At 34.5% G+C, this 71,058-nt stretch overlaps 6 protein-coding genes across 18 annotated transcripts in view; 1 reads left to right on the top strand and 5 right to left on the bottom strand.

The window, feature by feature from the left end:
• The window catches only part of LOC130965309 (leucine-rich repeat receptor-like protein kinase TDR), a 4,707-nt gene extending 712 nt beyond the window's left edge, over window positions 1–3,995 (bottom strand). The window contains exon 1 of the mRNA XM_057890065.1: window positions 1,098–3,995. Within this exon, the coding sequence (XP_057746048.1) occupies window positions 1,098–3,777 (2,680 nt within the window). The 5' untranslated portion in view covers window positions 3,778–3,995. The remainder of the gene's footprint in view (window positions 1–1,097) is intronic.
• An 11,930-nt stretch (window positions 3,996–15,925) lies between these two features.
• LOC130968390 (uncharacterized) lies at window positions 15,926–39,788 on the bottom strand. Of its 10 annotated transcripts, XR_009081652.1 has the most exons (19): window positions 39,468–39,788; window positions 39,091–39,159; window positions 38,793–38,872; window positions 38,439–38,533; window positions 37,758–37,912; window positions 37,336–37,487; window positions 36,974–37,092; window positions 35,993–36,156; window positions 35,784–35,858; window positions 35,079–35,150; window positions 34,131–34,268; window positions 33,105–33,260; window positions 32,452–32,504; window positions 32,175–32,353; window positions 31,979–32,059; window positions 31,874–31,899; window positions 31,708–31,801; window positions 31,473–31,550; window positions 30,328–30,637 (listed from the first exon to the last, which is right to left on the bottom strand). XR_009081652.1 is itself a non-coding variant. In XM_057893629.1 (17 exons), the coding sequence occupies exons 2-15, from the start codon at window positions 39,143–39,145 to the stop codon at window positions 31,999–32,001; spliced, it is 1,554 nt and encodes a 517-aa protein (XP_057749612.1). In that variant the 5' UTR covers window positions 39,146–39,159; window positions 39,468–39,788; the 3' UTR covers window positions 31,572–31,801; window positions 31,874–31,899; window positions 31,979–31,998. The 10 variants fall into 10 exon arrangements, 3 of the variants coding, with proteins under 3 accessions (XP_057749612.1, XP_057749611.1, XP_057749610.1); XR_009081649.1 differs by lacking the exon at window positions 30,328–30,637 and adding an exon at window positions 15,926–15,949 and having other exon boundaries at window positions 31,708–31,899; XR_009081648.1 differs by having other exon boundaries at window positions 30,330–30,637; window positions 31,708–31,899.
• A 2,722-nt stretch (window positions 39,789–42,510) lies between these two features.
• LOC130969795 (uncharacterized) lies at window positions 42,511–46,673 on the bottom strand. The gene is made up of 14 exons (XM_057895685.1): window positions 46,420–46,673; window positions 46,196–46,329; window positions 45,827–45,976; window positions 45,586–45,697; window positions 45,129–45,432; window positions 44,785–44,998; window positions 44,550–44,639; window positions 44,187–44,442; window positions 43,915–44,027; window positions 43,315–43,413; window positions 43,184–43,231; window positions 42,961–43,071; window positions 42,769–42,859; window positions 42,511–42,680 (listed from the first exon to the last, which is right to left on the bottom strand). The coding sequence occupies exons 1-14, from the start codon at window positions 46,649–46,651 to the stop codon at window positions 42,580–42,582; spliced, it is 2,055 nt and encodes a 684-aa protein (XP_057751668.1). The 5' UTR covers window positions 46,652–46,673; the 3' UTR covers window positions 42,511–42,579.
• Window positions 46,674–47,777: 1,104 nt separating this feature from the next.
• On the top strand, window positions 47,778–49,555 carry LOC130970531 (uncharacterized). 2 transcript variants are annotated; one of them, XM_057896646.1, is made up of 4 exons: window positions 47,778–48,206; window positions 48,475–48,637; window positions 48,902–48,995; window positions 49,095–49,555. In XM_057896646.1, the coding sequence occupies exons 1-4, from the start codon at window positions 47,899–47,901 to the stop codon at window positions 49,376–49,378; spliced, it is 849 nt and encodes a 282-aa protein (XP_057752629.1). In that variant the 5' UTR covers window positions 47,778–47,898; the 3' UTR covers window positions 49,379–49,555. The 2 variants fall into 2 exon arrangements, with proteins under 2 accessions (XP_057752629.1, XP_057752628.1); XM_057896645.1 differs by having other exon boundaries at window positions 49,083–49,555.
• Window positions 49,556–51,162: 1,607 nt separating this feature from the next.
• On the bottom strand, window positions 51,163–54,911 carry LOC130969557 (uncharacterized). 2 transcript variants are annotated; one of them, XM_057895334.1, is made up of 10 exons: window positions 54,812–54,911; window positions 54,673–54,731; window positions 54,485–54,548; window positions 53,124–53,163; window positions 52,717–52,782; window positions 52,364–52,572; window positions 52,211–52,274; window positions 51,989–52,080; window positions 51,649–51,882; window positions 51,163–51,573 (listed from the first exon to the last, which is right to left on the bottom strand). In XM_057895334.1, the coding sequence occupies exons 1-10, from the start codon at window positions 54,842–54,844 to the stop codon at window positions 51,439–51,441; spliced, it is 996 nt and encodes a 331-aa protein (XP_057751317.1). In that variant the 5' UTR covers window positions 54,845–54,911; the 3' UTR covers window positions 51,163–51,438. The 2 variants fall into 2 exon arrangements, with proteins under 2 accessions (XP_057751317.1, XP_057751318.1); XM_057895335.1 differs by having other exon boundaries at window positions 51,164–51,573; window positions 52,723–52,782; window positions 54,812–54,906.
• A 2,968-nt stretch (window positions 54,912–57,879) lies between these two features.
• Window positions 57,880–61,725, bottom strand: LOC130970683 (splicing factor-like protein 1). 2 transcript variants are annotated; one of them, XR_009082094.1, is made up of 3 exons: window positions 59,126–61,725; window positions 58,452–58,488; window positions 57,880–58,229 (listed from the first exon to the last, which is right to left on the bottom strand). XR_009082094.1 is itself a non-coding variant. In XM_057896842.1 (2 exons), exon 1 carries the CDS (start codon window positions 61,579–61,581, stop codon window positions 59,155–59,157), a length of 2,427 nt encoding a protein of 808 aa, XP_057752825.1. In that variant the 5' UTR covers window positions 61,582–61,725; the 3' UTR covers window positions 57,880–58,229; window positions 59,126–59,154. The 2 variants fall into 2 exon arrangements, 1 of the variants encoding a protein (XP_057752825.1); XM_057896842.1 differs by lacking the exon at window positions 58,452–58,488.
• Window positions 61,726–71,058: the final 9,333 nt, after the last annotated feature.

Here is a 71,058-nt window from a genome sequence, read left to right as displayed (position 1 = left end):
AGAGACAAAAAAACAAAAAACAAAAAACAAAAAAGGGTATTAGACTATTAGCCTTCTAATCAAGTACCACTTTGTTATGAATTTAATTTATTTTATGAGAACAGGACAACACATAAGAGCATTAAAAAAACATTTAAGTCCAAATCCAGAGGCTGTTAATTACTTTAATGGGATTGCCTCATCACAAAGACCAAAGTCAACATCCTCATGATTCAAAGAGTTAATGAGAATTGACAATATTCTTAGGTGGTCCCCTTTAATATTTGAAGATCTTTGATAAAAAGCAACGTGTGAAAGTGAAACACCAAATAAATAAAAAAAGAGCTGCCTATCCATGCGCAGTAGTGCTCAGAACCCATGCACCGAAATTGGTCATGAAAAGTCCCAAGCGCCTCTCTTCTTAGATAACACTGCCAACCACATTGCACCACCTTGCCATGCCAATTTTGACCACACCCTCCAAAGTTGCCTTCACCATTCACATTGCACACCAAGCATTCTATTTGTACATTCACTTTGAACACTTGTGGTCACACCATTGTAAGTGAGAGAGAGAGAGAAACAAATAAATTTTATAGAGATTGAGAAAAAAGAGGGAAGAAATAAAAAAAGGCAGTTATTATATAAAATAAAGTAAGATATACTATAATATGACTTACTAGTTCATCTTAGAGTCAACATGCATGTATGATAGCTCTTATAATTATTTTAACAAGCTAATTTCCCAATTAATTACTTGATACTCTTCCAAAGTGTTCAATATAGAAGAGTTCCACCAATAAGAGCATTTTCTTGCACACTCCATCACCATTTAATATCCATGCATACTATTTCTTCGTGGACCATGAGCTCCAGTCACAATATTGAAAATGACAAACTATACTTCAACTAAATTAGTTCGAGCTAGCAAAGTGAATTTAGTATTCAGCAAACTATACTCGCTAGTCGCTATATACGTTTCTTTTATTCACTTAATTTAGGAAGATTAAGCAGTTTATGAATGAATGAATGAATGAAGTCTAAACATAAAAAACGAACAAATTAGCATGCACTTCAGTTATGTAATGATTATAATGAAGACCAGTTAGGAAACTCACCGGGGGCAATGTAGCCGTATGATCCAGCAATGACAGACATGGATTCATCGGTCTGGATCAATTTAGCCACCCCAAAATCTGCCACCCTGGCCTCCAAGTCAGCATCCAACAATATATTACTAGGTTTAAGATCACGATGCACGATAACAGGATCACAATCATGGTGAAGGTAGCAAATCCCCTGCGCCACACCAAGGGCAATCTTGTACCTAGTGAACCAATCAGCAACGAGATTATCACCCTTGTTCTTGCCATGCAACAAGTCATCTAAGTTCCCATTGGGCATGTACTCGTAAAGCAGCATGGTGCACTCTCTGTTGCTGCAGCACCCTAACAACCTCACTATATTCCTGTGCCTCACGTTCCCCAACACCTCCACCTCAGCAAGCACCCCTCTCCTCCGTCGGATATTCTCCTTTTGCTTTCCCCACAGCTTCTTAATCGCTATGATGTCACCACCTGGCATTTCTGCCCTGTAAACCGTTCCAGTGGACCCCATCCCTAAGATCTTATCAGACATCGACAAACACTCTAACACATCCTCCGCCGTGAAATTCAGTCGTTGAAACGCCGTTAACTTCCACGGTCCCATCTCCTGCCCGTCGTTACCGAAACGGCGGCCGTAATTCGCGTGGAAGCACCGTGTCCCCGCTACGAGGACGAAAACTCCGATCCCGAACGCCGCCGCAACGATCCACACGATCGCGCCGGCAGTTTTCCTCGGCTGCTGTCGTCGACCGTCGACCTGGTTGTCCTCCGAACCTAGCGTCTCAGCCGCGCATGGCTTCGCGACCATGCCGCCGCATAGGCCGGGGTTGCCGGAGAATTCCGACTGGTGGAGGTTCGGGAAGATCCCCGACGAAGGTATAGGTCCGGTGAGGGAGTTGAAACTCACGTCGAAGTTCTCTAGCGTGGTGCAGTTGTTGAAGTTCGAAGGAATAGTTCCGGTGAGCGAGTTGTGCGAGAGATCCACGTAGGTGATCGAAGGCAGCGCCGAGATTTCCCATGGAATGATTCCGGTGAGCGAGTTTCTACTAAGATTCAGCTGAATCAGCTTCTCACAGTTTTCAATATCCCACGGAATGCTTCCGTTGAGTGAATTCCCCTGCAACTCGATCCTGTATATGTTCTTGCACCCTACGAAGTCGGGAATCTCACCGGTGATCTTGGAACCCGCAGCGGAGAAGATCTGGAGGCTGGTGGAGTTCCATATGTTGCTCGGCAACGCGCTCTCAAACGCGTTGCCGGAGATGTTCAAGAACTGAAGCCTTACGGCATTGCCGAAATCCTCGGGAATTCGCCCGGTGAATTCGTTGTCGCTGATGTCAAGGAACGTCAGGTTAGGGAGTTGACCAAGACCTAACGGAATTTGACCGTTGAAGCGGTTATTCTGAATGCGAACCCTGGAGAGGGAGATACAGTTAACAAGTGAACTCGGAAGCGAGTCGTTAAAACGGTTATAGAAGAGGATGAGCCTGTTGAGGTTGTTGCCGTTGCAGAGGTTTGGAGGAATGGGACCTTCTAGAAAGTTGGTTGAAACATCCACTTTCTGTAACAAACCGTTGGAGCCGAGCTTCTGAGGAAGAATTCCGGTGAGTGAGTTGTTGAAGAGAAGGAGGAAGTTCAAGTTTGGAAGGTCACCAACTGTTTGTGGAATTGACCCTGTTAGATTGTTCAGTTCCAAGCCCAAGAAGTTGAGTTCCTTCAGCATTGAGATTTCTTCCGGAATTGAACCCGTGAGTTTGTTATCCGACAAATCAAGAGCTTTCAGTAACTTCAAGTTCCCTATGCTTCTTGGGATTTCACCCGTTAACTTATTCTTGAACAGCAACAGTGTCTCCAGCATTGTTAAGTTCCCAACAAGTTCTGGAATCAGAGGACCTGTGATGTTAGTACTTGAGATGTCCAAGTAGCTGAGATTTGTTAACATTGCTAACTCTGTTGGTAATGGTGATTCCAATGGATTGTAACCAATTTCCATGTGTTGTAGCTGTCTGAGGTGGCCTAGTTGCGGTGGAATTGGACCTACCAATGAGTTCCCGGCGAGGTATAAGAAGTTGAGTCTGGCCAAGGAGCCATAACTTGGTGGGATTGTGCCATTGAAGTAGCTTCCTCCAAGGTTGAGGTGTTCAAGGAAGCGAAGCATGGAGAGTTCTTGTGGGAGAGGTCCAATGAAGTTGTTGCTGTAAGCATTTAAGACTCTCAAGAACTTGAGCTTAGATATCCCCGGTGGGAACGTTGAGTTGAAGGAGTTGTGGCTGATATCCAAAGTCCTGAGTTCGCTGAGGTCAAAGATTGCAGCTTGGAAGGTTCCACTGAAGACATTCCGACTTAGGTTCAAGTGGTTGAGGGTAGTTAGATACCTGATTTGGGGTGAGATTGTGCCTGAGAAGTTGTGGTTTGAGAGGTCCAAGGTGGTGATTTGTGATGTTTTTGAGTGGCAAATGATGCCTGTCCATGAACACCATATAGGGTGGTCTTGGTTTTCGGTGTTGGAGGAGAAGGATGAAGAAGGGTCCCAATCATGGAGGATGTTGTTAGGGTCTATGAGGGATGATTTTATTGAGAGTAAAGAGATGAGTTGGAGGGGTAAGGTGGTAGCAGAGAAGACAAGTAGGGTGTGGCAGTAGAAGAAGAAGAAGAAGAAGAGGGAGAAGGAAAAGAAGAAAGGTGTCTTCATGGTTTTGGGGTGGAAAAGGTTGTGGATGAGAATATGGTTATGGTGGTGTTTATGGAGGTAGTAGATTTAAGGGAATGAAGGTTTTGATGAGGAAGACAATCACTTTTTTGGAGTGCAGGGTGCAGAGGGAGTTTCATCATGATAATTTGCTTCAGTGGGTTTTGTTGGTGGACATACATAAAAGAATAGTAGAGAGAGAGTGGCAAAGTTTTCTCTACTTGTTCTACTACTTCATTATTATCATCTTAGCTTCTACAAACAACACTATTAGTTCCTCCTTTATTATTATATGAAGATCCTAAAATCATGTCATCAATTTCTCTCACCTCAGTGTATTCTACCTTTGTCTGATATCAATCCAATCCCCATATACTTTATTTATTTATTTTAAATTTTGTTGGTGAATTCTTTTTCCACCTTTTCTTTTTTGCTCCCACTTTTCATCATTCCCTTGCTCCCCCTTTATCTTTGGATGATAATCAAATTGATAAAATTATGTCATGTGTAACAGTGCCAATGCCTCTTGCAGGATCCAAGAAAGCCATATCAATTTTCCCACCATATTCCACCCAAACCATATTTTAAATAAATACAGAGAAAAACCCATTTTTCTTTATGCATATACATTACAAATATGGAGGCTTTATTTTGTTTTTTCTTTTAATATTTTATTTTTTTCCCTTTTCCTTTGTTGTGGTATTTTGTGGTCCTATTTGGCTCTATCTTTCATTATCATTTGCTTGTCTTCAAGGTCCAGCATGGAGATTCAGGTGAGAGAGCCTTGTCCTAATTAAACAACAGCATCAGCATGGACCACTATAGAGATATTCTAAATAGCTTATACAAATATGTCAGCAATTCAGCATAATCCCAATCAAGGGATGCACTGTCCATATATGCATATAATGCATTTCATTTATTTATTCATTCATTTTCATTCAATCATTCCTATAATTTAATAACTAAGATTTTGGGATCAGATTTGGTTGATCATTACATTAGGCCTTTATTTTGGACGTATTAGACGCAAGAAGGAGCAAACCTCAATAGCTTTTTTTTTTTTCAATTTAAGACCAATCTAGCAATGTTGCCTTGTAATTGGTTTGAACAAACTTTTGAAAAAAAAATGTACAAGCTAAGCATAATTTCCTTAAGTACATCAAATACATGCCAAACAAATTACCAAATTTCATCTACCTTATCTATGTAATCATATTTTATGCTGCAAGCTAAGAATGCAATCTACTTATGACGCAAGCTTGGAGATTAGATGATAAAATTAACAGTTTACCGGAAAGATATATGATAAAATTACCTAATGATGATATTAGCTTCATATTTAAAGAAAGCTTGCTACAAGAGGGTACGAAAATATTTTATTATTATTATAATATTTGATTGCATTGTCTTATAGATATTTACAAATCTCTCCACAAAAAATTTGGAAAGATTACATTAAATCCAAAATAGTCTTATAAGTTGTTTATAATCCAGAAGGACAATTTTTGGGTGAAAAGAAAGATTAATTATAAACCGTAGTAAAAAACAGATTTGCAAGGCTTTTTTGTAGGGTCAAATGTAGCTAGAGGCCAGGGCTTAAATAATTTCAAAGTAGTGGCAGATTATTGAAAGTACATATGTTTAATTATATTGGCATGACTTATATTTAAATGCATACTATTTTAATTTGTCTTATATATTTTTTAGTATAAATAATTTGCTAATTAAGAGACAACATTGCTATAAAAGAAAAATAAACCACTGGAAAAATTAACAGAAGAAAGATGAAAGCATATATATGTTCTCTTATTTAAAATGAATGAATCTTCTTTTTTTTTTTTCAATTATTTGATATAGTATACTTTTTTATTTTATTATTTTTAAATAAATTAAAGAAAAATATGTAAAAAAATATTAAATAATAAAAAATTATACTTTATTAAATAATTAAAGAAAAAAATTGAAATGATCCCCTTTCGTTATACAATGATGGATGGGTTCACACTTGTTGCTTAACTAATAATACTATATTAATTAATTAAATACCGAATATGCTTAAATTTTTATCGCTTTTTCAGCACAGTTTGACTTCGCTAATTAAAGCAATACTATGATGGGAAATTAATTACTACCAAAGTAATAGATGCTAAGATAAGAATAAAGCTTCAAAGTTCAAACACAATCATCCTCACTCCAACCACTGCATGCTGCCATCCAACATCTTTTTCTCCTCTAAAATGCGTCTCATTTATTTATAATTTTATTTCTTCATATTTATTGTCTTATATACTTATATATTAACGTAATTTTTCAAGGATCACTATAAAAAAAAACTTAATATAGTTGAGAATAATTATTAGTACAGAAAAAATTAGTTATTTTATAAGAATATTTTTAATAACCAATAATTATATAAAAAAAATTTAAATATATTTTAATGACCATTAATTATCATAAAAGTTCATAAGATTATTAACGGTCAGTATTGACATGTATTTTTAACGGCCACTTAATTGTCAAAAAAAATCTCTGTTGACATTTGGTTATTATATTGATTATGAAAAATAAGTGTCAATAATAGTTTTTTTTTCTTTTTTGACAATTTCACCATCAAAATATTTTTAAACCATTTTCTAATAATATTAACATTCTTTTGACAACTAATAACTGTAAAAGAATATCCTATCAAAATAACTATATATTTTTAATGGCCGTCAAAATTGCTTATTTTTTTTCTTATAGTGGATGACGGGAAATTAGAATATTGTATATTTGTATTCACTTTCTTTTTTCTTTATAATGCACGTTACAAATTGATCGTTGTATGTGTGTGTTCTTCTTTTACCTTCAATTTAGTTTGTAATAATGGTTATTTCTTACTTTTTTATACATTTTTAGTATAGTGATGAATAAGTAAACTTTATTTATTTGCAATTTAGTGGTCCAGATCTTATAATTGTCACTTTTGCAAGACTACAATTATTTATCACTTGGGCCGAGAAAAGAGGGAAGAAGAGCTTCAACTTGAAACTGAGTGAGCAAAGAAGGGTAATTTGAGGCCATAATAAGCATGAAGATAACAACTGGGGATGCGCATGAATATTTGTGGCAAAAGGGACAAGGAAATGCTGATTACAATGGCATGAAACAATGAAAAGCCAGAAAAGGTTAATACTGCCGCAATAGTGGAGAGATTAATCATATTGCTATCAGCATGGGATTGCAACAACATTAATACTTTTGTTCAGCAAAAGAATTATAAGTACAAAACCAAACATGTTTGAGAGACCACATGCCATTCCTAACTTATTCCGATCTAAATTAAATTGTTAGTATTGAAAACAACTTAATTTGAACAACTTCTTCAAAATTAGGATTTTAAAAAAATAGAATTAGAATATTAAAAATGTGTCATATAAGCTTAAAGCAAAATAGTCTTCACCTCGCATCGTGAACGCTATTTCCTTGCATGAGGAGTGTTAGGAGCCAACAGATTTTGTAATTTATAGTTTTCAATTAGCCATCAATAATATTTTAATGTCTAATAGTTGAGAATTACTTATTTTTCTTTTTCTGACTAAACGTTGGTCAAATTTTAATAAAAATGTTAATCCCTAAACTTTTTTCCGACATCGTGCTCTAGTTATAAGTTTAAAATAAATTCTAATTTTAAAAATTTAAAATTTTAGTTTTGAATAATTTTAAAAAATATTTAGATTAACTAATATTTTAATTGGTTATCTAACGAAATTATTAAATTCTTAATATATCAAGCTTAAAGTTAGGCTCATCTCTTTTTATGTCATACACAATATTAGATATGCCAATTTTATACATGAAATTTTAATTTATCCTTATTATTAATATGCCAAACTTGACATGGGGTATTGAAGAGATAATGATCGTATCATCTTTTATTTATTTATATATTACAAAACTAAATAGTATAAAATAAAATCGGATATATATTTTATGTTAACAGAAATAAAAAATGAGAAGACAATTCCACAATATTTGCATACACACATCGCACATAGTGGTGGAGCTTGAAATAAATTTTGGGGGGTTAGATAGAAAATAATTGTCAAGATGTTTTTGATATGGATCTATTTAAGATAAGTTTGTCTAACCTTATCTCTCTAATTTGGGTGATATTGCCAAATTTGAAGCTGTTTTCTAGGGTCTCATTCCAAAGAATTAAGGTCAAACTCATCAGATGCAACTCTTTGAACTTTTGAAGGCTGTATTTCACTTTTTTCGTAATTCATTAAAGTAGAAGAATTATCTACATGTGTTGATATTGTAAAAGTTATATGTTATCCTTCTTGAATATTAGCCTTCCTTTTAAAAATACATCAATTCTTTGATTTTTCATGATTATTTTGTATAAAAATTGAATATATATCCTATAAAATATGTAAAAAAAATTAGAAGGACAAATATTAAAATTTATAATATTTATTAAATTTTTTTATCAATTTATACAAATACAATAATATCAATACTTATTGAATATTCTAATATTTTTTATCATATAAAAAATTAAATTAAATAAACAGTAAAATATAAAATAATATTAAATTACATAAATAAAAATTATCTAATTTTTTATATTTGAACTCAAAAGTAGAGGGAGTGTTGCTTATTGAATAGAGAACTGCGAAATGTGAATACATTCAGTTCAGTCCAAATCCAACAAGGTTTGAATGTTTAAAACTAAAAATTATTGTGCAATAAAAGCAAGAGATGAAGATTAAATTTTAGTATTTTAAATTATAGTAAAGTATTTGAGCCAACTAAATTATTTTTTATTTTTTAAAGAAATATACTAATTTTTTTAACAAAAGTTTAAGAGAGAAGTCATGGCCCCCTTGTCTTAACTAAGCTCCACCTCCAAATATATATACTAATCATATATGCATATACCTAAACAAGAAACTATTACCTATAAATCTGCAACCCTATATATCCAAATTGGAAGAACAAGCTCAATAATGGCTAGCTAGTTATTATATATGCATGTAGGATCTATTTTTGTGCTGGCAATCTGTTACTAACATTTGAGTCATAAAACAACAGCAAGCATTTTTGGAATAAAATCAATGACATCTTAATAATAGACTTTGTGTATGTATTTTTAATTCAAAAATATTTAAATGACAATAAAAATTAATTTAAAGTTATTTTATATTTATTAATTATTTTTAAAATAAATATATAATATTAAATATAATAAATATTAAATTAAATAAAATAATTTTAAATCATTATCTTCTTAGCCTTCCGGTCTTGGTTTGTATGGATTTAATTAGCACAGGATTCAGCAGAAATCTATATGGAAGTGCTTTCGTCATTTACTATGCTATTAGCTTGAGCAGAAAAGCATGTGTCTTTGAATTTTGTGTCTTTTTCTAACCGAATAATAATAAATTAATAATAATCAATTATGATAAAAGAATAAGAGTAAAATAAAAATTTGAGAGTGCAGAGGCAAATTGGAAGAAAAAACCAGAAAGCAGGTTGATGTCATGCAGGGAAGGAATAGTACGTACGTACGTCTATTTTATTTGTATGGTCAGTGTCTTGAGAGCATTAAAGGAATCTTAGTTATTAGATTTTCATATCTTCCTAAATTTGGTTCACAGGAATCTTAATTAAATCTTAAAGATAAGTTTGTATTTTATCCTAATTTTTATTTGGAAAAGTCTAGGGGGCCAGCAGTTTTATTGAATTTGGGCCAGCATGTAACCAGCAGAGAAAGGTGAGTCATTAGATGAAATCTCATACCAATCTCACACCATCAAATCATGATTGATGGCTAATTGATGGCTAACAATTACAAAAACTGCTGGCCCCCTAGCATTGCTCTTTTTATTTTTTAATTCATTTTGAATTTTTTTTTAAGGATATCACCATTTTAAATAGAGTATTTATGGAGAGGATTGATTCTGAGCTCGAAAAAACTAAAATAAAATTTTAATATATTTTAATTAATGTGAATCTAAAATTTTTCTTTTTTTTGCTAATAGACCCAAATCAATTTAAACAAATTAAATCTGAATCGAATCAATTTAAATAATTGAGTATCCAAAAAATATAAAATTTAGAAAATATTAAAAAATTAAAAAATTATAAAAAATTAAAGAAATAATATGTAATAGTAAAAAAAATAATACGTCATAAAAAATATATTTAAATAATATCATAATTGACATTAAAAAAAGTTGTATATGTTATTATATTTTAAATTTTTAAAATTAATATAAACCTAATCCAATAATCGAATTAGTTTTTTTTTTTTTTTTGGTGACTATAATCGAATTAGTTTAAGTGCCGCAATCCCAACACTAATATAATCGAATTATATGTACCAGTGAACGTATCAGATTTTAAGTTGGGAAATTTTCATACTTGAACATATGAGTTTGAAGGTCTGGGTGAAAATGACAAAAATAGACATTAGGAAGTTGAATTGAAACATGACACATGAAGAATCAATGGACCCAAATGACATTGGCAGAGGCAAAGGCCACGCCACAGCACAACAGTAGAAAATGGGACCCACTTTGAGGCATTTGTTTTGGCGGTGAGTGCTTCTGTGGGCACCACATCATCTTTAATTTGTCCCCCTTATACCCTTCACACTTTTCTCAGTAACATGTTACCAATCAAAATTTCATATTTGTATTTTTGTTAAAAGGGGCTTCCTTATAAGTATCATATTTGATGCGCTTTCACTCTCATCTCAAAATTTAAATCTTCTTGTGTTACATCTCTTATTATTACCGTCTTAATTATCATAAACTATATACTCAAAATAATAGTAAATCTTCTCTCGTCCAAATTTTAATTTTTCTTCACATTTATTCATTTAACATAAAAAAATGATGGAGACAAATTAGCCAGTCAATATCTGGTGTAATTTGATTTTCTTTCACTTTTAAGAAGTAAACCAACTCAGTATGTTAATTATCCTGTTAAATGACATGAATGGTGTACTTATTTGAATGTTATTAAATTGATAAATTAATTAGACACACAAAAAAATTGATAAATTAATTTTTTATTTTTTAACGTATTTATAAATTTTTAATAGTAAAAATAAAAATAATTAAAAATTAAAAAATATTTTTTAAAATACTTATAATTTATATATTTTTTTAAATTATATAATAATAAATAAAAAAAATATTATTTTTATATTATTATACTCAAACATAATTAATAAATAAAAAATTATATAAAATATTTAAATATAAAATTATTTTTATTTTTTTTATAGGTTCACTCAAACAAATCTTATGCTTGAAATGGACTATTTTTTTTTCTTTTTAACAAACGAAATTTGGGTTTGTGGAGATATTTTTAACAAGATTTTTTATTTTTATTTTTATTATATGAATTTTTGAGACTACCAATTAAAAGACCAATGTATTTACCATCTTAATTAATGTATCATCGTTTGAAGTGAATTAAATAAAAAATTACATTCACAACATATATATATATATATATAACTTGCTAAGAATCCAATTATCTGTTTTCTTCTTTTTCTTCTTTTTTTTTTCCTCCTCAGTAACACTTTATAACTGAGGCTTGTTAAAACTTGCCAGAAACAATTGGCAGCAGTACCAGTGGCAAACAGAAATGGAAATCGGTGATTAATTTAAAATATCTTTCATATTCTTTTGTCTAATAATTCCGGGATACATTTTTAAAAAAATTGTACATTGCATAATGCTATAATTGTTAGTGCAAAGCTATCATGAATCATCAATTTGAAATGAGGACTCATGATCAAGAAGAATGATATGAAATACAGATTGGTGTAGTGTAGCAGGCATGGATTAATTAGAATTGGCATGGCATGATGAAGAGGGTAGGGGACAAATGGACACGTGTCTTATAATCACCGAATGGCAATGAACCTAAGAGAGGATCTCTTAGCTATGCACTCAAATAGTGCTAAGAAAGTGAGGCATGCTTTATGCATAGTAGCATAGACCGTTTATAAGCATGCATGAACTATGAATATGAATGAGTTTATTTATTGGGAAATTATATTTGTATTACTCTTTTTTTTTATAAATTTATTATGTATATTTTTTTTATAGTATAAGGAACTAATTTTTTTGATCATCTTTTAATTTTTTATTAATTGTTCTTAAGAATTAATTTTAATGTACTTTGAGTATAAAATAATTTTATATTTACATCTAATTCATCTAAAATATACTGCTAGTGTATTAAAATTATTTTTAATATTAAAAAAATAGTGCATATGACATTATTCTTATTTATAAATTATTATTTATTGGGCCTACAAAATTTGATTCTCTAATGAGCCATGATGGTTTTGGATAACATACCCTTCCCCACCCCCACGCGTGATTCCCTCTTAAATCTCTTCAATTCTTACTCACTCACTGGACTTTCTCTTCAGTTCAACTTCAATTTTTAATTTTGTCTTTACTCTTTGCAATCATATATATATAAAAGATTGAAGTATACGATTGTATCTGCAGTTGTTGGAACAGAAAACTAGCTAAGGTTTGTGGTTGGAGCCACTTATGAGTGGAACTGAAAAGTGTTTACGACCCTATCATTCTTAATTTTGATCAATGGTCACTTTCTGCTTATAGCCATTAGCTAGAAGACACATTATTATATGGATTCCCTATTTATGTGAACATGTGACACTGTGTAATTTATATAATTGATGCGTGCTCAAGTGACAATAATTTAATTTTGTTTGGGAAGAAAATTATACAAATCTGGGTGGAATTTAGGATACTGCAGAAAATGTTTGTCTATATCAAAATCTATTCTCATTATGACTAATCACTTTTGAATGTAGTAGAAATTTAGTAGTTTACTTACCTAACATGTATCTCATGGCACTCGCTAAGATATTTTACTTCTAGTGTTAAATATGAAATTTAGTATTAATTATTAATCAAAGTATACAATCTATACATAACATATACAAGCATGTTGAAACCTCCTCTTAAAATGATACCTGCTATTTCTGAAAAAAGTTAGCTACATAAAACTAGACTTTAATTATTAGCAGACAGTTGTTTATACTATTTAGCCAAGTTTCTTGATGGCTTCCTATCCCACTGCTTTTGAATATCGTTATCGTTGGGGGTTAGAGTTCTCTCTCATAATTCATTCTCATTTAATTAAAGATTTAATTATTCTTATAGTATCTGTAATTGTTTTTGATTTTGTAATTAAGTTATTTTTATGTCAAAAATTTTAAAACTAACGGAATATTTCTCCCAAAATATATACGATCAAAGATTTAAAGGTTATGCTAGGTAACCAATGACTTTTTTGAACAACATGAACAACCACTAATTAAATAAAAATACATTATATTTCTAAATTATCCACTTAAATCTTAATATTAGAATAACCATCCGTACACCTAGTGAAATGAACATCCGATATATCTATTATTCACATTATTTAATATTTTTATTGTCTACCTATACTTTTCCAAGATTTAATTATGTTTTTAATTATGAATACTTTTAATTTATGAATAAATATTTATTTAACTCTAATATTTTTTACACTGGAAAAGATTTAATTATAAAATTAAAAGACCAAATTAAAAAAAATATAAAGATCTAATACAAATTTGATAAAACTATAGGCCTAAGAGGATAATTAAACCTTAATTAAAAGTCTCATTTCACAAAAGAACCAATGAAACACACCCACCCTTTCCTTGGCATAAATACAAACTATAATTGACCAAACAAGTCTATGTTCCTCTCTCACACTTGCTGCCTCACAAAGACCACAATTCAGAAAACGAGATATTAATCAATGTGAAGAGAATCATGCACGTTCCTATGCATAAAAAAAAAACCACAAAAAGAAAGGGAAGATGAAAAAATAAAGGGTACTATGTTGGTTAATATCTAGAATATGACATGAACAGTATGTATCCTCGGAAAAGATAAGGCTCAATAACCCCCGGGAATAAAAGAAACTCATGTAATTAACATTTACGACCTTAATTGAATTTGCAAAAGTGCTGCAACAGAATGAGTATGCTGAATGGAGAGAATGTCAATGTAATATCTAATTGTAGTTTGGTTGCTGTTTTGTTTGTTATCAGTTTTGAATTTCATTCTTGCTCTGTTTTTTAGATGTTGGCCAAGCTCTTGGCTAATGCTATCTTGTTGTAGCAGTCTCTGTTAATGGTAAAAAAATAAATTATGACCTTGATAAAAAAATCATTTTTTATTTTCCTTTTCTTTTTCTTTCTCTTCTTTGATATATCTCTCTCTATTCTCCTCTACAGTATGAGAAGAACCAAAAGGAAAACAAGAAAAGAAGGCCCCAAAGCTGTTAAAAGGACAAGACAGCATGCAGAGAGAGAGAGAGATATACAAAAGGGAGACTGTTATGGGAATAGATACATAAAATGATGAAAACAAAGAGTAAGAGTAGTGAGAGTGAGAGGTCCACAAGGGAATGATGAAAAAGTTTGAAACCTATACTCAAAGAAGAGGTGGGTGGCATAAAGTGAAGAATAGATGGTTTTTGGGTCCAATTACACAGTCCCACTTACATTCTTTTTGCAGTGATCTACAGTGTCCTTGCATTATATATGTTACAGTCCCTAATATTGCTCTTTGACTTATAACACCTCTGTGTTTGAGTCTGAAATTTTAATTAATATAAATAATTATAATTATTTTTGTAAATGAAAGTGGAGAACAGAATAATGAGGATTTGAAGAAGAGTGAAGTGAAGGCATGTGACACCTTTTCCTTCTTATTAAGTCAAGATTGATGATCAGAGTTAATTTAACCCTCCAGAAAAGTGCACCATTAATTGAATCATGCAAAGAATAATTAGTTTAATAATTGTTTGAGAACTTGATTTATCTGAGCACTCATGGGACCATTTTCATAAACAACAATTAGCAACTAGCATCTAATGAATTCTATTTGTGAATGATCCAGCTGTAAAATTTATGGGACCATTTTGCTATACAATTAGCTTAGTATCTGATAAATTTTACTACTTGTGAGTGACCGAGCTGTGAAAATTTTCATCCGTGAGAGTACAGAGATCCTTTAATCTCATACGTTTTTTAAGTCTGTTTAACCAACTCTAAAGTGTTATTGTAACTTATCAGATGTCATTATCTTTTTAAAGGTTTAATTAGTCTATTAGTTGTGTCAAATTTTTAACTAAGTCTTTACAATTTAAAAATCTCTAATTATATAATTAGATCCTTATTTATTGTTATTTTAAAAAAAAATATAATAAAATTTAAAAATATTTTATAATTCATTCTACATCAAATATAAAAATAAATATTATAAAAAATTTAAATTTTTTAACAAAAAATAGTTAAAAAGCATCTAATTGAATGTAGGAGCTCAATTATAGATCTAATAAAAAATTTGGCGAAAAAATAAAGATATTTAAAGTAATTAATCTTTTTTAAATAGAAACAAGATATATATCATTTTTCTTAACCAATCAGTAAATCCAATGGTTTATTTTTCATCAGAAAGTCTGTAATTTTTAAGAGTATGTTTATTTAAGAGTGAAGATTGAGTAAAAATCTCATAGGTGATGAATTTAATGTGTAATAAAATTATATAGATTCTAATTTCTAGGTTCAAACTTCAAATACTTGAAATGAAATCATTCTTGTTTGCTAGGAGACCTTTTTTAACTCTCAGCTTAACGTTTCCTTAGAATTTTGGCTGTATATATATAGAGGGGTTCATGTCAACTATTTTAACAATGAATTTAACTTCTTAAATGTATTAAAAGAAGGTAAAATAATAAACTAACCAAGCATGTCATAGCTAGCAGCACAAATCATTTTGAAAAGCTAAGATAAATATAACTCGGATGTTTTTAAATAATTTTATTTTTAAACTTTTCTTTTGGCATATATATATATATATATATATATATATATATATATATAAGTATCATTAACTGATAAGTGACTTAGAAGTTATACAAATAATGCGTATGGGATTACCAAACACAAATAATGCATATGTGTAATTATTAAAACTTAAAGAGAAATAAAGTTAGATTAGCAATTTAGCATGCAAAATGATTAAAAGACATACGGCCATTTCTATGAACTTCAGTTCGTTAGCTAGCACACCGACCCACCCTGGGAAAAAAATAATTATAATAATAATTAAGAAAAAATTAAACTGCATGAACGGCTATCTGAAAAAATGGAACATAACAACATCCTACTACTACCTAACGGAAAATAGAAAAAATGTAAAAGGAAATTATGGAAACGAAAAAAAAGAAGAGTTTCCTTGGATAATTGGAGAGTTGTTATATGACGGAGCTTGTAAAAAATAACCCAACTTTTTCTTAGAAAATTGCAAAAAGTTAAAGAGGGTAATTAGTAGATAGATAGATGATACATTCATGTAATCAAGTAAAACTAATAGTAAGAGGAATTTGAAAACCTTTGGCAATGGTTGTTGCCTTGCTTGTGGATCTTTTTGGGATCTTAGGTGAATTTAATGAAGTAAGTTGGCTGATTCGGAAAAGTTAAAAAGAAAGTGAAAATTTACACATGATATAAAAATAAATATAAATTTTAATATTATATAATTATAGTTTAATTTTAATGCATTGATAATGTAAATAATTTTACACCATCTTTCGATCACATTTATTCGTTTAGATAATTATTCATGCATTAATTATTAAAAATAATTATTTTTATTGATATGATAATATATAATTAAATATACGTAAATGATCAATACTTCAAAATTAAATTCATATATATATATATTGAAAATTATTGGAAGACAAACGCCTATTTACACCCTACACGTTGGAAGAGAATTTAAGATTAAAGGGTCCCATAATCATGATTACATGTCATGTTTAATCAACACTCATAGAGGGTGTTTGTTGCAAAAAAGATGCTTTAACTCGATATTTGGAATGCACCGCTAGCTAGTTAGTTGTGAGTATGTGAAGAGATATGAAAATAGACAAGCAAATGATTTACTCCTTCTAAAGTAATAGGACAAAGGGGAGAGGAAATCGGAACCAAAGTCGAAGGAGAATTTTGGGAAATTGCCCCTCAATCTCTCAATGAAGTTCCACATAATTTAGCCAAAAAAAAAAAGAAAGAAAAAGAAAAAAAATGATATTTCTTCAACTTTCCTTTTCATGTTGATGTTTTTGGTTAATAATATATAGGGGTTGCAGGCCATAGGTCATATCTTTTTCATGTAACGTAGAAATAAATACTTCCTTGTAATTAGAAAATTTGTTCTCGTATCTTTGTATGCATGACATTTAAGCTTACTCGTACAAGCATTATATTTGAATTTGAGATTGAATAATCTCACTTTTGTTTCATATTTTAATCTTCTTATGAAATATATACACCAATCTAACTAATGCATCCTAGCGCAAATTTACAATAAATATCAAAATGCAAAACTAGTTTGTGGGAGAAGGGAAATTGATAACTTCATTGTGGAAATTAAAAAAAAAAAAGGACACTCCAAATCGTAATTTTTGGATTTTTCAGGTTCTCATATCTTTGAAAATTGTGGAAGGCTTGACTTCATCACCAAAAGGGTGTCACTCTTCTTTCCCCTTTATTGTTTTCCCGTATTCAATAATTACGTAGAAACAAAGAACAAAGATTTTCTTTACCATTTCTCCCTCCTTCCGCTAAAATGTTGTCACTCTTTCTTAATCAAAGACAAAAATACTTATTATCATAAGAAAGTTGAAAAACTTAATGGGCACCAAAAGTTCGATTTTCTTTTTCTCTCTCTGATTTCAATCTTCGTGTTTGTATTTTCCTAAACATGCGTTATAGTTATAGCTATGAAAGGTGGCTGGTCCCATAACCTTTGGACCACTTAATGGTTTCATTAGAAAACATGTTTTTAGAGTGTTTTTAACAATTGCTACATAGTCTTTGAACTAATTTTAATTACAAATTAATTTCATATATTTTATTTAATTATAAAAACTGTTTTTTATTTTATAAATTATTATTTTATCAATTATCTATTATATTTATTAACAATCAAATACAAAAACAACAACCAATTATATCTTCAATTGATCCTAATAAAGCTTTTGGCCATTCCAATCGATTAAAATATTAAATTTGATCTCGTGACGTTCGTCCATGGCTTCTAAATCGTGTTTCCTTGAAATTCAATCGATTGGTTTATCAAAACCATGATTGAATTGTAACTCAATCAATTGAATTACAATGTATCACAAAACAATCGATTGAAAGTTGTAAGGTAGAATGATTTTCGCTTAAACCAATCGATTGTTTATACTTTCCAATCGAATGAATACCTAAAAATAATCGATTGTTTTTGTTACTCAATCGATTGCATTCACGAAAACAACATGGATTTGCCAAATACAATCGATTGGAAAGTGATGACATTGAAGTTTTAGCCAAATTCAATCGATTGGTAATGTAATCCAATCGATTGGAAGGTGATGAAGTTGAATTTTTTGCCAACTTCAATCGATTGGTAATGCTATCCAATCGATTGAAATGTGTCCTGTGCCTATTTCAATCTTGCTATTTTTTAGAAATTATCTTATTATTCATCTATCTTATCTTTAAAATTCTATCTTCAATTTTTGCTGTTTTATTTTGATGTAGATAAACTAATCTTATCCTTTCCTTAATATTAACATTATAAATTGGTGAATAATCCATCACTAATTATTCAATCCCACCATTGAAATTGTGTATCATTTTCTTTGATTATAAAAAATTTAATTGTTTTTCTTTGGAACATCCATCTACTCAATATCCAATTTTTTTTTATTTTTTATCCGTCTATTTAATATTCATTATTTCTTCATCGTTAATCACCATTGCAGTAATCAGCAAAGGTCCAATCAAGTTTTTCATTATAGTGTTCAAAAAATAAACAATCGTTTTGATTACAAAATCGAATCTCTAATTTTGCAATTATTTGTTTCGATACTTTATTTGTGAAATTGATTGTGTAAGAAAAAAATATTTTTTTAATCTTTTATTAATTCACAAAAATTGAGAAATACTAAAAAGTAAATAGATGTTATTATTTTTTATTATTAATTAATTAGCTAGTAATCAGGGACGGACCTAGAGGGGGCGAGTAGTGGCCTAGACACCCAAAATTTTAAGAAACTATACTTATCTATAACAATTTATATTAGGAATACAGAGGTTGGTGTCGATTATTTTTTTCCTATTTTACTCCTATGTTTATAATCTAAAATAACATACTCAAAAATTTTGCATTAACCCATGACAGAATGATGTAACTGCTCGTTAAGATATTTTTATTGGATGTAAATTATTGTTACAAATATTTTTATTAAGATATATTTTGAAGGAATAAAAGTAGAATAGTTCAATAAGGATTAATTTTTAAAAAAAATAAATTTACACTTGTTCATACCCTGGCCCAATGTTAAGGGCCCAGGACCAATCGAAAGGCCTGATCCACTAGGTTAAGCCTATCGAAGCACCCACCTCCATCCAAGAGGTCGGTGTTAACCCCGACTTGGTATGAAGAAGTCGGTTGCGAGATTAGCTGGCAGATAAATACTCATTCAAACGAGTAACCGCCCCTGAAATCTCTCCAACCACTTCATAAAGCCATATCTTAACCTCCCTAAGATAATGGGACGGTTATTATCCTAAAGATACGGCACTACTCCAACGGTGGTTATTGGCTCACCACTATAAGTACACTGACACGCCTCAGGTATTCCTAAGTCCAATACTCTCTAAGACCTGCTCACACCCTTGCTAACTTACGCATCGGAGTGTCTTTGCAGGTACCACCCCCCATTCGCACGCGAGCACAAGTCGGACGGAGCCTCCCGAGTTGCGGACCCACACGGAGTCCTCCTCCATCATACACTTGGGCCGCCGAACGCCATCCATTGGACTAATCTCCGGTTACCCATCGTAACATTGGCGCCGTTGCCGGGGACCCGAGAGATCATCCCTTGATGGCAGAAAGATCCCATGAAGAAGGCCATGTTGAAACAGATTCTGAGCAAGAGAATCTAGGCCTGGGCAACGACAATGAAGACACAGCCCAACATCAAGATAACGACCAACACAGAGAGGGTACCTCTGGAATGAAGAATCCAAAGGTAAACTCCTCAGATGGACGTGAATCAGAAAAGGGTGGACCATCCCACGTAACAGAATTGATGGGACTAGTCCACAGCCGCCTGGAGCAATTGGAACAAGAGCGGGAGAGGCAAAAGGAAACCGAAAGGTACCTTAAGGAAGAGATGGAACGGCGAAGAGAGTTGGAAAGAAAACTCTTGCAGCTAGAATCCTCTCTCAAGAACTCCCGCGACGAAGGAGAAGACCAACCCCCAGGCGGAGAAGATCCTTTCAGCGAGGACATAATGAGGGCAAAAGTTCCAACGAACTTCAAAAGCCCTGATATGGACCTCTATGATGGAACTACGGATCCAAAGCATCATCTTAGCAACTTCAAAAGTCGGATGTATCTAGCTGACGCCTCCGACGCTACGAGATGCAAGGCTTTCCTGACCACTTTGTCGAAAGCAGCGATGAAGTGGTTCGATAGCCTTCCCCCAAGATCCATCACCAGTTTTGAAGACCTCTCAAGAAAATTCTTGATGAGGTTCTCAATCCAAAAAGATAAGGTAAAACATGCACCGAGCCTCCTGGGGATAAAACAGGAGGTCGGAGAATCTCTACGAGCCTATATGGAAAGGTTCAATAAAGCATGTTTAGAAATCCAAGACCTGCCCACGGAGGCAGTAATAATGGGGTTAGTCAATGGACTTAGAGAAGGTCCCTTCTCACAGTCCATATCTAAAAGACACCCCGTCTCTCTAAGTGATGTACAAGAAAGGGCCGAGAAGTACATCAACATGGAAGAGAATGCCAAATTAAGAGACCTAGGTTCACGACCTGGACCCACTTCCTCCCCTAGGGAGAGGGAAAGGGAAGTCAGGAAGAAGGAAGAACCCGGTCTCGAAAGGCCCAAAAAGTATCACTCTTATACTCCTCTAAAGACTTCTATAGTGGATGTATACAGAGAGATATGCAACACTGAAAGGCTGCCACCCCCAAGACCTATTAAAAACAAAAAAGGGGGAAGTCGCAGCGAGTATTGTGAGTACCATAAAATATATGGTCACTCCACCAACGACTGTTACGACCTCAAAAATGTGATAGAAAAGCTGGCTAGAGAAGGCCGGCTTGATAGATATCTCATGGAGAGGTCGGACATCCATGGAAAGAGAAAGCGGGATGACATGGACAGGAGAGATCCGCCACCACAAACCCCAGAGAGACATATCCACATGATCTCAGGAGGATTTACGGGAGGTGGGATCACCAAATCTTCTCGCAAAAGACATCTCAAAAGAGTCTATCAGGTCGGGGATGAGACACCCGACCTCCCCACTATCTCATTCACGAAAGAAGATGGGCAAGGGATAATCCCCGGGCATGATGACCCCGTGGTGATAACTATGATCCTAGCCAACGCCCATCTCCACAGAACCCTAGTAGACCAAGGAAGCTCGGCGGACATCCTTTTCAAGCCCGCCTTCGACAAACTAGGGTTAGATGAAAAAGAACTGAGAGCTTACCCCGACACTCTATATGGGTTAGGGGATACGCCAATAAAGCCACTGGGATTTTTACCCCTTCACACCACCTTTGGAAAAGGGGAAAAATCAAGGACTCTGAGTATAGACTTTATAGTCATCGATGAAGGGTCAGCCTACAATGCCTTAATTGGCAGAACTACCCTTAATCGACTTGGAGCAGTAGTGTCAACTCCTCACCTCTGCATGAAATTCCCGACTCCAGGAGGAATAGCAACGGTGAGGGGAGACCAAAAATTGGCAAGGAAGTGCTACAACGAAAGCCTGAATCTGAGAGGAAAGGGCAAAGAAGTCCACACCATAGAGTTAGGTGGGACAAGGACAAGAGAAGAGCTACGACCCCAGCCGGGAGGAAAAACCGAGGAGATACAAGTCGGTAAAGAGGAAGGAAAAACGACTTACATAGGAGCCAACCTAGGGGAAACCCTGAAACAAAGGTTGGGTGAACTCCTAAAAGCTAATTCCGACCTCTTCGCCTGGAAGGCTTCCGACATGCCCGGGATTGATCCCGAGCTCATGTCTCATAGGCTCTCGGTTTACCCAGGGTCCCGACCTGTACAGCAAAGGAGACGCAAACTCGGCCCAGAAAGGGCCTCCATAGTAGAAGAGCAAGTACAGGCGCTCCTGGAAGCCGGCTTCATCAGAGAGGTCAAATACCCAACATGGCTAGCCAATGTAGTGCTAGTCAAAAAACAAAACGGTAAATGGAGGATGTGCGTCGACTATACCGACCTGAATAAGGCCTGTCCTAAGGACCCTTATCCCTTACCAAGTATTGATACCCTAGTAGACTCCAGCTCAGGGTACCAATACCTATCATTCATGGACGCCTACTCGGGATATAACCAAATCCCGATGCACGAGCCCGACCAAGAGAAAACATCGTTCATCACACCAAAAGCCAACTATTGCTACGTGGTCATGCCATTCGGACTGAAGAATGCAGGAGCCACGTACCAAAGGCTGATGAACAAAGTGTTTTCCCCCCATTTAGGGAGCTTAATGGAGGTATACGTCGACGACATGTTAGTAAAAACCAAGCAAGAAGTCGACCCCTTAACCGACCTCTCACAAGTCTTCAACACTATAAGGTCGCATGGGATGAGACTAAATCCCGCAAAATGCGCCTTCGCAGTAGAAGCAGGGAAATTTCTAGGCTTCATGCTAACACAAAGAGGGATTGAGGCCAATCCTGACAAATGCAGAGCCATCCTAGAAATGAAGAGCCCGACTTGTTTAAGAGAGGTTCAACAGCTCAATGGCCGACTTGCAGCCCTCTCCAGATTTTTGGCAGGATCGGCACTAAAATCCCTTCCATTATTCTCCTTGTTAAGGAAGGGATGCCAGTTTGAATGGACTCCGGAATGTGAGGAGGCGTTCCAAGAGTTCAAAAAATTCTTAAGCCAACCTCCTATCTTAACCCGACCAATACCGGGAAAAGACCTCGTCCTATACCTATCCGTGGCAAACAGGGCTGTCTCCTCAGCCCTGGTCCGAGAAGACGAGGTCGGTCAACACCCGGTCTATTTTACCAGTAAGGTTCTACAAGGCCCTGAGCTAAGGTACCACAAACTAGAGAAGTTTGCCTACTCCTTAGTGATAGCCTCACGAAGACTACGACCTTACTTTCAGGCTCATACAATAAGAGTCCGTACGAACCAACCCATGAAGCAAATCCTCCAAAAGACGGATGTTGCAGGGAGAATGGTTCAATGGGCAATAGAACTCTCCGAGTTCGATTTGAAATATGAAACTCGGACAGCAATCAAAGCCCAGTGCCTTGCCGACTTTATTGCAGAGTATGCAGGAGAACAAGAGGAGAAACCGACTACATGGGAACTCTATGTAGACGGATCCTCCAATAAAACAGGGAGCGGCGCAGGCATAATATTGGTAGACGGAAAAGGAACCCAGATAGAGGTCTCCTTAAAATTTGAATTTCCGGCTTCAAACAATCAGGCAGAATACGAAGCCTTGATTGCCGGATTAAAGTTAGCAGAAGAAGTTGGCGCTACAAAGGTGATGATCTACAGTGACTCACAAGTGGTGACTTCCCAAATAAGTGGAGAATGTCAGGCGAAGGATCCCAACATGAAGAAATACTTGGAAAAAACCTTGGAACACCTAGGGCACTTTGCGGAAAGCGAGGTCAAGCATATAACTCGGGATCTAAATAGCAGAGCCGACGCCCTATCCAAGTTAGCAAGTACCAAACCTGGAGGGAACAACAGAAGCCTGATTCAAGAAACTCTCCAAGAACCCTCGGTAACAAAAACGGAAGATGAACAAGAGGTACTTGAGGTAGTCGGCCTAAACCTCGGATGGATGAATCCCTTAGTCGAATACCTGAAATTCGACATCCTCCCTAAAGAGGAGAAAGAGGCTAAAAAGATCCGAAGGGAAGCACAACATTATACATTGGTGAAAAATGTCCTTTACAGAAGAGGGATATCAACACCATTACTGAAGTGCGTACCGACCTCAAGAACCACCGAGGTGTTAGAGGAAGTACATAGTGGAATCTACGGAAATCATCTCGGAGCAAGATCGTTGGCCAGGAAAGTAATCCGAGCAGGATTCTATTGGCCGACCTTGCAGAAAGATGCTACAGACTTTGTGAAAAAATGCCAGCCATGCCAAATGCATGCGAATTTCCACGTGGCTCCACCAGAAGAGCTCATTAGTATAACTTCCCCCTGGCCTTTCGCAAAATGGGGAATGGACTTGTTAGGTCCTTTTCCCCAAGCACCAGGACAAGTCAAATACTTGATCGTGGGAATAGATTACTTCACAAAGTGGATAGAAGCAGAACCACTAGCCACCATCACAGCTCAAAGAAGTCGCAGGTTCCTCTACAAAAACATCATCACAAGGTATGGGATACCTTATTCCATCACCACAGATAATGGAACCCAATTCATCGACGCCACCTTCAGAAACCTGGTAGCCAGCATGAAAATCAAGCATCAATTCACCTCGGTAGAACACCCACAAGCCAATGGGCAAGCCGAGGCAGCTAACAAGGTCATACTGGCAGGTTTGAAGAAAAGATTACAAGAAGCAAAGGGAGCTTGGGCCGAAGAGCTCCCTCAAGTACTGTGGGCCTATAGGACAACTCCCCAATCCGCCACAGGAGAAACACCTTTTCGACTAGTGTACGGCGTAGAAGCCATGATTCCTATAGAAATCAGTGAGCAAAGCCCAAGGGTAATTCTCCATGATGAGGTCGGAAATGTACAGGGGCACAAAGAGGAGCTCGACTTGCTCCCCGAAGTCCGAGAGAACGCCCAGATAAGAGAAGCAGCATTAAAGCAAAGAATGGCTACCAGATACAACAAAAAAGTCATTCGAAGAACATTTGCTGTAGACGACTTGGTCCTAATCAGAAACGACATTGGAGTCAACAAGTCGGGGGAAGGAAAGCTCGCCGCAAATTGGAAAGGGCCATACAAAATCAAAGAAGTGTTAGGGAAAGGTTACTATAAAGTAACCGACCTGGATGGCACTGAGTTACCCAGGTCGTGGCATGCTTGTAATATGAAAAGGTACTACAGTTAAAAGCGAACTCTACTCCCTGATGTACTCTTTTCCCAGCTTCGTGATTTTTTCCCAAAGAAGGGTTTTTTCTGGAGAGGGGTTTTTAACGAGGCATCATAGTAGAGGCTAAGGGAAAATATACTGTCAAGACCCTTAGTAGCACAAAGGTACCTTCCCGATTAATAAAGATCTTTTTCATTACTATAGTTCTCTTAAATATCCTTCTCTATATTTATAAGTCTTTCTACGAAACGCACCGACTTAAGCTCGACAAAGCGTGAAAATCCCATGAACCGACCTAACATGGTCGTCAGGATGAAACGACGAGGTACAAGTCGGTGTAAAGAGGTTATACGAGTTGATCGCATTAAACTCGGGAATTATCCGACTCTTAAGTCGAAAGGAGCCCGAGTAACGCAAACTCGACAGAACTCTGAGTAAAAGGAAACCGAGTTCCGAGTAGATGAAAAGCGCATCACAAAAATAACCTAAGTCATAAAAACTCACTAAAGCAAAAGTTGAGTATAAAGGATAACAAAAGAGATATGAGAACCTGAGAAAGTTTAAAGTTTGCATACAAGCCTTCGCACGGAAAAGGCTCAAAAAAACAATGCAAGCCAACAAAAGGTTTTTCCGAAAAGATCAAACATACCAAAATAGGAAAAAGCATGCGCACGCGCAAAGTAACTTAAACCCTTATCCAAAAAAGGGGCGCCTACTCCGATTAGAAAACCCTTATCCAAAAAAGGGCATTTATTTTGTTTAAAAACCCTTATCCAAAAAAGGGCAACGAACAGAATATTTTGTTTACGGCCTTAAAAGGCCAGAAGGAAATTGTTCACAAACCACCAGCAAATAAATAGAAGTTTAAAAAAGGGGGACCCACAGGCCGGGCCCCCATATAGCCACAAAATAAAAAGAAGTCATTTCTTGGACGGAGTAGAGGAATCACCAGGAGGAACACCACCAGGACCGGGAGGAGGAGCTAAAGAGGAAGTCGGAGTGAGGATTGAAGAACTCGGAGCATCTTGGGGACGAGGAGGAGACTCAATAATCCTCTGTCCCCGAGTCTTCAGGTCTGATTCGGAAACGACCTCGGGAACAGGAGGATCAACAATGGCGCCATCAATAACTACTTTGTCAGGATGTAGTGGAGAAAGGTCCAAGTCGGGAGCAATAACTCTGACTTGTTCCAAGAAAATTCTCCAAGACTCCTCGGCACCATCGGCGATAGAGTCCTCCAACTCGGCGTAGGCGTTCCGAGAATTCAGCAAATCTTTCCTCACGGCCACAATATCTTGAAATAAGCTGTGGTAGCTGTCTTGCGCCGTCTTCCTCAGATTAGCCTCCAAGGTACATTGGGCCCGTAGCTTACCCTCCTCCTCCTTCAGGTGATCCCTCTCCTTCCTCAACCTATCCCTCTCCTCTTTCAGCTCCTTTTCATGTTTTTCAAAATACGAAGTCTCCCCTCCAACTCCTCAACCCTCGAGGTTGCACCCAAGGAGCTAAGGGGAGCTTTCTCAAAAATGTCCAAAAGCTTGCCACAAACACCCGCCGTCCTAAAACTCTCCTCGGCCATGGTGGTAAGGTGGTTCCGAACAGAAACATCATCCATATGTATAAAAGGATAGATGTTCTTTCGGACGAATGCCATAGCATCCGCCTTAACCCCACCATCGAAGGAAGAAGAGCCAGACTCTGAAGTCTTGCGCTTCTTCTTCTCGGGTTCGGAGAGAATTTGGGCAGAGGGGGGTGGTCGGGGCAAGCTCGAGGAAGAGAGAACAATAGGTTGAGTAGGAGTGCCAGTGTTCTTAGGAGGAGGAGGTGGAGGGGGAGAAGAGATGACTACCCCGGACCTAGCCCGGGACTTCGCCTTAGCCTCCCGGACCCTTTGGTAGGCCTCCTGAGCATTCTTTTTTGCCATATCTACAAAAGAAAACAAATAAACAACCGAGTTACAAGTTGGTAAAATGTAAGTCAACAACTCGTCGGCAAAATGTAAGTCGGCGGAAACAACTCGGAAATAAAGAATGCATGCACTACCTATTTGAGATTGAATGAAGGTCGGTGTACCCTGAAGAATTTTCCTGGTATCCAAGTATGGGGACTTCCCCCACGCTTCTCGGAAAAACCCTACAATGGCCGCCTCCACCTCGTCTAGGTCATCTAGACCAATCTTTTCGCAAGGGGTGGCTGGCAGCCAGTAAAGGGGAAAGCGAGGGGAGGAATGCTCATCCAGAAAAAAGGGGTGGTGACCCTCTACGGCTTGAACCTTCAAGAAGAAATTTTTGAAGTCGTGGAAAGATTCGTCAAAAAGGGTGAAAATCCTCCGACCTTGAATGGCTCGGAAGGATACCCATTGTTGTTTATTGTTTAGCCCACTAAAGGGCTTAGTCATATGGAAAAGATAAAAGAAGATTCTCAAGGAAGTCGGGAAGTCCAGAGCGTGGCTTATAAACTGATAAATCTTCAAAAAACCCCAGGAATTGGGGTGGAGTTGAGTAGGGGCAACCTTACAGTGGTGCAGAACGGATATCTCAAAATCCGAGAAAGGAAGAAAAACACCCAAACGGGTGATCATGCATTCATACATAAAGAAAAAGTGAGGGGTCGCCTCATCAACTCTCCCAAAGCAGACCCGGTCTTCAGGACCCGGGATTATCAATTCATATTTGGGCTCGTCCTCGTCCGAAGTACAGAGCCTATGGTGAGTACGAAGGTGGGTGACGAACTCAGCGTCGACCAACGGTTCCTCCCCAAGGACCGTATCGTCAACCCACTGAGAAAGAATGTCTACAGAAGCCATTTTTTATGTAAAGAAAAGTGGCAGAAAACCTACAAAAGGGAAAAAGGAAAAAAGAAAATCAAAAAACAAGGCCACTAAAGAAGAAAGATTCGAAACTAGAATCTACAGGTCAACCTATCTACTCGCCAAACAAAACATGCAAACAAAAAATGACATGGGAAAAGCAGAACTAACCTTTAGCCGAAAATGAAGGTTGGAGAGAACTGAAGTCTTCAAACACAAGAATGCAACACAAACAGGATAAGGAGAAGTTTGAAAGATTGCAGAAACGGAAAATGGAGAGAGAGGGAAAGTATTTATAAAAAAGGCTAAGGGGCATAATGGTAAAAACGAGGCAGTCATTAATGAGACTGCACCGTTACCAAAGCCCTCAAATCCCTAAATAATCCCTCAACGGACACGACGCTTGAATTGACGTAACTGTCAGAAACCAAAAGTTGCGAAAATCACGTCGGTTTCCAAGATCCGTGTTCTTTCAAACAAGTCGACTACGAACCCGAGTTAAATACTTGAACCCAAACTTTAAAAGATTTGGGCTCAAGTAGGGGCACTGTTCATACCCTGGCCCAATGTTAAGGGCCCAGGACCAATCGAAAGGCCTGATCCACTAGGTTAAGCCTATCGAAGCATCCACCTCCATCCAAGAGGTCGGTGTTAACCCCGACTTGGTATGAAGAAGTCGGTTGCGAGATTAGCTGGCAGATAAATACTCATTCAAACGAGTAACCGCCCCTGAAATCTCTCCAACCACTTCATAAAGCCATATCTTAACCTCCCTAAGATAATGGGACGGTTATTATCCTAAAGATACGGCACTACTCCAACGGTGGTTATTGGCTCACCACTATAAGTACACTGACACGCCTCAGGTATTCCTAAGTCCAATACTCTCTAAGACCTGCTCACACCCTTGCTAACTTAGGCATCGGAGTGTCTTTGCAGGTACCACCCCCCATTCGCACGCGAGCACAAGTCGGACGGAGCCTCCCGAGTTGCGGACCCACACGGAGTCCTCCTCCATCATACACTTGGGCCGCCGAACGCCATCCATTGGACTAATCTCCGGTTACCCATCGTAACAACACTAATAATTTTTCTCTTCAAATTATTAACGTACTTTTCTAATATACTTTAAGTACCTACACAATATATAATATCAATTAGCGTTCAAATTTAAGTTTCAATATTGATATTAACGAGAGAGGTTTATTAATTTTTAAAAAAAATTTACACACAATAAGTTTTGTATCAATATATCATGATTCATTTTAAAAATAATATTTATTCATTTAAGTTATTGAGTGTCTTGAAAAATTATATTTAAATAATTTTTTTATTTTTTAACTATTTTATATTTTTAGATTGAAAACTTTGTATTTTTTTATTCAAGCTTTATTTTTATATTTTATTTTAATTGTCTTATTCAAAACTATTAATATGAATTTTTATTTTGTAGGATAAATAAAAAGATGAGATTTTTTTAATAAATTAAATTATTAAAAAACTTACTTATTATAAAAGAAGTTAAGTATATTTCTTGATTCACTTTTGAATGTAATCAAAATAAATATAAATTTATTCAATTTTTTAAAAATTACATTAATATTAAAAAAAAGATAAGATTAGTTTATCTACATCAAAATAAAACAGCAAAAATTGAAGATAGAATTTTAAAGATAAGATAGATGAATAATAAAATAATTTCTAAAAAGATAACAAGATTGAAATAGGCGCATGATACATTTCAATCGATTGGGTAGCATTACCAATCGATTGAAGTTGGCAAAAAATTCAACTTCATCACCTTCCAATCGATTGGATTACATTACCAATCCATTGTATTAAGCATATCCATGTTGTTTTCGTGAATTCAATCGATTGAGTAACAAAAACAATTGATTGTTGTTGGGCATTCATTCGATTGGAAAGTATAAACAATCGATTGGTTTAAGCGAAAACCATTCTACCTTACAACTTTCAATCGATTGTTTTGTGATACACTGTAATTCAATCGATTGAGTTACAATTCAATCGATTGTTTTGATAAACCAATCGATTGAATTTCAAGGAAACACGATTTAGAAGCCATGGACGAACGTCACGAGATCAAATTTAATATTTTAATCGATTGGAATGGCCAAAAGTTTTATTAGGATCAATGGAGGATATAATTGGTTGTTATTTTTGTATTTGATTGTTAATAAATATAATAGATAATTGATAAAATAATAATTTATAAAATAAAAAACAGTTTTTATAATTAAATAAAATATGAAGTTAATTTGTAATTAAAATTAGTTCAAAGACTATGTAGCAATCGTTAAAAAAACTCTAAAAACATATTTTTTAATGGGACCATTAAGTGATCCAAAGGTTATGAGACCACTGAATCGTGAGCCATGAAAGGTTGCAATATCAATATTGCAAAATAAATAATAAAATTCAAAATGTCGTTATGTCCATCAAGGAATCCAACCTATTATGCAAAGATGAAAACTCAAAAAATAGCATAATGTTGTTTAAGAAAATGGAGCTCACTTTATACTTATTTTCTTTGTTGGATACTCGTCCATTATGGAAGCCTAGTCTACAAGTTAATAATAAGCTTCATATTTTTCCCCCTATGCTCTTTCAACTTTTCTTCAGCTTTCAAAGCTTATAATTACCATTGTTGGTCGTTTCTAGTGACAATGGAGGCCAACCAACATACTCGTGGCAGAGTGGGTGTCCTATGAATCATAACCTTTGTTTCTTTCTGACCGTCTCCTTCATCACTGTTCTGCTTTTTGTGAATTGGTTTTGACTTTTAAGATTCTCTCCCTATCCCATTTGCTACATTGAGGTTTGTTTGTTTGGAGAAGGGGATAGAGACAGTAAAAGAAAAAATATTAAAAAAAAATCTATCTCAAGCAATTTTTACAAGAGACTATCTCAGTAAAAATTTTAAAACTAATTTTTACATCTCAAGACTCTAACAAGAAGAAACAAAAAATATGTGGTATTTACTTTTTACTTACTCTTACACTATCTCCATTTTTACTTCCCAGGACAAAAACCAGATGCTCAAACCCTACCTTAATCAAAAGCTTACTCCTCAAAAATATTTTATTTTCCATTCTTTCGTTTTTGGAAAGTGATGTATAGCAAATTTCATATCAGTGAAGAGAAAATTACCTCCGCCGCTATCTTCACGTTTTAGATTATATATTGGGATTAAGCTTTATATTTTTTCTTGTTTGGTATTGAAGGTTTTCAATTTTATTATTTGTTTTTTCCCCTTCATCTGATTAGTATAATTGCTGCAAATTTTATCCCCACAAACATCAAATAAAGCGGCGATATCAAATACACCTCAATCAATCTTCACTACTTTCAGGTGTCTTAGTTGGCCATTTTCCCTTGTATGTTATTCATTTTCTCTCACTTTTCACCTATACTCACCATACTCTATTAATTTTTAATCATTCCACAGGCTTTTAGCCCTAAGTATATTGGATAAACAATCGAGAATTTCCCAAGTTTTGTTTTACTTCAAAATTTCAGCAATTCCGCATTATTTGGAGTGTGTGATACGTACAAATAAAACGGGATGGGATGATATTTTTAGCGTATCAGATTAGAAAATGTGAGCACAGTAGCACACCCATTTAGTTAGTTTTCAACTGACCTGAATCTGGCCAGAAGGTTAACTCGATTTATAATCTCTTGTAGCCTTACACGTCCACATTTGTTGTGTTGTGTATTACTGCATATCAATATGTGCAGCATAACACAAAAATTAAATGAAGATAAAGCAGATACAACAGATATAATAGTCACACAAACATTGTCATTTCTCAATCAATAAATTCAAAAGTTTAATTTACAGAAAAATCAAGGCCAAAGAAGCTGGATAAATATACCAAATTTTAGTCAGCGAGTTAGATCCACCGCGGTTCCATTCTCCTCCTTTTTGGTTATTATCTCAACAAACCAACTAATTTTCTTTGTTACAAACTGCTCAATCAGATTCAATAGTTAGCATTCTTCTATTGGCATGGGTGAACATATCATGCCACAGAAAACTACCTGGTAATCCATGCTCTTTCCTCTGCCTGCAGGAAATAGTTATTTGTCATGTCCAAGGATAAATTCGAAGAAAATAGTTGTTAAAAAGATATAAAACTTACATACAGGTAAATTTGCAAAAATCTTCAGTCTGAGTGATCACGAAAACGAATAATCCTTTTGATGAACGGTTTTTCCCGTTGGTAGCTAAAAGACAGAAATGGGTACATTCAGACAGTAACTAGTATAAACTATTGTGTCTATCAGTAGTTATTAGAACTCTTTTTAAGATAACAATGATAAGTAGGAAGCAAGAATATACATCACATAAGATGAAATGCAGAAGCAAGCCAGCCCAACAGACAAATGGATCATGAATGTTGGCCAGAAGTTTTCTTGGTCCAGAAATATATTCTCAGAAATGAGAGTGATTACACCTGAAATTAACAGAAAAGTCCATCCTGAAGGCAAGCAGCTCGAGAATGAAAATGAGGAAGATTCCTGCGGACAGAGAAAAAAAATACACAAGTATGATATGAATACCTGGGTCAGAAATATGATCAAATTAAGGTCATGAAAAACAAAGCCAACAGTCATACCTTGAAATAATTTTTAATGAATACAGCAGAGTATGAAATCCTCAAGGTCATATCTATGTTTGAGTCAAGAAACCAAAGAAAACATTTCTTTCCCATCAATGATGCAACTTAAACAAGAAAAATAGACAAGTATAATACAAAATTGCTAGATCAACATGGGAACACTTATAGGAGTCCTACAGTATTGTATTGATTGTATTTGCATTCTAGTAATGATTAAAATAGTAACCACATAAACTTTCAGCTACTTAATACAGAATAAGTATCTAGGCTTCTTGTTAAGATGCATTAACAACTTAGAAGACTAGCATGTTGCAAGTTTAGGCATAGAGACAGTTACATCCGATTTAACATCATCTTGTGGTAGTAAAACCCACAACATAACAGATGATAGAATATTTACTTTAATTGATTCTCTCTGTAAACCCATTTTTTTCAGTGATCAAGAGCCTCACCTTTAAATATTTTACGTAATAACCCCACTTCTCCTTAAGATCTAATTTTTCCCTTAACTTTCATTTGAACAATTGGCTGTAAATAATAGTTGTAATATTTGAGCATCAACTGGACATCACAAAAAAAAAAATGTTAAATAGCTTGAAATAAACAACTATAGGATTGCTAAGCCAGCAACCCAAAGGTATGAAGGATACTGAGAGAATTTGCCATAATTAAGCCAACTGCCCCAGCTATTCTTATTAGCAGGACATTCAAAACTACATAGATCACCGAGAATACAACTAATGAATGATTTGAACGCTTTAGTTGGCTCTCTGTTGCAACTGAATGCAAGAAGGCTTCAGATGTTCCTGAGGCAAGGAGAGAAACATCATAATTTTAAGTATGGAATTTATCCAGCAGGGTAGCAAGCTTGTTACATACAAGGAAATAAGCACATGTATAATGCAATTTTGGATTAGTATGCATAATAGGCATTTGGCATTGAAGTAAATCTTAGCCGCAGTGCTACTAGGTAGTTTTTCTTTTTTTAAATAAAAAGTGGCAATGACACTAGTTGAACAAGTTAACCGAGAATAGAAAACTTGCATGCCATATGGATTTAAATGGGTAATGGGTTTAGGGTTAACATCTATCAAAGTTTAGGAAATCAAAAGTTTCTCCCACAATCCCACGTTTTATGCTAAAATTCTCTTTTGATATTCAGTCTTACCTGAGTCAAGTATTAATCCAAGTTTCATTTCCTACCATGATATCCTCATTAATCTCACCAATATCCATGTGATGCTTATGCTAATCCTGTCCCTAAACAGCTTTCAACATACAAGCACCCATCCATTCCATGAAAATAATTTTTTCTCCCAACTGAATATTTTTGTGATACAGCAAGCCTAATCAGAAATGATCTTCCTTCAAGCATACAAAAACTAAATGAAGGTTTCTTATGTTATACCCATTCCGAAACCTGTTTATACATCAGCCTCGGTTGTTATTAGCAAACAATAAATGCAATACATCTACTATCATTCAGTCATGTCTTTTTTTTGTAAAATCACTTGGTAATATCTAGAAAGTAGAGCCCCAAGCACCAATCACAAAACCAATAATAATGGGTGAAGAATAACAAACATAGGATAGATAGTTGCAAGTTCTGCTACCAACCATGAATGTGTTTTTGGATATTATAAACTAAGCAACAAGAGACAAGGTGAATCACTAACCATTGATAGCCAAGACAATGACATAAAGGCAGTAGTAGCGGAGAGCAGTTGACGCTTCCCCATCACTCCATTTTTCACCATACAGCAATCTAATGAGCGAATAAGAATAACTTGGACCAAATGCCATAAAGACAAGGCCTGGAAAGAACAATGATACCACAAGGTAAAGACTAGAATATGAAATTTAGGGGAAAACATGCAGTTGAAATCTATTCCCAGCTATGAAAAGAGTAAAGCTTGCCATACAACTATAGCCACAACTATTAATAGCTACATATTATTCTTCTCAAATTATATGTCTATAGATGTCTCTCACTATGTGGAACACATTGTCTTCAGTTTCATGTAAAGAGGCTCCTTGAGATGGAATAAAGTGTTTGGCTCCAGGGTAGACTCAAGACAAGCTAAAAGAAAATTTTAGTCCCATAGATAGACCCTTCTTTAATTTCCTTTATACATCTATTTATTTTAATTTCCAAGGAAAATGGGTCAAAGATTTATAGTCTGATAAATAGCGATGTACAACACCCAATTGTAATGACTCACTATTTGGTCATCACATTTTTTCTTTTCTTTTATTCACTCTCACAAACCAAATATTGCTAATGCTTATACAGAAGAGAAAATCATAGTTCGATAGAACATTTTAACAATGAACCTGATATTAGGCAAGGCAGCATCTCATATGGCTAAACATTAATTTACATTGTCTAGACTAGCTACTAGTTATAACTATAGTCAACTATTCTGAAAGATATAACATCATTTCTCCCAACAGTTTATGTGACTTTAGCAGTCTATGTGAAACCACTCAACACACACGGCCAAGGAAAACTTCTTCAAATGAGGAATAGAAATAAACTATTGTGACTGAACCAAAGAAAAGAAAAACCAAGGAACTCATATCTGGGACAAAATGTCAATGTGGAATTAAATGAGAAGGCATACCAATCAACAAAACTAACTTGAGGGACTCCATCAAGCAGTTTCCTAATTTCTTGCTCTTCCCTGGATATTGTCCTGTCAAGAATGGCCAAAACATGTTTCAGCATATTATATTTTTTTTTTTTAAAAAAAAAGAAGAAGAAAAGAACACTATGTTAGTGGTACAAAAACAACAAACATCATGATTATATACTAAAGGAATCTGACATAAAATAGATGAGTTAAATATTAAATAAATAAACAAAAACCTCATGACAAAATATGCTTACATTGCCATGAATAAATGGCCAAGATGTTCATGGCAAAGACTACTGATTAAAACCATGTAAGCCTTTACACAGATATGACTAAATGAATGTTCTACGTATGAAAATAAGTATGTCCCCCATAATATTAATATAGTGCTAACAATATAATCATGCTCATCCCACTTATTTGTTTGATGAATAAATACTGACTTCAGATGATCAATTTCTTTATATTTAATCACAATAAGGGAAATAAGTCTCATGGTCAACTAAAACTAATATAACTACTCAAGAAAATTCAGGAGAGAGGAATGAAGTATAACATTTGTAATGCAAAGAAACAAACAAGAGGGGAAGAAAAGCAAGAGTAAAGTAGAAGCAAAAAGGTAAAAAAAAAATAGAAAGGAAGAAATTCTGGTTTTCCAGTCCAAATATTGAGCGAACAAGAGAGGAATAGAACCTGAAGCAGACCTTGCAAAGGTTACATATGAACTTTCTTCAAAAGGTAAAAAGACTAGTCTCACCACTAAGCTACCTGAAAGGTGATGATATATAAAATTAAATATGAGAAAATCAATCTTATTCTCAATAAAAATAAGAAACATTCTTAACCAAATTAGGAAAAGCAATTAAGTTTAATGGTACAAATTATGAAAACCAAATTCGGACCTAATTTGTCCACAAGACCATACACTGCTTGATTATATGGTGTATCCAACCACACAAGCACCATTTTTTCTCCTTCCTGAAGAATCAACTTTTGATAAGATTGAAAGGTAAACAACATGCACATCTTGGACAGCTGCTTATCAAAGTCAATCAGTTTTCCTTCTCTGCAAAAATTTGAGATAATTATAGAATGTATGCTTACATTTAAATAATCTGACGTAAATAATAAATAATTTGATCAACCTTTTCATTGAACAGCTTAGTAAACATATCACTATGAAAGTTTATCCCATTCTATCAAACCAACTTAGATGTTAATAATAGTATTATCTATGCTGCAACACTGTGCAAAATATTGTATCCAGGCACGCAAATGAGTACAACTGTACAAGAAGAGAATAACATAGTTCAACCTTAGTAAATGAGAGGTTTATGTCAATAATCACTGAAGATTTCAAGGATAAGTTCCTAGCAAATACCATGGCTCTCCAATAATTTAAAAGATCTAGCATGTTATACACACATTTATAATTTTAGAAGATGAAAGAAATAAAGGCAAACTCATCCATGTTCAAGAAGTGACTCAGAGAATCAAATGATAAGCTAATAAACAATATTACTGGCATCCAACAATGAAATTACACAAGTGATTACATCTACCAAGCCTTAATAATTGTGTTGCTATTTAATACGCAAAGTTTAATCCACTCTACCAAAGATTACAGCAGAAAATTAATCCCAGAAAAATTATATAGGACAGTACCAATTCAATTCTTAAGATAATATACAATCATCTCCTTGAACTGCCAGTGCCTAATTGTAGATTCATTAACAGTCAAAACTTTTTTCATTTTTCCTTTAATTTCGTTTATCTTATTTATTCTTATCTTCTAGAAGAGAAAATGACAAAAGCGGCCGGTACCAACCATGTAAAGAACTAGACATATTTAAGTCTCAGAAAAAAGGTATACAAAAATTAACCTGAATGGGAAAAGGTAAGAACATTTGAATTTGCTGAATAGAATGAGATAACCCCAGTAACCAATAAATAAGCAGGCTCCATACGCAGATTGTGATAATGCAAATATGATTGGTTTTTCCTGAAAATGGTCAGTCGACTCTGAAATCAGTCATATTTCTAAGGATATGCTGACCAGACATATAGAATAGCAATTCTATGCATCCAGCTAACAACATAAGCTTTGAAGACTATTTCTCCTTGAAAAAAATCATTATTACAGTTCTTCAAACTGGATGCAAGCACATTGTCAAGCACTGACTATATTATGCTTATGATAAGGAAATTGGACAAAGTCTGTAGCACAATACAAATAAGCTCTTACCATTTGAGATTTCTTGACAAGTAGAAAGTACATTGTCAAGCATCGTGAAATAGTAGCTACTGTCTCAACCATCAATCTTAATTCAAGCAAGACCAAGTTCTGTGAAAGAATATACAAAGGCTCAGCTAAAAGCTCCAAAATGCATGCAAGACCTGACATAACAAGTCAAATTGATTAAATTTGAAAGATTACATTGTGTGATAGCTTGAAGAGTTATTCCAGGCTGCTTGATTACATGTGGATTGAACAGAAATAAGATTATGGAATTCTTTTTCTCATCATGAATAATCAATGTCTCCAGTAAAGTTAGGCTTTATCTTTAGGGCTTTCTAACTACGTTTTTTTTTTAGCAAAGCCTTAAATAGTCACACAAAGACAAAAGAAAAAATGAGTATAAATTGCATAAAGCTCAAGTAGATTACCATTTATCAAGACAGCTTGCCCAAGTGAACTAGAATAACTTAGGCCTTGCAACCATAGAACAAAAGAGCATGCCACTATTGTAATAAATATTCCAAGCGGGAAACTCATCCACACCACTTTCATTAGCTTCACAACATCTTTTGTATTGTCATCACTATAAAATGAAAAATGTATAAGATAAAAGGATTTGATCAGGAGCGTTCGGAAATTAAATTAAGAACGTAAACTCTAATGAAAGCAATAAAGATTAATTTGCATTCCATGAACTACATTTTTGGAATACTATATTCTATACAATCAAAGAGATAGATATAACCTAGGGTTAATTGAATCAATTTGACTTTTCCTAGTTCTTTCACCTTATGCAAAACCAACTTTGATCACAAACACTTCCTTTGACTAACAATATATTTCATACATAGCATCATAAAAATCAGCTCTAAACTAACACTGTATTTGCAGGTCTAAACCTAAGACTCATCCTTAAACCCACTTAGTTGAAAAACATAGATCAGATTAACCTAATCAAAGAGAACTAAAAGAACTGGCAAATCTCTCACCATAGGGATGGAACCTGCACTATCCCTAACTGAAGCAAGGAACCCGAATTAACTCAATAGAGAAAAAAGTTTCTAGCAAAATTTCCTACATAAAAGAAATAGCAATGCATGATGGATCACCTTTGCATTTCCATGCGCAAGCATGCTCGCCGGAAGCCTTCCCGACTAAGAAATAAAACACATGTGATAAACAGATGAAACTGCACTGCATATAGCTGCATCAAAGAAACACAACAAAACAACTGATCATCCAAAACATAAGTACAAGAAGCAGATAAGCAATGTAAATCATTTGCTAAAGCTATCTAATCTGAGTAAATGATAGGGAACACTGCCGATGGCAAATTTCATCGAGCACATGTCTACATCACAACAGCAAGAGAATCCGCTTCTAAGTTTAAAGATGAACACAATCAAACATATATATACTCAGTTGCACACAGATTATGTAAACAGCAATAGAAATTGATTTACCGCATAGTCCTCTTGTGTAAGATGCCTTACAATCCATGTATTGAATATAAATGGAATTCCTCTTGACAAGAATTGAGTAGCTGGAATCATGATATACACATTCAACACATCGGGAAAAGAAGATCAGCAAGCCTTGTTATGTAAGGTAGCACCAGAAAAAGAAAGAACGAATGCAATACTATTTTAACGAAAATCTGAAACAGTTAAACTAAAATCTGATGTATGTTTTCCAGTTAAACTAAAAACACATTGCTAAATTGTCATTACTGAAAAAAGAAACAATAATTTAAATCGAAACCTAAGAGGTATTTGAAGGTGCGTGACAAATTGGTAGAGTCCTTGTCCTTCGACATGATCGAACTCGAAACTGCAAAAACAGTGAAAAAAAAAAAGAAAAGAAAAGGATAATGTGAGCTTCTCCAATCGATTAGGCTGAAAGAGGTGTGTGGTAGCTGGTTGTTGCCTTGAAGAGAGAGAGAGAGAGAGAGAGTACGCAAAGGAAGGAGACGAGAGAAATTCAAAGTGCGGCTAAGTTATGAGCAGAGATGGAGGAAGATCCGAAGAGGGAGAAGGAAGGAGAGGCAAAAACACAGCAGTAACAACTACAACAAATTGAAAAACTGGAAATAAACTAACACAGCAGATTGAGGACTGAAAAATTAAAAAACATATTACCTGAGGAAAGTCCTGAACTGAGAAGCCGAGGAGCGGCTTAGCAGAGGACTGGGAGGCGACGTCGGCGATTGCAAGACTTCTGGGAGAGAGGAGACGACGGTGACTGAAAGGCGGCAGGGAACAGCGACGACGATGGCGACTACAAGGTGGCTAGAAGGCGACAGCGAGGAAATCGAAAACGAAAAGAGATTGCACCGGCGAAGGAAGGGGACGACGGCGGATAGGGGGAATGCCGCGGCTGGGTAGGAGGAGAGCACGGCTGGGAGAGGAAGAAGAAGATTTCAGAGTCAACAAATTGTTCATAAATTTTGTTTTTTTGCTTTTTTGTTTTTTTTTTCTTTTTAATCCAAAACTACGTTGTATTGGCGCTGGTTTAAAAACCTGCTTAGTTTCCGTAAATTTGAATCTTCTAAATTTTGAATTTTATTTTAGAGGATAAAGTGTAATCTCTTGTTATTTATTTCATAGGTGGGATCAACGAAATATGAAATATGAGAGAGAAATCATTCAAAAATAAAAAAATTACACTTTATTCTTTAAAATAAAAATTCAATTACGGTACCATCCGACCCATTAGTTTCAGGTCTAGTGGCGATTTTTTAACTTGTCATTTTGTGACGCATAAAGTTGTTTTTATAAAATAATTGATAGTTATAAAGTGGTTAAATGATTTGATATATTTGATTAAATTATCATCAAATAATTTTTAATTATAAACTTTTGATATATTCAGTTTTTACCATTTTTTTATTAGATCGAACTGAATTTCGTAATGTTTCACTGTTCAAACGAAAATAGATCTTCTCAATTTTATTTTTCAATTAAAAGTGTAAAATACAATTTATAACTCTTCAATCTTTTTTAGGTTAGTTAAGTTGTTAGTTTATTAGTCTGTTTAAACAAGTGTTAGAGATTCGAATCTCGCCTAATACATGTAGCAATCTAACCACAAATTTTTAAATAGAGCTCAAATCTACCGTAAATTAGTCTTTAGTCGTTGAGAGGTACCGTGGAAAAAAAGACCTTCAATATTTTTTTTAGTCTCACTTATAAAATATACAATAAAACTCTACAACCAAATAAAATACTTAACAAAGTCAAACCAAGTTATTTCACAACAACACGCCCTCTCTTATGTTATCGTACGCGTTGTCTTCTTTTTCTTCTTCCATACACCTCTGTTGTTTTGTTATCGTTGTCATCGTCATTACCACCACCACCAACTCCATCATCATCATTATTATCATAATTCTCATTATCGTTATTGTTATTGTTGCTATTGTCGTCTTCTTCTTATACATAAATAATATTGTTCATTTTCTTTTTAATTTTTGCACTTATTTTAATTAATTTTGTTGCGTTATTTACAGATTTTTCACTTTTTTTTATTAAAATTTGTAAATCTGCAACTGAAGTCTTCATGAAATAAATTTTTAGTTCCATTACATTTTCAGTTGAAGATTTTGGTGTTAGAATAAATATATTTTGGCGTTATTCTTTAGAAATTTGTTTGTTGTTTTATATATCAAATACGTAGTATTCTTCTTATACGTAATGCCACTGTTCATTCTCTTTTGAATTTTTGTACTTGTTCTACTTAATTTCGCTATATTGTATACATATTTTTCCAATTATTATCCTTTCTATTAAAATTTATAAATCTACCATTCAAGTTTTCATGAAATAAGTTCTTAGTTCTATAACATCATTTAGTTAAAATTTTCAGTATTAAAGTGAAGACATTTCGATATTATTTTTCAGTTTTTTATATTTGAAATAAGTATTCAATTTTAAGTGATGTTTTTGTGTCATGTTACTGAACTTCTGATGTCAATTTTAAGTAATTTGGTGTTATCTTGTTTTATTTTATAGAGTCAATGTGATATTTTAATTTGCAATTTATTTTTTATATTTTGTATCATTGTATTTGAATTTCGGTGTCAATTTAAACAAATTTTGGTGCTATTTTTATTTCCGGCAAGAATTTAATCCAATAAATATGAACCTACATTCATTTGACTAAATAAGATTGGAATATAGTAGATACATGTTTATTCAAATTTAATATGAGAAACAATACTTCTAAGAAAATAAGTAAGAGCAACAAAAAAAAAAGAAAAAAATACATTAAAAAAGATATTTTTGTATTAAGGTTAAAATATTACGGTGTTATTTTTCTGATATATTTTGCATAATTTAAAACTCTCTTGCCTCCTTCTCAGTTCTCATTATCATCATTTTTTTCCTCTTCTTCTCACATTCTCATAATTCTTGTTTTATCCTTTTAGCTTATGTCAAGGTTAAGAAATTTTGGTATCTAAATTGAGAAACTTTTATGTCACAATTAAAAAATTTCAATATTATTTTTTGATAAATTCTGTATAACTCAAAACTCCTTCTCATGCTCCTCCCTTTCTTCATCTCCTTCTCATGCTCCTCCCCTTCTTCATCGTCATCATCTTATGTATTTTATCACAATCAGATGGTCAAATATAAAGGTTGTTTACAAGCCCATGAATACACACGAAGGCAGGAATTATAGTAGACTTGCAACTCCTTTATCTGATCGTGGAAGAGTTGATTCTCTATATTAATCTTTTGTGGCACGTTAGCTCTCATTCAGGCTGGATTTGGAACGCCAGGTCGAAGGGTTACACACTTACACTGCCAAAGAGGGGATATATGCAGCGGCAGAGTTGTTACATATTCAAAATGAGATTCAAACCGTGACGCTCCAGTTCCTTTAACAAACAAACACCCCAGTCCTCCCGTTCATTAGTGGCATTGGAGTCCCTTGCCTTAGGAACACCGTACACATACCACGACGTCTTGACGAGAAACTCAACCCATTCCTTTCTCTCAAACTCTCCATCACCTATATCCATGCTCATCAAAGTCCAATCCAAGTACTCTCTTACGCACCCTAAGTTTTAGCAAATCTTAGGAATTGGATAGAATGTTGGATCTATTTTTAGAAATGGACCAATTTAATTCAAACTAAAATTTATATGAATAAGTAAGAAAGAAAATTAAATTATAAAATGTTCTAGTAATAATGAATAGTGATTAATGATTATATACATTTACATTTTGCTATATACATCAATAGACTTTAAGCTGGGGACCCTGTCAAAATTTGGCTTTCAATCCTAGGTATCCACTCATAAAGGATATCATTCACTTGTTCTGGCACCTCATCGTGCGGACAATGGCCTGTAATGTTAGAAGTTTAAAAAGTTTGGATATCATTAAAAAATTAAAAGTTAACAATAGATGAACAAGTATAAAAAGTTATAGTTACCAGCATCCAATTCTTTAATTACAAGTCCATCGCAATGTTCTTTCAGTGTAGCCACCCTGGAACTGGAGTCAGAAATTGGATCTTTCATCCCCTGATAACAAAGAAATCAATAACAAGATACGAAGCTATACCAGAGATTAATTCACATACATATATCAACTTCAAATTTTCTTGCCATTAACGTTAGACTACCTGTATAATCAGAACCTTTTCCCTGAATTCTTCAATAAGAAAATTAAGAGGTATGGAAAGATTAAAACTGAAGATGCTTTCCACGACCACAGGAGAACCAGGATCATAAGACTTTTACATATGTAAGGAGATGGCAAAATGAGCCATGTATATACATCAGAATAATGCAAAACTCAAAGTGAAGCAAATTACTAAAAAGTAAAAGCCAAGAAGAAGAGGATACTGCTCTTAGCATTTTATTTATGAGCCAATCATCTGCTCTTTCTGTCCGCTGCATGCGAAGTTAAATGCCTCAGAACCAAGCAATATCCACACCAAAAATGTGAGACATAATTATACCTTTGAAACACTTACAGTTGGATAACATTTCTTAACTAACTCCTGAATCCGTAACCTCAAATATAGTAGAAGAACACGAGAGCCCAACCAGGAGGCGCCGGAAGTTTTTCTATCCTGAATAGGAAAGCATGTTATAGAACTCGGTAATTGAATTATTTTATAATAAATTATCAAGATTGTCATATTATTACAAGAAATGCTTTGAGAAATTATAAAATAGATTTGAATTAAATCTAATCAATCATACTAGGTGTGCATAAAAAATCAGACACCAAATCAGCAATTCATATAGAATACATATTAGAATACGAAATATACATATATACACATACATGTTGGCTGTGTGCGCATAGATATATCTAATCTAAGAAACAAACTTAACTTGGACCAAATCAATCACCCAAACCCCAACTTTCATTGATGCATTTCGCTCTTTCATTCTATTTTTAATTTGGTGAATAAAAAATCTAGTAATCCGCCCCAATCATTTAAAGCAGCAAAATAAATAGTCTCATGCAGAAGTCATTTTCCAGATAAATCAAACAGAAAAAAATCCATGTACTACTATGCTCCAAGTTCTATGGTATAGTTTCAGTTGTTCTGATTTACACTTACTTCAGGTAAAGGTATGTATGTATAACTAGGGACGACATTGCCAGCACTGTTGATTAGGACTACAGATTTGACCAAAACACTCCAAAGACAAGAAACAATGGATACGAAATAACCTGGAGTAAGAAAAACAATTATAAAATCATCAACAGCGGATGAAGAGACAAGTAGGAAAAAAAAAAAGAAATGCACCAAGCTACAAATTTCTGTGAGTGTGTAAGTGTGAAAAGGACAGATTTTTTTAGAGGAAGTACACCCAATTTATGTAATCATACCACCAATTGAGTTCCCGACAAGGTGGACAGGTTCACCCACAACATCAACAATAAAATCTCTCACTAGTTCGGCCCACAAGAGTTCAGTATACACAATATTTGGCTTTTCTGAATTGCCAAATCCTAACAATGTAATAGCCCAAACACGATTTCCAGCTCCAGCTAAACCATTTATGTTGTCACGGTAATGCTCTGCGAAAGCGCCAAATCCATGCACAAGAACAACAGCAGGGCCATCATTGCCAGCAACTGTATACTAACAAAACCAGTTTTTGGGTTCTTAATTCATTAAATTGACAAAAGAGAGTTGACTGGCCAATTGGAAATGAATCAATCGTTAAGTATGAGAAATCAGTTGAATACCTGAATAAGAAAACCATTCCATTTCCACATCCGTGTTGAGTGTATCCCATCATTATTTGTTTGATTTCTCAAAGCCATAAGCCAGTACCACTATGTTCCAAAACATTAAATGAATAGATCATGTGATAAGAAAGGTCAAGGCAAGTTTTCTGTTACAACTAATAAGAAATAACCAAATCAATAAGGCAGAAAAAAAAATTGTATTCTAATATAGCAAAATTGCTAAAACTAGCACCTCCTTTGAGCACACAGAATCAACTGCTCCTGCAATTGTGGTAGCTGAATATCCAAAGGGAGATATAAATCCTGCATTTCGTTCTCTCTCATATTTGATAGCTTCATAGTGTACACTTCTTCTAGATATAATGCCAAGGGAAAGAGCAGGACCAAAAAGTGCAATAAATGATGCTCCATTCCGACTTTCAGAAGCACGTACCTTTTCATGTATCCTGCACAGATTTAAAGGTGAAAAGACATTTCACTGTTCGTCTTTTTAAACTGACCTCTAGACTCCATACTCAAGACCCTAGAAGATATTAGCCAACAAATAATCACAAAAGCCAGGTTGTTACTACATACTCTTGCCAGTCTTCACGAGCTGTTCCCTCGAAATATCTCAAATATGCAGCCAAGGCATTTAATACATTGTTTGTTCCACCTCCTACAGCATTACCTTTTTGTGACAGGAAAACAGATTCATTTGATTTCTTTGACTGCAGTTGCCTAGAGTCATAACTTCCTTCACTGCTTTCACTAGACTTCATTATTTTATTCCGTAATAAGGTTTCAGCTGATGTCAACTTGATTGAGTTCCACCTCTCTCTCAATCTCCCTTGGTTGCTGGTAATGAAATTCTTTACATCATCATATACAGGAAGAGTACCTATTTCAATGAAAATCTATCATATGACTTTGGCCACTTTACAAGTGCAAGATGTTAAATGGATTAAAAAAAATGGAAAATATAATATCAAATACTCTTCCAAAAGAAGATTCATGACAAGTGACAAGAAAAGTCAACCACCACAGAACTCACCCCAGTCCAGTTCCATGTCTGCAGCAGGAAATTTTGACAGCTGAAGTGGTTCAGTTACAGGTAGTCGAAGTTTCTTAAAGTCATCATACGATGCAGGAAGATTTTGCAGAACCTATTGGATAGTGATAGAAACGACCAAATCAATTATCGACAAGTTAATAAAAGTAATCACCAATATAAATTCTTCAACTCTTGAACAATTTAGATAGCCAAAGAAGCCAAGAATCAATTGGATACCTACATTTACATCATAAAATGGAGTGTTCCATAATTCAATCCTAGGAGCACGTTCTCGAACCGTGACAGATTTCATACACTCCTTCACAACATCCAAAAGCAAGTACAATTCATACTCCACCTCTTGTTCTGCAAATACACAACTGGCATTCACCTGTTCCACCCTGGGCGATGAATTTGTTCAACAAAAGCAATTGATAATGCTTAATTCAAGAGCTCATTATGTACTTTGGCGGAAAAAAAGTTCTCATTATGCACGGACATGTATTGTGGAGTCATCAGTAACTAATCAACTAAGTAACTCACTATAAAAGTTAACTAACTGTGTAACTAATCAACTAAAGAAGTAACTAACTAACTGAAGAGTAACAACCTCAGATGCAAGCTGTTGTATGACGTGCTCTGCGTTCCCGAATCTAATCATGAGATTGGAGCCGCGTTCCTTCAAGGAGTTCCTCAAATCTTGCAGCGCGAACAGGAGCAGTTCCAGCATTTCATCAGAGAAACCTGCAATCAGCAATTCAACATGGTGAGATTTCATTCTTCGAAGGGAGTTAAGATCTGAAAGAGTGTTTCGGGCTTTCGGCGAATACTGACGAGAGAGGATACGGCGATCGAAGACGTAAAGAGGAAGGAGTGATTGGAAGCTAGGAGCAACGGTGAGGGCTGGGTGATCGTGGATTCGGAGGTCGTGCTTGAACCACACAATGGCCGTATTAGCAGTTTGCTGCGCACTCATTTTGAAGGAAGGAGAGCAGCGCCGAGTGTTTCGGGAGAAGGAAAGTGACGGAAAATGAGAAGGAAAATAAGGGAAAGAGAGGAGAGCCATTGGGAAAGAACCACAGAGGAAGAAGAACTCGCAAGTGAAGTGAAGTGGCTCCTGTCCTGTGAACTATAACTGTTTTAGAAAAATAAAAAAAATATTTAAAAATCCACGTGGAGGAATGTGTGTGAGTGAAGTGTCCATTTGTCATATTTTGGCTTGGGTTGAGGCTGTCAATTTTTGGGAAAGAATATATATATATATATATATATATATATTGTGACGGAGGAAAATTTGCAAATCATTAAATTGTTATTTGAATTATTATAATATTAGAATTTTTTAATTACGATATATTAATTATTTAAAAAAAATTATCCATATCAATTTCTAAAATTTTTAAAATGAGATTTTTTAATCTTTTAAATTTTAAAATATAAACAAAATTTAACTTATACTTCTATTAAAAAAAGAATTAAATGGCTAATAAAAATATTTTTAAAATTTAAAATAATAAAAAAAATTAAAATGTTCAAAAATTAAGAATACAGAGTAAAATCATTTTGGAAAAGTATGGAGAGATAATGAGAATACTAAACAATGTGAACAATGAATATATCGAATGTTCTATGTTGATTATTCTTAATTGGATGGTTATTTCTTTTTATTCGATTTACTCATGCATAGTTAATAATGGATAGATATGCATATGATTATCGTAATGTTATGATTTATGAGGTAATTTTAGGGTAGAGTGTTTTTTTATTTTATTAGGTCAATTTTAAAACTTATTGTTTATATCGATTACAAAAGTCATTATCTACTTAATAAAACTAAATTATTTTATATGCTCAAAAATCTTAAAAAACAAAATTTAATGATTTTACTTTTAATTTTTAAGAAATTTTTATTATTTTTATTTTAAATAATTTAATTAAATATTTAAATTATCTAATAATTTATATTTATTATGCTTGAATTTAGATATTTTAAATTTTAAATTTTTATTTTAAAAAATAAAATATAAATTTTTATTTATAAATAATAAAAAATTATATTTTATTTTTTAAAATAAAATTTAAAATTTAAAAAATTCAAATTGATTAGGCTTATGTGCAAGTACTGCGGGTTCAAGCAAATACGGCTAATATGTAACTGTAGCTCATTTATCTTATTAGATTCTGCATATCATAACACTGCTGTGGAGGTTGTGGGGCTGAATAGCGTAGTACTAATTTAACTGTTCTATTCCCACCTCCGACTAAGAATCTAAAAGGATAAAGATATTTGACGGCACAGGCGGTGGCGGCGGCATGTTGAGGTCTCTTAAGAGCGTTGGCAGAGTAGTTTCAAGGTCAAGGGAAAGTCTTGGTGTTCCTGTTACTCCTCCACGTAGTGATCCCTCTTCTTCTTCATCTTCTTCTCACAAAGAACAACTTTCATCATTATTAAACCCTCTCTCCTTCTCCTCCGCTCGATTTCTCTACGCTAAGAAACTATCCGCTTGTGCTGATGAGAGCGAGTGGGTTTGTGTTGATGGGTTTGAGCGCCATGGTGGTTACGTTATAGGCCCTGTTCCTTCTCACAGTGAAGTTGATCATGCTGTCTCTGCTCTCCAACAGTAAGCATGTCTTTATTTTCACTTTCTACTTTTCTTTGCTTTTCTTTTTATTTTGAAAACAATGAAATACTAAACAATCAGGTAAGGTGGAACAACGTTCCGCCCACGCTAAAATCAGCCACCAAATCCGTCAATATATATTTGTTTATAAATATATATTCTATTTACCTCATTTTTAAAGCGTATTCTATAAGGGTGGCTGATTGTTGGCGTATTGAAGTTGTAATTGCATAGTGGGAGTTGAGTGTTACCGTGTTTAATGTTGCAGGGTGTTTGCGGACCAAGTTTCTTCTTCAGATTCAAAAGTGTCTGACCCAGACTGGGAAGAACCCTCTTTGTCTTCATATAATTCAGCATCATTGCAACCTAACAATGCATATGATAGAGTTTATTATGCATTTCATTTGTTGAAGAATGATCCTTATGTTCAGGTCAATTCTTTTAGTCCTGTTAGTCTCAGTCAGAACCTCTTGTATGTAACCGCACACAAAAAGGAATGAAAGCTAAAAGCTTTTGCTTGATTATGTATGAAACTCCCTGTCATAATGTTCACTTCGTTAAAAATATATGCTTTTTCCGGAATCTAACATAGACAATATAAAGCAGTAACATGGTTCTGCTAGGAAAACACACTTAACTGTTACTAATTTAAATTATTACATGTATTTAACCCATTGTTGTTGTTGCTGCTGCAGAGAATGGTGAAGTCATTATCATCTGATAAAGTTGTTTGGGATGCTGTTCTGGAGAATGAAGCTGTGCGGGAATTGAGGGAGGCGATCTCGGCAGGTTGGTATTTAAGTCTGTCATAATTCATACTTGAACACAGATTAAGGTGTAGATGTGTCTGTAGTTCATGCTGATAATTGCTATTAGCTTCCATATCAGATGAGGAGGAGCATGATACTTCTGATGACGATGATGGTGATGACTCCTTCCATGCAAGAAATTTTGTTGTGAGGATATTTGAGAGTGCAAGAGCCATATTCAAGGAGATTATTGAGAAAATTACTAATTTAGTGAATAAGCTGTTTCAACTTATATTTAACGGGAGGACACATGCAAATGCAGAAAGCCTGGATGCTTTCAATGACAAGCTGAGAAATTCATTTATCCTTTCTATCATGGTCCTTATGTTTGTGCTGCTGACTCGAGCTCAAGCTAGGGCTTGACATAATTTGTCTAAACGAGATGTAGGACAGAAGTTTTGGATTGGGACTCGCTGTTTTATTCTTTTTCTGTTTTTTTTTGGGTCATTTCTCAGATAAAAATATTGTTTCATGCTTGAAGTATCAATTGTGTTTAGCATGAAAGCAATGCTAGCATTATTTTACAAATTTATGGTTAAATTATTGGGTGTTTTTGTCTTTATCTCTTTGGAGTTTGGACTTTTACATGTTAGCATTATTTTATGTGTGAAGTTAAATTATATTTTTACCATGGTATGATTGTTGTCTCAACATAAATGAGACATAGACATAGATACACAAGAGTACATATATATAAAAAGATACTAATTTCATATTGTATTTGATAAATTAGACAAGACAGAATACACAATTTATTATTATACTTATATTTTAATTTTACTCTTATTATTTTAGCATTTTAATGTCAGTAGAGGGCAGGATAAAATTGTAAAAGAATTGATGTTTCAAGTTGAAAATTTGTATCTCAATATTTTAGAGAGACACAAAATACATGTTTTTAATTGGTGCTTGTGTATGACTGTGTTTTTCATAATTTTGTTTTTTTTAAACAAATACCATACATGTACTTCTGTGTACTCTCGTATCTATAAATTTTGTTCTTTTTGTTTTCAAAAGTATTTTTTTGTTAAAGAAATGGACTAATATCTTGGTTGATTCTGTGATGCACTTCACAAAATACTATTTACCATACACCATTTATGTATAATGAAGAGTTGATGGCTTGTTCATGAACGACCAAAGTAGAGTTAGTTGCGAAACTGACCGTTTGGACACATTTCTTTTCACGTAGCTGGGATCTTTTTCAAAACAATAGATAAATAGTGCTTTAGTAAAGAAGATCCAAGAAGTGTTCCAATGAAATTGGGATGTGGAAGTCAGATTAACATAATGTACAATAAACTCCACAGATGACCTTATAGTTAAATAAACCTTGAAGTGAACTAGAAGTTATTCTACAGCGAGATTTAGTAGGGATATTTGCGGTGCGGTTTGGATCGGTTTTGAGTAAAAAACTCATCCGATCCAAACACTAATTTTACTTGCGGTGCGGTTTGGATCGAATGATTTTTTAAAAAAAATCCGATCCAATCCGATCCAATTTCAAGCGATTTAGATTGGATTGGATTTGTAGTTTTATACATTAAAAAAATTAAATACATTTAATAAGACTCAACATCAAATTTTAAATAATCAACATAAGTCTCAACAATATTTTAAAAAGTCAACAATAACATAACAATAGAAATAAAATTATAAGTTAGTTAAAATAAATAAATAAATAAATGACATTTTAAACATAAAATATTTATTGAATAATAATAATACGTAAATAATATAAAAATGTATAATAAATTGAACATGTTATAAGTATAATTGTAAATATAATAATAAAATAATAATATTATAGCACATTGTGCGGTTTGAATTAGATTGGATCGGTTATAAAAAGTAGATCCGAAATCTGATCCAATCCAGCGGTTTACAAAAAAACATAATCCAATCAAATCCAAATTAGTGCGGTTTTAATCGATTTTTAGTTTGGATTGGATTGGATGAGCGGTTTAATTTGAATCGGTTTGGATTTGAACACCCTAAGATTTAGTTACTGTTTATATAGCATGTGAATTTTTTCGTCTTTTATTTCTTCAGCCTGTTTCATGTTAACAAATTTGACTGTAATTTTATGCAATACCTGAATTGTTGTCTCTTCGTTCTAACTATTGGATATAAAAGACCAAATAAGCATTTGAGAATATTATCAACATCTTTCAATTATGCACTTCCTACATGGAATAATATTTTCAACCAAGCAATAGTAATTACACTCTTCATGTCATATCACAGTGCCTAAATCAATGTTCATTATCTAACTTGCTACTCTCAAGTCTCAATCAGTGGTGTTAATCACACGTATATTTACTCCCAATATCTCTTTTAACAAGTAACTGGGTACTTCCACTACCATGTCAATGATTGTTCTAACTTGACGGTGGATCATGGTATATTTACATTTTGTCTTCTTAGAGTTGAAGTGAATCAAGATCAGGGGTGACCACAGCATTTTTACCAAGCTGACCAAGAACACAGCACTCTTTCTTTTTAGTGTTCATCACTGCAGCATATTGCAAAATTTGAGAATTTGAGCCTGGAGATACCTGCATTAGAAACAAAAATTACATATTGATAAGATGTCAAATGCAGTAACTGAAAAACACATTGCGTGCACTTACATCAAATAGGTTTTCTCCTATTTTCAACTTGACTGCTCCACTATTGTATATCATAATTTTTCCCACATGTCCCGTCGGCAATCCTTCCAAGGGAGTACCCTCTTTCTTTCCAGGCTCTTTGGAAGCAGTTGATGTACCAACTTTCTCCTTCCCCTTCCTACTCCCCGTCGGCTTTTCGAAAGGTAGAACAGGAGGAAACTTGAACAAAATCATCTTTTGTTGGTCACTCTTCTCCTGTTGAAAAATTTACTCTGTTCATTATATTTATATAACAGTTTCTGCTGTATAAATTATAATGATTGTAGAATTACTTCATCAAATGTCATCTGAGAGTACTTACGTTGAGGCCAAGTTCCTCAGCAGCATTGATTTTATTTTCGTCATACTCCACACTTGCTGCAGCTTCCCCAAATTCTTCCTCGTCAAGAATTTCTAACAGATTTAAAACCAATACATGCTGCTGTCAATGCTAAAAAACTTGTGTTCCTTGGCACCTTATCTTTCTATTTGATGAATATTCATTCTGATCTTAGATCATTTGTTAATGTATATAAAAGCATACCTGGATCTCCAGAATAGGGCATTCGCAGGGGAAGACTAGTAGGATAGTAAGAGTGTTGATAATCCTGTAGTTAAGTGAAAGATTCAGATTCTTATACTTGCGACAAAGATGCTGATGAGAACTAAAATAAAATGAGTGATGACAGTTTCTCACCCATGGTTCCTTGTGCTCTCTTTTACTTTTCCTTTCTGATTTGTTCATGGTTTCCTCAACATCATACATAAAAGTATCACTTTTATCATCTTCAGCACTTGAAGGAAGTGTTAAAGCATTTAAATCTTCGGAAGACGAGCCGCCTCTTTTACCATATGTCTGAAGCATAGGCGATGAACCATCTCCTGGACCAAATGCAACTTGACTTGCTGCAAAATTTACATAGAAAACAAGATGAAAGTATTGACTATGAAAATAACAAGCAATTGAACTATGACTTTTATCATCTTCAGCAATTGAAGAAAGTATTAAAGCAAGATCATTAGAAAAGTCTTCGAAAGACGAGCCGCTACTTTTACCATATCTCCGAAGCATAGCTGAAGAACTATCTCCAGGACCAAATGCAACTTGATGACTTGCTGCAAAATTTACATAAAAAACAAGATGAAAATATTAACTATGAAAATAACAAGCAGGGCATATAAAAATTTAACCAATCAAGGTGTTCAATACATTTTCTTGCAGCCAATCCACTCAACTAGTATTTCCATGGTAAGATGACCATAAAGCTGTATTGTTCTGATCTTTTACCTCTTCAACACAACAGTTATCTTATAACTTGAAAAACTTTCTACATCTATCACAAATGTTTCCCTAAAGCTATGCATATTTCAGGAATATGTCTTTCATGTTTTCATCAGCCTTTTGGCTTGATATATAGATGAACAATAATATTTAGAAAATTTCAGCAAAAAGTTACATTTTGTTTCAGTTTTAGGTGTGCGTCTTGCAATATTTTCCTGCAAATGAAGAAAATAAAGGAAGTCAATCTCATTTTATCAAAGGAAGGGGGAAAGAGATTTATGATGTCAATTTAAAAGAACAGTATTCAAATATTCATTATTAGCGTTTCATGAATGCTTTCCAACAAAAGCATAAGCCTATAGTGTAAAGTTGTTTTACACATGCATTAAATTACATATCACCACGTCAACAAAAATAACTACTTTCAAAAACCAACGTGTGAATGGTCATACAAAGGAACGAACATGATTGAACAACGATATAAAATGGTTTAAGTGCATCAAAATTAAACCCTTATAATAATATCCATATAACAATAGCATTTGCCGTGGAAGTTAAAGAGTAACGTGTTAGTGATCTTCAAAGAACATTCACCTTTTTAAAGCTTGCATACTTGCAGTTCTACACTTGATTTTAAGATCTAACTAAGAAAACCTAAAAGATTGGGGATTTCTTTCTTCTTTATTTTTTAAAAATAAAAAAATAAAAAGAAAAAGCAGTCAAACTGTAAACATACATTATAACAAATCATTAGTTTTTATTTTATAGTTTTGTGTTTCCTAAAATAATAAGCAGTCAAGATTCAAGATTGTGATACATTTTTCTTTTTTTTTGTCAGAAAAGAAATAAAAAATAAATAAAGCGTGTTTATCTTTCAATAATGATGGTATCATATCCTAAAATTTTGTTATGTTTTTTTTGCTTCCCCTCTTTATTCATTCAATTTCTAAATCGAAGATTCAATTAAAGGTATTTACCCTAAATAGACAACTAAAAACTATATTTTATTCAAAATGAAACTAAATTAGTAAATCTTTAAATGGAAAGGGTTTTTATTTTATTTATTTTTATGATGTTTAGGACAAAAAGAAAATTGAAAGAATTAGTATTTCAAGTTAGAAATTTGTGTCTCAACATTTTAGAGAGACACAAAATACATGTTTTTAATAGTTGGTATTGCTTGTGTATGACCGTTCCAGTAAACAAACACCATACATGTACTCCCGTATCTATATTTTAATGGACATATGTACCAAAAACAAAAGCGGTCTAAGTCTTGACTTTCTTTAGTTCTTTCTATTACATCTTTTTTTTTTCTTTTATTCTTTCCTCCTATGAGCTTGCTAATTTGTTGTTAGTCTGTTACGGGAATGTACTGATATCTAATTATTATTTTCACTGAACTCTCATGACTCTGATTTTCTCTGTAACCAAACAAAAAATAATTAAGAAAGGCTATTAATTAAATTAAACAGAACAGAAACATAAATTTTCACCGTCGTTCAAGAAATGGAAAGACTAGAGAGGATTACTTACATTCCAACGACGCAAGAGGGATTTATCCTCTTCGGGATTTTGTTGTTGTCCTTCAGCATCTCTCCTGCATCGCAAATTCAAAACAATTTCCACTAATTAGAAACAATGAACGAACTAATGAATTTATCGTTCGTTTGGAGTAAAGATGGCTGAGAATTTCAATTCCAAAATTGAACTAACTAACGTACCTGTGGGAAGCAGTGGTTTTGGGCTTCCTTTTGGGTGGAGGATTGGGGGTGAACTTCATCTGCGCGCAGAAATGAAAAAATAAAAATGAATAAAAGTTATGTAGAGTTGATCTGAGAGAGTTTGGCGTTTGAAATTTACCTTCCGAGGAGCTCGAGGAGGATCTTGATCCATGACGGAGAAGATGAAGCGCCAAAAAGATTATTTTTCGCAAAAAGTGAGACTCGAACTCGGAGTAAATGAATTGCTATATGATGATTCAACCACTTCACTTAAATTGTCGGATGATTAGGGTTTTCACTTTTAATATATATAATTAATTTTAAGTGGTGACAATTCAACTCTCAGACCGCAACTCTAATGGTGTGTTTGTTTGAAGTGAAAATGGGAGGAAAGAAAAGGAAAGGAAAGAAGTTGGAAGGAAAATAATTATTTTTCTTTGTTTGGTTGAAGAGAGAAATGGAAGAGGAAAAAAATGAATGGAAAAATATTGGTACGACCTACCAATTTTCTTTCCCTCCAATAATGGAGAGAAAATGAAGAGAAAACTATTTATCTCTCTCTACTTCCAATATTACCCCTTTACTTTTTTCAATATATTTTATAATATAAAAGTAAAATTGTCTTTTTATACTATTTCTTTCCTTCTTATTTTCCTTTCATCCAAACACATTTAAAAAAAATAAAAATTCACTTAATTTCTTTTCTTTTCTTTCTTTTCTTTTTATTTCTTTCCTCTCTATTTAACCATCTCACCTAAAAGTAACTCGCAGAATGTCTTAATTAGAATAGAGATTATAAGCCCCTTCTCCTTATGAGGGGTGAAGAAAACCGATTGTTGCTATCTCGCTCATATTGACTTTCTAACCCTCCTTATTCAGAAAGATCACAACGCCAATGATTCCAGACTTCGCAGCTTTGATTGAATTATTTTTAATTTACATAATTTAATAAATGAAGTAAATAATGATTTTTTGGAACCATTAATTTTGTTTTCCAAACCTCACCATGTTAATTGGTCAGTCTAAGATACTACAGAATTGATTGAATAAATATTCAAGTTAATTTCTTAATTTTTAACTTATCCAATTTAGTGTGAGTTGGGACTAACATTTGTAAACGGAAATTTCTATAAAATTGATTTTGAAAATTAATTTTGATCAAAAGTGAATTGGTATTAATGTGGTTTATATTTAATAATTTTTATTCAAAATAAATTATTTAAATTAAATATTATTTGAATTATATCATTAAAAATTATTCTGAGATAAAAAATTATAGAAAATAACATAAATTTAAATAATTATTTTATGTTATTTTATAATTTTATTTTAAATATTTAAATAAATTTTATTTTTTTAATAATTTCAGTACTCTTTAGTACTCTAATAGAATTAATAAAATTATAATACAAAGCAAAAAAACATTCCATACAAAATAATAATAATAATAACAATAAAAAAATTCATATAAACAAGAAGTAATAGAAGTTTTATAAAAAAATAATAATAATATGCATAAGAGAGTAAACGAAAAAAAATTATTATAAAAAGAACTAACAAAAGTAAAAAACTAAACGCAAAAACTAGAATTTATAAACATGGGTTGAAAGACAAAAAAAAAAAAAAAAATTAACAAACATAAAAATAAGATGAGACTAGAGCAAGATCTGTTCCACCCTCTCCCAGTGCTTCTGGCTCTTCCTCTTGAAGAGGCCGTGGAGGCAAGCAAGATCAAAGGTGAGACCAGAGTGAGATCTGTTCAGATGCACCGGAGACATCACCCTACTATCGAGGTTGGAGAGGTGAGAAGGTAGAAAGGGTAGAATAAAAATTCAAAAAATTAGATGAGACTATTTCAGAAATAAAATAGTATTAAAATTTTAGTTTTGGTTTCAAAAAATTTCAGATCTGTCTCTATTTTCTAGAAGTACTTAATAAGGGACTAAAATTTTGAAGACAAAGACTAAAATTTTAGCTTCAAACTACCAAACACAATACTGATCCTTAACCTCAAAGTAAACACTACCTAAAAGTGCAACTTATTCTTCAAACCCTTTCTCTTCTCTTCCCAATCAAAACATCAACTCACAAATACTGCAAAACAATCATGTTCAACACTCAAAATAAATCGCATTTCAAGAATCTTGAGGACAGCCCATATTACATTTAGTGTCAGGTGTTAACACGTTTCTGAGAATGGAAACACCAAATCCACTGAGCAATTGATAGTTCACATCTTAGATAGTACTAGAAAGGTGGACATAGTACCTATTAACCATTAGGAGGGCTTCCAGAACCTACATATTTACCTCGACAGACCAACAAACTAGAAAAACGAAAGGCCTATTTGATTTGCACTTTTTTTTAAGATTTTGTAAATGAACAAAAAAAAAAGTAAAAACAGAATTTTAGATTTTTTACTACTTTTCTTTTTTCTTTAGAGAATCTTAAAATTAGAAAACATTGAAAACGAAAATGAAAACGCAAACTAAATAGGCCCTAATATGACTGGAGGATTTCATGACAATAATTTAACATTTAATTGTTGGCGACCATAAAGCTTTATATCCCAGCGGCATTACAATTCAATTGTTCATTTTAATCCAAAAAGAACAGATAAAGGAGTTTTCTACAATACTATGATCATCTACTATATCTTATCTTCACCCAGCAACACAGCTAAATGAAGCATGTGAAAACGACTCAAAACCCTACCAACAATCAATTTCATCTCAGCCTCGATCTTATGCCCAACAATATTTGCCCTCCTCACAGGACCATATGAATGATCACCTCAGAACAAATGGGAAACTTCATACTTGCCTGTATCATCATCATACAAGAACTTGGTGTTCATAACACCGTGTCAGCTTAAGTTCAATTGAGGAGAAATGTGGAAAGGACACCAAATTTTGACATTCAACATGCCAAAAAACCTAAAAAATGTTTGAAATCTTTTACCTGCCACACTGCAACTGTTAAATATATACATTTTTTTTAATTATCTTGTAAACCAACCCGAAATATGCCCAAAATGAAATGACAAGGCATGATTTACCTTCAGGAAGGAGGTGTATGATTAAAGGCATCTAAAAGGCAGCTTCAGCACCAAGCCATTATGAGACTTAGGGCCATCAAAAACAAATGATTTAGTCTCATCATAAAAACTACAAGTCAGAACTCAGAATCAGCTCTGAATGAACTCAATAAACCAAGAATGACAAAACAAATTTATCAATGAAACACCAGGAACCAGCTGCCATAGAAGTTCGGACAAACTTTCAGAATGAGACATTAGAAACCAGACATTAATGTATAAATCAATAAAATACCAAAAGAAAATAATTAAGACGGTGTTAAGTCCTACACAACAAAAAGAGATTAATAATAATCATGACAATAATAAGCTCTGATGTTGTGTCTACTGTATGAAGACTTTTCTCAACTTCTAGCCCAAAACTCTGCAAAGTTCATAAGAGTACACAGCAAGGTTAAAGTGAGTCCCATACTTCGAAGAAAGACATGGCAAGAGGTTAGAGCTCCAAGAAACATCAGGCCTGTACAATGTTGCATCATAACAATGAGGTGTTAACAAAGACAAAATCTTGATTAAATATAATAGTAAAAATATAAAAAGCCATAGCTAATATTGCAAGTTGTTTTAAACCACTTGAAAAGTAGAAATTAAAAAAAAGGTATACAACACTAAAGACACAATACAAGAGAGCTGGAGCTGAAATAAATCAAATTTAAAGTATGTGGATATCACATATACTTACAAAATCATACCAGTTTGCCCATCCCTCTGTAAGGGCCCTTCAGATATACAAAAGCCCAAGTGGAAGCAAGTTAACAAAGAGAGGTGAATAAGTTGATTTACATAATTAATTAAATTAGTTTAATTATCATCCTTGTGTGTGTGTGTTTCATTTGGTCCGTTGGTGTGAATTTGGGAGACGGGAGGGAGGGGGAGAAAATCAGGGAGTTCAGAGATGGCCCTCTATTTTTTTCTGAAACACTTCAAGGAAAACACCACTTATATATATCCATTGGGGGTCCAAGCTGCAGATGAAAATCGCAACTCAAATGCAAAACAGCAGCATGTAACCATGAATATGACCACACCGAATAATTTGGTATAATTAATTTTTTTATATCAATATTCATGAGTTACTAGGGCAAGCTGAAATCCAGAAGGGAAAGCTTACTAAGAACCTGTTTCCAATTAAAGTAAATCCAAACAAGTAATGGTTTTCTCAGGATGCTCATCAGCTGAAAGAGCTACAGTACATGAGTCACAAGAAGCTTTTATGTGAATTAAAAAACGACATGGACTTATGACTAAATGCAAAGTAAGCTATACATCAGATGTAAAAAGCAAGTTAGCAATTGAATTATAGATTCAATCAAATATAACATTCATATGGGCCAAAAATGGAGATGACACACGCACCTTTGGAAATCAATTCCAACAAAACTAGATCATTTCATCTCTGCCATGAACTTCTCATACTCTGAATCTGCAGCCGATGAAGCAGGCGGAGGAATTGGTGGATTTGTGGCCCAAGGCACATTGCCTATTCCCTGTGATTGATCTGCACCATATGTTGTCTTCTCTGCAGATGAAGCAGGAGGTGGTACCGGAGGATTACTGGCCCAAGGCACATTCCCAATGTGGGACTGGTCTGAAGTAGAGGGAGGTCCAGGCGCAGAAGGGGGAGGTGGTGGAGGAACTGCATTGTAGTATGGAGGATAACCATATGATGCAGGGTAAGTAGGTTGAGGTGGTGGAGGCATTGAAGGCACCGAGTTCCCATATATAGAGGGTACAGACTGAGTAGTGGTACTATTGTCAGACTGCACTCCAGGAGGGTAACTCTGCTGAACTTCACTGCTGGATGCAGGTTGGGATGTGGCACCAGGAGGGCCTGTCTGGACAGGCGGATATTGAACACCATAGGGAGGCAGAGGCTGGCCTTGCATAGGAGGATACATTGTTGACCCAGGAGGAGGTGGTGCATAAGCAGCATATGGAGGTGGAGGAGGAGCAGGAGGACCCCACGGAACAGGGGTACCACCATAACTTGGAGGGGGCGCACTACCAATTGGACCACCAGCAGCATATTGCTGGGATGGATAGGCACCAAGTGGCTGGCTTGGAACAGGATAAGTGGGCACAGAAGATGCTGGAGGACCAGGAGGTACAACAGGCTGAGGAGGCTTACCAGCAACTCTCACAGCAATGGTTCGGCCCTCAAGGCGATGACCATTCATGGCCGAAATTGCATTATTTGCCATTTGAATATCAGCATACTTCACAAATCCATATCCTTTACTTAAACCTGACACTCGATCCTTGATAACTTTGGCCATAACAATCTCACCAAATTGTTGAAACAGTTGGATCAAACCATCATCATCAAGAGTGGGTGGCAAATACCCAATGTACAAATTTGTATCATCAATTTCCTTTTTAATCGTAGCAGAACCTAAGCCAGGGTGTGCTGTACTACCACCAGTTGAAGCAGCACTGTTGTTTGCCCAAGGAGGATTACTTGCAGAGTTGCCAGGACCAATCGCTAGCGTAGGAGTTTGCTTTGTTGCAGATTCAGGAACAGTACCTCCCAACTCTGCCAGGAAGTTCTGATACTCATCGTCCATCTTCTTCCCAGTAGCACCCTTTACCGGGCAATCGATGCTTGGATGTCCACCATCGCCACAATGCTTACAGACAACCTCGCTCTTAAATGTTGAAGTCCTTGTAGGACAAGCATATTGACGATGACCAGGTTCACCACACAATCGACAATACTCTTCGTCCCTAATCGTCCCATTTAAGGCTGCAAGTTCCCTAAGCTGTTGCCTCTTGTGCTCATTTAATACCTCATCCACAGGTTGCAAGAGCTTCTCCACCATACCCGCAGCAGCATCAAGCGATTCCTGTGTCTCTGCCTCCACTAAAACATGCAAATCCTCATTCTCCGAAGGATCAGGTTTTAAATCCCTCTTCTGTTGCAGCCTACCTTCTTTCACTGATCCTTTACCCCGAATCACAATTTTAGCACCAGTTTCTTTCTCCATCCGCTTCTGCGTGTTACCTCTAGGGCCAATAATCAGCCCTATGAAATTGTAACCAGGGTATTCTTTCATCGGTATAAAGAGCTTCTTCTGAAGCTTTGGAGGCCTATAATCAGCTGGAGGCTTAAAGGCAGGGTTTTTCTTAATAATCTGAGATATAATCTCCTGCCTCTCCTTCTGCAATCTCTCACGAGCACGATACTCCCTAGTGTTAATCCTAATTCCCATGTTATCATATATAGGTTCAGGTGAAGGGGATCGAGCACCTTCAGGGCGATCATCTAAAGGCAAACCCGATTGCAACATTCTACTAATCTCAAGTAGCCTACTATTCAAAGCTTGAATCTCAGGATCGAATTCAATACCTCCCATGAAATCAGGAAGCTGAATCACTGGCTTCGGATCGTCATCAGCCCACCGCGACTTCCTCTTCCTCACTTTGGTGCCAGAATCGGCATCGCCACCGCCACAGCTGTTGCTCTGGTCGTTGGAATCAGGCTGCGGGTCCCACCGGCTCCTACGTCGGCGCCTGCTGGTTGTCTCTTCCTCGCCGCCGGATTGGTCCTTGTCGGTGCCACTGCGGGTGGTGGTACCGGTCAACCCGTTCTCGGATATCAAAGGTTTGGCGACCTGAGGCGGGTAATTCACATCAGCACCGACGGCTGCCTGGCCGTTCTCCGATGTGTTCGGGTGGCCAGGGTCAGTAGTGTTGGCAGCATCTGAATAGTGAGGTTCGGAATTGTGAAGATGCAAGGATGGATCGTATGAATTCAGGGTCTCTGATGAAGAAAGCGGAGGCGTAGGGTTAGGGTTGGAATCGATAGCCTCCATGGATTGCAGAGAAAGAGAGAGAGAGAGAGAGAAGGGTTAGGGTTTTAATTCGAAGATGTGGAAAGAAGAAGAATATAGATTCAAGATTGTCGTATACTCGTATGCGAAGCAAGATGAGAAACTCTCTTCTTATCTGAGATTAGATTATTACAAAAGGGTACAAAACGCTGCGACTCGGGTTTATTTATATATATATAATATATATATATGAGCGCCCGCTTTTCTAAATTAATTTTATTTTTTATTAATATATCATTTATTCTTTAGATTTATTATATAAATATTTTTTTGTTTTAATATTAAAGTAATTTTATTTATATTATATTTTATTAAAATTTAAATTATTATAAAAAAATTTTAAAAAATTAAATTATAAAAGCACATAATAAAAAGGTATATATATTATAAAAAGATATAATTCAAAAAATAATGATAATAATATTATCTTAATTCAAAAAGAGTATATATAAACTAAAATATATGTTAGTTATTTACGAAAGATAATTTTAATTAAATGTCATAAATATTTATATTTGTCTTTATTTTTTTAAGTGATAGACCAAAATATGGATCTGAATTTAAAAAAGCCTTCATTTCCTTAAAAATAGTGAAAAAATAAAATAATTAAGAATGCTTATTTTTTCGTTTTTAAATATCAAACTATAAGAATAATTAATAAACAAAATAGGAGAATATAAAAATTGTGTACCTGAAAAAAATTTCTTTGTAATTCATCATACATCTTCTTATCAATAACTTCTTGAGTCTTAAAAAACGGTCATATTTATTGACCATAAAAATAACTATATAAACGATTTAAGATTATTAAATTTAATTGATTTCTTATTATAGAGATGTTCAATTAATTCAATTAAAACATGTAGAATTGAGATATCTTGTTTTGCACTGAATTTTTTTAAAAGACAAAAAAATGATATTTATCTTTGTTTATGTATGACAAAATGTAAATTAAATGATAGTACATCTTATTTATTAAGAATTTATATATTAGTGCTTGTTCAGCCGCTTTTCTATTGTTTTTAAGAAATTAATTTTATTTTTTTGTTAATATATCATTCACTCTTCAAATTTATTAGATAAGTACTTTTTTATTTTAATGTTGACGGGACTTTATTTATATCATATTTTATTAAAATTAAAATTACTAAAAACCAAAATATAATTTAAAAAATAATGATAATAACATTATCTTGATTCAAAAAGAGTATATAAACTAAAATACATGTTAGTTATTTATAAAAGATAATTTTTACTTAAATGTCATGGATATTCATATTTGTCTTCATATTTTTTAAGTGGTCGGCCAAAATATAAATCTAAATACGAAGAGGCCTTATTTTTTTATAAATAGTGAAAAAATAGAATAAATGAAAATGGTTATTTTTTTCGTTTTAAATATCAAACTATAAGAATAATTAATAAATAAAATAGGAGGGTATAAAAATTGTGTATCTGAAACAAATCTTTCCTAATTCATCATACATCTCTTTATCAATAACTTTTTGAGTCCACAAAAAACTGTCAGATTTATTGACCATAAAAATAACTATATAAACGCTTCAAGATTATTCAATTAAAAATTATGTGTAAAAAAATCAAAATAAAAAATTAAAAATATTATTTACAAATTAAGTATTTATAAACGTTATTAATTTTAATTATTTATTTTTAATAGTATTTAATTTAAAGTGGAGATAAAAATTAATATTCAAAACACTTTTATTTTCATGCATAATTTTAATTGATAAAAAATATTTTATTTTATTTTTAATTTTATATTTAATTTTATTATTTTTCAAAATTATTTATTTATATTTCTTATTTTTTATTATTTTTTTTGCCCCACCGTAATTAATTATCACCAAGTATTTATGTTACATATTTTATATGTTAATCAAATAACGCGTGCCATATACCAAATAAATGATATTATAGAAGTCAAAATAAATTATGTTTTTGTAATATAATTTATTTATTTTAGTTTAATTTAAAAATAAATATTTATGTACTCAAATTTTAAATATAATTCTCTATATAATTAATAATTTAAAAATTTTAAAAATAATTTATCCTATATAAAATAATTTAAAAAAGAAAAAAATAAATTTAACAAAATATTAGACTTTTTCAATTCATCATTGATAGGTACAGACGTGTTCAAAAAAATAAAAATACATATAAGATAAAAAAAATTAGTTTTTCATTAAGAGAAAACACAAAATAATATTTTTGTACGTGAAATATTGGGGACAAATTAAAAAGGTAAAAGGATGATTAAAATATTAATTGGGTAAGTAAATTAAAGAAAAATATTATACGTTAAACTTGCGATGCAATAGAGAATGTTAAAGGTAAAAAAAATAATGGTTCCGAGAGAAATATAACAAAGTGCATCGAGAGGTCAAAAAAAGAAGCATAAAATGGATGAAATTATAAAAATAAAAAATAAAAAAAAATATATTTTTATGATTACAAAAAAAATTCTAATAGAATAATTAGAATGAGGCTAAACGGTTCGCTAAACCATCAGAGTACAGTACTCACACACATACCCAAAACAACACGATACAAACAAAGACTAACATAAAAGTAAAAAAAAAAAAAAACATAATTTAAATGAATACCTCAGAATATAATAAGATCGGTAAAAACTACTGGTTAAACATTTGTTGGCTTCTAATTATTCTTTGTCTGAACACTGGGGAGGCCGAGTTTAAGCGCTTCCTAGTTAGTCGTCAACCGAGAGAAAGAGCTTTACGTCGGCCAAGATCAAACATCGCGGCGGAAATACCTGCAAAAGATACTCCGACGCTCAAGTTAGTGATAATATTAAGAGAGAGAGTAGTTAAGTGAGAGTGAATAAGTGAATATGAAAACTGGTAATGGAACCTGATCCTCAGCCGAGAATATTAGTTCGGCTTTATAGGGATTGTTTTACCGTTTCCTGTGGATAAGTCCTAGTTTGTAGGTTGGTTATGATATTCTGTTTTGGTGATTAGGTTTTGTTGAGCACGTGTCTTATTATTCGAATGGGTGAGGCCGAGCTTATCTGCTCACGTTCCGAGCTTGGTTGACGTGACGCCAGCCTCAGATATTTACGTGTCGAGTACTCCGGGCGACTGAGGATATGGGTGACGTATCATAGCCCCCAAGCTTGCCTTGGTTTAGACAGGACTAAGGCGAGCTTGTACACCCTGGATGGCGAAGTCCTCGGTCGCTATATTTGTTGTGTATGTTCCTTATAGCCCCTGAGCTCGTCTTAGTTTTGGCGCGTTGTTTTTTGAAACTGTCTGTAGCATTTAATGCCTGCGTTGTTCTTCGTGCATTAATGAATGATTGATTTGATTGTGCTGTGAGTTTCAAGGAGCTCCTGACCGTTTGATTTGCTGATTGTTGATCGTGGGTTTTCTGATGGTTTAGATCAAAGGGTAACGTTTCATATGTAACTGCTTTTTCACTATGTAATAAATGTGCTTGCTTTCCCTAGTTTTTTTGTATTAGGTACTTCTGCAATTTGGAGAAATGAGCAAGAAAGGTGAGTGATAATTCGTGTCTTCATTGCTTCCTTCTTCGTTTCTTAATTTTGGTTCTCTGTACCTTGTTTTATGGAAGATGAAAGCCTGATGTGGGTGAGGGGGATTTGTATGGTTGGGTTGATTCTAGGGTTAAGGAGTATGTGTCTCAGTTTAGTGATAAGGAGTCCGTTGACGTGCTGGGTTCGAATGTTTGGGTTAGGAGCGGTAGTGATATAAGGATAGAAATACTTCCTTGTGATGTTGGTGACCGGGTTTTTCATTGCCGTGATGACTGGGCTTACTTCTATATGTACAGCTGTTTGTTTACTGAGTTGGGAGTTAGGGTTTCTTTTACTGATTTTGAGTGTGGTGTGCTTTACTGGTTAAACTGTGCTTCTAGTCAACTTCACCCGAATTCCTGGGGGTTTGTAAGGGCCTTTGAGGTGTTGATGGAATTCCTTGAGCAGCCGCCCTCTCTTCGGTTGTTCTTCTCTTTGTTCCAGGCTAAAGGGGTTAATCGAGGTCTTTGGGTTAATCTTAGTAGTTATCCTTGTCGTGCTATTTTCGGTCTTTACAAGTCTTCTTTTAAGGATTTTAAAACCATGTATGTTAAGGTGAGGAGTGTGTCTGAGGAGTTTCCTTTCTATCTGAATGAGTATCTTGTTGAGAAGTTCCCTCTATATTGGTGTTCCGAACCTATGCAAGCTCTAGATGTAGATGATAGGTCAGTTGATGATCAACTTATGATGGAGTTTCTGTTTGAGAAATTGGGCCCAAAGGGATTATTATCTGTGTTCGAGTTGTTAAAATGGGATTCTGATAGACTGGCTGTTCTGAAATATCTAGGTAAATTAGTTTGTTTTTTATTTGTTGTTGTCTTGTCCTTGTTTGTTCTTATTCTGTTGGCCTTCCGTACAGGTGACAAGGTGCCGACAATTACTACTGCTGGATTGAAGTCATTCTTTAGTCAGCGGAAGAAGGCTGAAAAAGAGAGCTCGGGGTCGAGGGTGAAGGAGTTGCAGACTGAGGTTTATGAGGCCTATGCGCAGGAGCGTGCTGTCTCTCAAGTGCGGGTGCTGTTTCCTGGGGCAGATGCGGATATGCTTGACGCAACTAAAGTGGTTGTGAATGGGCAGCTTGTGGACGACGAGGCTGCTGTTTCAGGTGATAGCGGGGAGTCTAGTATTAGTGATAAGGCATATTAGGCCTTTAGGTTGTGTTTTTGAAAGCTTTGTGTGTGGCCCTTAGGCTTTTAGAACTTTGTATTTAACTTGTTTGTCTTTTGAATAATTCCGAGTATCATTCTCGGTTGTGATGTTTTGGTTTCCGAGCATAGAGCTTGGTTTGATAATGACTGCTTTAGCCTTTTATGGGATATGATATTTTGGTAAAGATAGTAATAATGTTTTGCCATGCCAAGTGGTGTGTTTGTATTGAGTATGGTCTTTGATATGCTATTTCACATATGATGACTTTGTCAATAATGACTGTTTTGTGGTATTTTTGGTTATTTGTATTTGTCCGAGTATTATGCTCGGCGTAGGTATGTTAGTTTCCGAGTATGAAGCTCGGATAATGTTGTTAACTGAAATGCATTCTAATTGTTATGGTAAAAATATTTTGTATACGACGTAAATTACTTTTGTATAGTGGTTCGTGGCGTCCGGCCTTGTTAAAACCCTCTCTGAGTAAAACCCATGTGTTTTGGGAGAAAACCTTCGGAGGGGAAAAAGAGTACCATCATTTGCGATTTTACAGACTATATCATGACTGATATTCCCTTAGGGAGGAGACATTCCATGTTCCTGGAAGTTGGTCTCCTTTGAGGGTTTCTAGTTTGTAAGCCCCCTTTCCGAGGTTTTGAAGAACTTGGAAAGGTCCTTCCCAATTTGCTGCTAATTTGCCATGTGCCGGAGGTTTCTGAGCTTCTTCTATTCGTCTGAGTACGAGGTCTCCATTGTTGAAAGACCTGTGAACTACTCTTTTGTTGTGTCTTCGCTCTATGTATTACTTTCTGTCTTGCTGCTTTATGGTTGAAATGTCTCTTTCTTCTTCCACAAGGTCCAGCTCGGCTGTCCGAGCTTGCAAATTATTCGATTGATCATAGAGCTCAGTCCTTAATGTTGGGATGCTAACCTCTACTAGAATGAGTGCTTCTGCGCCATATACCAGTTTGAAAGGGGTTTCTCCTGTGGCAGATTGAATGCTGGTATTATAACTCCATAGGATTTCTGGAATGAGGTCGGCCCATTCTCCTTTAGCCTCGTCGAGCTTTTTCTTTAGTCCCTGCAGGATAATTCTGTTAGCTAATTCAACTTGTCCGTTAGTTTGCAGGTGCTCTACTGAGCTAAAATAATGTTTGATGTTAGAGTTTGTTAGAAAGGTGGCGAGCTTATGGTTGGTAAATTGTCTCCTGTTATCCGAGATCATCTCTCTTGGGATGCCATATCTACATGAAGGTTGTGATAGGCTTAGAGAAGGGGGGTTGAATCTATGCCTTCCTTTTACAGTTGCTGTTTTGACCCTTTTTTAAGCAGAGCTACGAATCTGATTCTGTTTGAACTCAGCAGCGGAAATTTATGAGACAATTTATTTTTGTCTCATGAAAAACAGAAAACAGAACATGACAGAGAAGAGGAAGCTAACACCAGCATATATCCTGGTTCGGTTGCTTTGTGCTATGCAACCTACATCCAGTCTCCTCCACAAATATGGAAGAATTTCACTATAGTTAACAGTATTACATACACCAATTTCACACTCAAGTTCTAGCCTAACTTGACATTGGCTATGCTAACACCTAACTATCTTCTCTTAGTGCTAACCCAACTAAGAAAGGGAAACCAAACAAGTACAAGATACAAGACAATTAACCAACCTAAAGAAATCTGAAAATTAACTCTAGGCTTTTCTCTCAAGTGTATCTCTCAACCTTTTCACTCATGGCTTTTTCTTAAGCTTTCTCACTTTGCCTTTTCTCTCAAGAAATTACAGAAAGATAAGCTTAGAAAAGTACATTACAATCAGAAAAACATGAAGGAGATTGACTTCATCAACAACCTCTAAGCTATGTGAAAAACCAGCTTTGCAAACCTCTGAATTTGTTCTTCAGTGTTGGCAGAATGCTTCTTTGATAGAGAGCATTGTCCAAGTAGAGGAACTTCACAGGGAATACTTCACAGAACTCAACTTCTCAAACTCTGGTTTTCTCTCCTTACCTTGAATGAACAGCAAGCTCTTCTTTTATCTCCCTGCGTGTTCCTTGGTTCTTCCTCCAAGGTCAACATCTTGAGCCTTGAGCTTCACCAGCCACAGATTCACTTTTTCTTTTCAATCATCAAATTGGAACCTTTCCTTCTGACTTTTTCAACTTGACCGAAAGCCATGAATATGTAACTGAACTTGTTTTCCAATGGTCAACTAAAATCTGAACCCTTGAATACCAACTTGGTCCCCAAGTCTTGATTAAGACCGTAGATGCACAGCAGAATAGGGCAGATAGCAATTTTCCCTTCACAGCCATTTTCGGATAGAGCAGAGAGTAGGGAAGAAAAGGATGAAGATCTGATTCATGCAAGATGATATGGTTTACCTTTCTTAAGCTTGATTTAGCTTGGGATTTCTGTTTTAGCTTCTGTGCTTCAAGCTTCAACTCTCTCTCTCTTGCTTCTTTGGTTAATGGCTTATGGAAGAAGTTTTTCTTCTCTTTCTCTTTCTTGCTTTTTCTGAAATCTTGATGTGACTTGATTAGAAGGAAGAAGAACGTTGCTTTGGTTGGAGCATTATGGTGGGAAATGAAAATCAATTCGGGTTTGGATCATGTAACCCGTTTGGCCCATCTGATTTCTTTGGCTTCTTCCTTTGCTTTTGCTTGGGCTTTTTATTTTACTTTCAGCCCAATATTCTTTGCTGAATGCCTTTTATTCCATTTGGGCTATCACCATTTGGCCTGCAACAATAAACAATTAGTTAATTAGTAGATATAATTAATCAACACTAATTATTTATTTTGCTCAAAAATAATGTTTGTCATCATTAATTAATTTAGTTAATTTCTTAACTCAACAATCTCCCCCTTGATGACAAACATAATTTAAGCAATAATAAAAAAGAAATAAGTTTGAGTTAGGTTTAGAAAACTCCCTTTGATTTTATGTTGCTCCCCCTATCCTTTTCAACAGTAGCTCCCCCTGAATTCATGCTTTCCTCTTTATCCCTGTTTCACATTGTTCTTAAAGAAAGCATGATAAAGAGTTATGTACAATATATCTTGTACAAGGGTTATCAAAAGAGCAACATCACTTTAATCATCCTATCATTAATTGTATGTTAGCAGCACAAGGGCAGCACAAGGATTCGAATGAACTACTAGTAGCTGCATCAACATCAAAAAATACCATCCTTACTCCCCCTTTTGTCATCAAGGGTGGACGACTCAAAGGATCAACAAAAACATCAATTCAAACCCTGCAAGGAAAGGTTAGATAGAAGTTCAAAAGTTCTAACTAAACCAACAAAAGTGCAGCAGTATTTAGAGTTATTACAGTCATCCAAAAATTAAAAAGTTCAACAGATGCAGAATAAGTAAAATTCATGAGACAAAAGGAGAACAGCAGCAGCAGTCTTCATGAGACAAATATTAGGCATCAGAACCATCTCCTTCCGAGGCAGCATCCTCTTCAACATCAGTGGTAATGTCCTCATCATTGTTAAGGTTATCAATGAAGGTCATGAGTACAGCCACTCTATCCCTTGATTTCTTCAGAAAGTTTTCATGCTTGCTAGCTAACTTCCTTTGTTCCTTGCTCAAGGCAATCATGTGATTTGATTGAGACACAAACTCTTGAGCTACATCCTTGACCACATTCAGCAGAGTGGATTTCTTCCCAGTGGAAATGGAAGTACCCTCGGTGGAAGGAGTAGGAGAATCCTCATGGACACATTCTTCATCCTCATCATCTAGTACGACTCTTTCAGATCTAGTGGGTCCTTTGTTCTATTTCACTGAACCACCCCCCTTTAGGTATGAATGTCTATTTTCATATGTCTCATTGGTCAAGTCAACACCAAAATACTCAAATATGCAAGTTAGAAACATGCCATAAGGAAGTGCTTTATCTTTTGTACTTCGAACAGAATCAAACATGTATCTAGCCATCAAGTATGCAAAAGAAATTTCTGTTTTTGTAATAATGGCATATAAAACAAGTGTGTCAGTGTAAGAAACCCTTTGATATGAACCACTTTGAGGAATCAAAATGTGGTTGACAATGCGGTGTAATTGAGCACGTTCATATCCTAGGGCTTTGTGAGTGGGTGTGATTCCATCAATTAAAGAAACATGTTCACAAATGTGAGCCAATGCATCTAGATAAGAAATTCCAACACCTTCATCCCATTTAACCGAAGTGTAAGCACAAGGCCCAACATCAGTATACTTCAATGCATCACTGACAGTTTCATTATTTAAAAAGATGTCTCTGCCCTTAACATAAGAATGCACACTTCCTTCATGATAAGTCATGTTCGCATAAAATTCTTTGACCAACTGAGGATATACAGGTTTTTTGATGTCAAAAAGGTGATTCCAGTCTAAAAATTCCAAGTTTGCAACAAAAGGAAAACCTTTCTTTTTCAAATCAGGTAAGTCAGCCAGAAAAGATGGACATAGAGTACGGTACTTAATAACTCCATCATAGAAATCGTGGTTCATGGCAGATTTGAAACGATGGGGGTTAAAATCAGAGTGAGAAGTCATATAGTGTGATTTGTGAGCAAAAGGATCAACTTCAGGTTCTCTAACAGATGAGAGAGGAACTCGAGCTTTACCTCTCTGTGAACGCACAGGTACTGACCTTGCCCTGGGTTGTTGTGGCTCGGGAACAGGTTCCTCCGTCGCCGGACGCTTCCCTTTGGATGAGGGTGGCTTTGAAGAGCCAGG

The sequence above is a fragment of the Arachis stenosperma genome, chromosome 3 (genome assembly GCF_014773155.1).
Source record: "Arachis stenosperma cultivar V10309 chromosome 3, arast.V10309.gnm1.PFL2, whole genome shotgun sequence".
Classification (NCBI taxonomy): domain Eukaryota; kingdom Viridiplantae; phylum Streptophyta; class Magnoliopsida; order Fabales; family Fabaceae; genus Arachis; species Arachis stenosperma.
Note: the sequence above shows the minus strand (reverse complement) of the source record. Positions and strands in the feature narration are given on the sequence as shown.

Coding starts and splice junctions, on each gene's coding strand:
- LOC130968390 (XM_057893628.1), bottom strand. CDS start 39,145: ATGTCGAAGGACAAGGACTCTACCAATTTGTCACGCACCTTCAAATAC. Junction 38,873..39,090: donor CACCTTCAAATACCTCTTAG/GTTTCGATTTAA, acceptor TCATGATTCCAG/CTACTCAATTCTTGTCAAGA. Junction 38,534..38,792: donor TTACACAAGAGGACTATGCG/GTAAATCAATTT, acceptor TCTTTGATGCAG/CTATATGCAGTGCAGTTTCA.
- LOC130969795 (XM_057895685.1), bottom strand. CDS start 46,651: ATGGCTCTCCTCTCTTTCCCTTATTTTCCTTCTCATTTTCCGTCACTT. Junction 43,414..43,914: donor CATACATACCTTTACCTGAA/GTAAGTGTAAAT, acceptor TTTCCTATTCAG/GATAGAAAAACTTCCGGCGC. Junction 42,860..42,960: donor AAAAGGTTCTGATTATACAG/GTAGTCTAACGT, acceptor CTTTGTTATCAG/GGGATGAAAGATCCAATTTC.
- LOC130970531 (XM_057896645.1), top strand. CDS start 47,899: ATGTTGAGGTCTCTTAAGAGCGTTGGCAGAGTAGTTTCAAGGTCAAGG. Junction 48,207..48,474: donor GCTGTCTCTGCTCTCCAACA/GTAAGCATGTCT, acceptor TTAATGTTGCAG/GGTGTTTGCGGACCAAGTTT. Junction 48,996..49,082: donor GAGGGAGGCGATCTCGGCAG/GTTGGTATTTAA, acceptor AATTGCTATTAG/CTTCCATATCAGATGAGGAG.
- LOC130969557 (XM_057895334.1), bottom strand. CDS start 54,844: ATGGATCAAGATCCTCCTCGAGCTCCTCGGAAG. Junction 54,732..54,811: donor CTCCTCGAGCTCCTCGGAAG/GTAAATTTCAAA, acceptor TTCTGCGCGCAG/ATGAAGTTCACCCCCAATCC. Junction 51,574..51,648: donor TAGGAGAAAACCTATTTGAT/GTAAGTGCACGC, acceptor TTTCTAATGCAG/GTATCTCCAGGCTCAAATTC.
- LOC130970683 (XM_057896842.1), bottom strand. CDS start 61,581: ATGGAGGCTATCGATTCCAACCCTAACCCTACGCCTCCGCTTTCTTCA.